General features: G+C 41.2%; 1 protein-coding gene across 1 annotated transcript; it reads right to left on the bottom strand.

The window, feature by feature from the left end:
• Nucleotides 1-3123: 3123 nt before the first annotated feature.
• On the bottom strand, nt 3124-45508 carry LOC138955389 (EGF-like domain-containing protein 1). Its single transcript, XM_070327001.1, has 8 exons — nt 45308-45508; nt 29597-29645; nt 29081-29245; nt 27719-27841; nt 15843-16042; nt 15161-15321; nt 11282-11430; nt 3124-3327 (listed from the first exon to the last, which is right to left on the bottom strand). Exons 2-8 carry the CDS (start codon nt 29640-29642, stop codon nt 3230-3232), a joined length of 942 nt encoding a protein of 313 aa, XP_070183102.1. The 5' UTR covers nt 29643-29645; nt 45308-45508; the 3' UTR covers nt 3124-3229.
• Nucleotides 45509-61809: the final 16301 nt, after the last annotated feature.

The raw sequence follows: 61809 nt of genomic DNA, 5'->3' as shown, positions 1-61809 counted from the left end.
GTGTGTGTGTGTGTGTGTGTGCGTGTGTGTGTGTGTGTGTGTGTGTGTGTGTGTGTAAGCACGCGCGCGTGCTGCGTCCGTTTCAGTGAGTGATTTCTCAAAAAAGTTTTATATTAATGAGCACACACAAAACTTGCCCCCCCCAAAAAAAAGAAGAAAAAAAGAGAAGCATATTTTACAAACTGAACAGGAAAAGCGCGCATGATTCATAAAAAAATGATAGCATTGGCGGGGCTCGAACCAGCGACTTCAGGAACTGCAGCGCAGCGCTATACCACTGACCTATGCGGATATCTGTCGAAAATGGAACATTTAGGAATGCCTATTTTGTGAGATGTAAAACACACGGCAAAGCTCACTGTGCAACCCGACTCAGTGAAAGGCCCGTTGGCAGACTGTGCCGTGTGAATTAGGTCAGTTCGACCGTCGCTTACCCCGCCGCTTTGCACGACTAAAAGTTGGATGATATCTGCACGGTCTTCCCGCTACCGCCGGCTCAGTTTTTTTGTGTGTTTTGTTGTTGTTGCTGCAGTCACGTAGGCCATGTCCAGTTATACACTTTTGAACAAACCGTTATCATATGTTTGTGTCAGTCGGCAACGGCTGAGCTCACACAGGCACATAAAAACGGCTGTTCCGTTTTACTCCCCTGTTTGTACTACATCTTTCGACTTTGGGCATTTTGTGGTATTTAGGGACAGAAAGTAATTGGTTTAGTCCTGTTTCATCGGGAAGTTAGCAGAAAAGCTGAAAAACATTCCCGAGATCAGAAACAGCTGGTTTACGGGAGATGGAGGGGAGCACAGTGACCAGAAACAGCTGGTTTACGGGAGACGGAGGGGGGCTCAGTGATCAAAAACAGCTGGTTTACGGGAGACGGAGGGGAGCTCAGTGATCAGAAACAGATGGTTTACGGGAAATGGAGGGGAGCTCAGTGATCACAAACAGATGGTTTACGGGAGACGGAAGGGAGCTCAGTGATCAGAAACAGATGGTTTACGGGAGACGGAGGGGGGCTCAGTGATCAGAAACAGAGGGTTTACGGGAGATGGAGGGGGGCTTAGTGATCAGAAACAGATGGTTTACGGGAGACGGAGGGGGGCTCAGTGATCAGAAACAGATGGTTTACGGGAGACGGAGGGGGGCTCAGTGATCAGAAACAGATGGTTTACGGGAGAGGGAGGGGGGCTCAGTGATCAGAAACAGATGGTTTACCGGAGATGGAGGGGGGGCTCTGTGATCAGAAACAGATGGTTTACGGGAGACGGCGGGGAGCTCAGTGATCAGAAACAGATGGTTTACGGGAGACGGAGGGGGGCTCAGTGATCAGAAACAGATGGTTTACGGGAGACGGCGGGGAGCTCAGTGATCAGAAACAGATGGTTTACGGGAGACGGAGGGGGGCTCAGTGATCAGAAACAGATGGTTTACGGGAGACGGAGGGGGGCTCAGTAATCAGAAACAGATGGTTTACGGGATATGGAGGGGAGCTCAGTGATCTGAAACAGCTGGTTTACGGAAGACGGAGGGGGGCTCAGTAATCAGAAACAGATGGTTTACGGGAGATGGAGGGGGGCTCAGTGATCAGAAACAGATGGTTTACGGGAGATGGAGGGGAGCACAGTGATCAGAAACAGATGGTTTACGGGAGACGGAGGGGGGCTCAATGATCAGAAACAGATGGTTTAATTACAGGAGACGGCGGGGGGCACAGTGATCAGAAACAGAGGGTTTACGGGAGATGGAGGGGAGCTCAGTGATCAGAAACAGATGGTTTACGGGAGACAGAGGGGGGCTCAGTGCTCAGAAACAGATGGTTTACGGGAGGCGGAGGGGAGCTCAGTGATCAAAAACAGCTGGTTTACGGGAGACGGAGGGGAGCTCAGTGATCAGAAACAGATGGTTTACGGGAGACGGAGGGGGGCTCAGTGATCAGAAATAGATGGTTTACGGGAGACGGAGGGGGACTCAGTGATCAGAAACAGATGGTTTACAGGAGACGGAGGGGGGGCTCAGTGATAAGAAACAGATGGTTTACGGGAGACGGAGGGGAGCTCAGTGATCAGAAACAGATGGTTTACGGGAGAGGGAGGAGGGCTCAGTGATCAGAAATAGATGGTTTACGGGAGACGGAGGGGAGCTTGAAATAGACGTTTTCCGGAAATAACTCTGTCAGGATTTTCGGCGGTCTCGAGGAGTGAGGAGCCCCTGTACCGCAGTCAGATTTTTCACAACATCCGGAGCATGTTTCACGCCTCCGACAGGCTGTAGCCCGTAATCGGGACGAAATTTACTATGATGGGTATGTTATGCGGCGTGCGCTAGACATGGTACCATTTTCTTTCAAAAATATAATCATCGGAGCCACGAACCGCCACGGATGGCTTACTCATCACTGGAAGTGTTCGCTAAGCACGTATGTTTTTATAAACTCAAGTGACCTCAAGCCAAACTCACGTGATCTCGATGATCAAACACGTTGCGATACGTGCCAGCGATCCTTTCCAACACAAATTCTGAACTCCGATGAACTCGTGAACGCTGATTTTGGAAAGAAAAAGTTATTATATTGTGCGTGTGCTGCATGGCACACACATCGGAGTTGGTTGTTCGTCCCGAAACAGCCCGTCGGAGGCGTGGAGCGCGCTCCAGGTAAATTGTGAAAAACCTGACTGCGGTACAGGGGCTCCTACTCCTCCAGACCGCTGATAATCCTGACAGAGTTATTTTCTAAAATTGTCTATTAGGATCGGAATGAAATTGGTCAATTTGGGCCTGTGCACTATGTACAGACTTACTACTGGGCAATAAATTACAAGAAATTTGAAGGTTGCAGCTTTATAGATTTCTTTATCATTTGGCAGGGCATACTGTGCTATTAAGTTGGGTGGTGTTTCTTTCTTCTTTTTTTCTTCTTCTTTTTTTTTTTGGGGGGGGGGGGGGGGAGGGATCTGTCTATCTTAAAAAAAAAAAAAAAGGGGGGTAACCACCAACTCCATGCCAAGTGTCAAGATTTCTGAAGCATCGTCGCCAAAATACTTATTTTGAATAGACAGAGTCTCAGCTATTCAGTGATTCCGATAACCTGTTTACTGAAAATCGAAGCGATCGAAATCGAAATGTATAATTAAAATGAATGTAATTCTTGTGCAAAACAATCCTTGTTGCATAATATGATACAACACACACACAATTTCATACACATTGTAACATAATATTGAGTGTTTTCTTACGGTGTGGTGACGAATTTCAAAGATTCGTAATCTGCGGCTGTGTCGTCATCGCCGTTAGCAGCTGTGCAACTGTCGACCAAAAACTCAGGGAATGCTGCACACAGACACACACAAACACACACACACACACACACACACACACACACACACACACACACACATACACACACACACACACACACACACACACACACACACACACACACACACACACACACACACTTATTCTCGATAATTGCCAAGGTTTTTCTTTAAAATGTAAAAAAAAAAACACTAACGTACTGGGTTTTTAGACACAATTCCATTTGAAAACTTGCTGGAACTTTGGAAATTATTTACGAACATTACCAGTGTTTCCCTTTCTAAAACTTACTCGGATTTGGAACGCTAGTCTTAAACATTACAAAATTGTCCCCTTCCGATATTTACTTGGACACGGTGGCCTAGTGGTAAGGCGTCCGCCCAGTGAGCGGGAGGTCGTGGGTTCGAACCCCGGCCGGGTCATACCTAAGACTTTAAAATTGGCAATCTAGTGGCTGCTCCGCCTGGCGTCTGGCATTATGGGGTTAGTGCTAGGACTGGTTGGTCCGGTGTCAGAATAATGTGACTGGGTGAGACATGAAGCCTGTGCTGCGACTTCTGTCTTGTGTGGGGCGCACGTTAAATGTCAAAGCAGCACCGCTCTGATATCACCCTTCGTGGTGGACTGGGCGTTAAGCAAACAAACAAAAAAATATTTACTTGGATTTGGGACACTATGCTTTAACATTGCCAAGGTTTCCCTTTTAAAAACGTACTGGCATGTTGGGCTTCGTTCCACACAATGCCCCTATTCTCCACATCTAAAAAGCTTTGTACCTTGCAACAGCTTTATTAATGTAACCGAGTGCCGAAACACTACGATCACCTCGGGAAGCGAAGTGCAATCAAACAGGATTGAAAATGTTAGGGCTAATTTCTTAGCCCTATAAAAACTGTTATGCAAACCCGAAGGTTTCCATGAACATACAGACAATCGGAAACCACCAGACCCCATCACAAACAGAACTCTACAAACCACAGGTGTTGACTTTAAAGGCCAACAACCCGGGTGCAGAGTCCGTTGTGAAAGGAGCGGTAGCCTCCCCTGTCACAATCGCCCCCGTTTGAAATGAACTTCGTCCCGAAGTTCCGAACCGGGAGACCACTGTCCATCCCAAGTTCGCAGAATGGGAACAGCACGAAAATGTTCAGTGGTCATATTATGCCATTACCTGAACATATCATGCCGAGTCCCATCCCTGCTCGCAAGCGCCAGATGTGATAGTGTGGAGTGGAAGGGGGAAATAGGCCAGGAAGCATAAATGAGACGCCAAGACAGAGGTTGCGATAACGTGACTTTTAATTAACGTACACCAGAAAGTAGACACCAGAAAGTAGACACCAGAAAGCAGTGTCTGATGACACATGAAAAGAAAAGAAAACATAATATAAGTACATGGCATAACAAGTAAAACGCACCATTCATACCAATGCATCCTAACCATACATACATTCCACAATAAACCTATGAATGTATGACTGTATCATTTGTCAAAATAATCATGACAAATATAGACAAGTAACAATACAGCCAAAATCCTGCAGACACAGCATTCTCTGAAAGAGAATCCACAGTGAGTTAAACAACTCCACAACAGCTAATGTCAAGGGAAGTAACCAACATCTTCCCTTAGGCCTAAGCCTTGCATTGGAAAATGCTCTACATAAATTAACCAACTGCATGAACCGCAACTGCAAAATAATTGTTATTATTAAGTATGTTCATCGCCATGAAGACACATCTTCATCGAGTTGAATAATAACGACAAGAATAAGAAAGATAACTCAGGCATGTGATAAGCACAAGCTCCCATGCTTCAAAATGAAGCGTTAGACAACAGTCTATTACTTTACAGGGAAGCGCGACTAAATCATATCGCTTTAGATTAAAAGTCTGTTTTGCATCTATGCGACTGCACAAAATGTTAGGTTGTTTCAGTCGCAAAGTTCTTCTGTAGGCAAGCGCCTTTAAAGTGCAACATGAGAATTAATAGTCAAAATTGTGCAGCCTGTAGACAATATCTTCCTATTGTCTGAAATCTTAACTCAGAAGATCTCTATCATTCTCATGCCTGAATTCATCAAACTCATGATACGAGTTCATTACCCAAAATATATGTGTCAACCATAATTCCCGTTCATCAATTGTAGGGGTTTCTGCGCCTAAATCGTAAATAGGTAGCTTTACGGGCCAATGGCACTGAGGGCTTAACTTTGGGCTTTTAACCGACTACTACTCAGACTTTACTGATCTCCAGAAATAATATGTGATAAAAATGGGGAAAATGGCAACGATACACATGGGTTACGATACACGCGCGAGTTTTATGTGCTAGACATTATTTAGCCCAGTGGAATGCTAGTACAAAATGTGTATATGTGTTTTCCCCAAACAAAGCCCATTGAACTGGCGGGAAAATGAGAACGAGTCTGCCTTACTTGATTCTTACGAGTCTTTAATTCACAAGACTCTAAAACAACTTTAGAACAACTGGTCATCAAATATTAGAAGTTATTAACGCTCAATTTCAGCGTCAAAATGTACATATATGCAAACATCATAGCATCAAATGAAACATAAGAATAGAGCATAAGGAAAGAATACAGCATAAGGAATGAATAAAGCATTTAGTTACTTACAGATTCTCCTCAGTGAGCACACGTAAAAGGAACACAAAACCTGCTGCTGACGATAGTCGCGAAACACAAGGCCACAGGTTTCGGAATTCTGTTACAACCACACGTCGACCGTTTACAACTTGGCGACTATCGTCAGCAGCAGGTTTTGTGTTCCTTTTACGTGTGCTCACTGAGGAGAATCTGTAAGTAACTAAATGCTTTATTCATTCCTTATGCTGTATTCATTCCTTATGCTATTCTTATGTTTCATTTGATGCTATGATGTTTGCATATATGTACATTTTGACGCCGAAATTGAGCGTTAATAACTTCTAATATTTGATGACCAGTTGTTCTAAAGTTTTTTAGAGTCTTGTGAATTAAAGACTCGTAAGAGAATCAAGTAAGGCAGACTCGTTCTCATTTTCCCGCCAGTTCAATGGGCTTTGTTTGGGGAAAACACATAATTTTTATACACATTTTGTACTAGCATTCCACTGGGCTAAATAATGTCTAGCACATAAAACTCGCGCGTGTATCGTAACCCATGTGTATCGTTGCCATTTTTCCCATTTTTATCACATATTATTTCTGGAGATCAGTAAAGTCTGAGTAGTAGTCGGTTAAAAGCCCAAAGTTAAGCCCTCAGTGCCATTGGCCCGTAAAGCTACCTATTTACGATTTAGGCGCAGAAACCCCTACAATTGATGAACGGGAATTATGGTTGACATATATTTTGGGTAATGAACTCGTATCATGAGTTTGATGAATTCAGGCATGAGAATGATAGAGATCTTCTGAGTTAAGATTTCAGACAATAGGAAGATATTGTCTACAGGCTGCACAATTTTGACTATTAATTCTCATGTTGCACTTTAAAGGCGCTTGCCTACAGAAGAACTTTGCGACTGAAACAACCTAACATTTTGTGCAGTCGCATAGATGCAAAACAGACTTTTAATCTAAAGCGTTATGATTTAGTCGCGCTTCCCTGTAAAGTAATAGACTGTTGTCTAACGCTTCATTTTGAAGCATGGGAGCTTGCGCTTACCCCATGCCTGAGTTATCTTTCTTATTCTTGTCGTTATTATTCAACTCGATGAAGATGTGTCTTCATGGCGATGAACATGCTTAATAATAACAATTATTTTGCAGTTGCGGTTCATGCAGTTGGTTAATTTATGTAGAGCATTTTCCAATGCAAGGCTTAGGCCTAAGGGAAGATGTTGGTTACTTCCCTTGACATTAGCTGTTGTGGAGTTGTTTAACTCACTGTGGATTCTCTTTCAGAGAATGCTGTGTCTGCAGGATTTTGGCTGTATTGTTACTTGTCTATATTTGTCATGATTATTTTGACAAATGATACAGTCATACATTCATAGGTTTATTGTGGAATGTATGTATGGTTAGGATGCATTGGTATGAATGGTGCGTTTTACTTGTTTATGCCATGTACTTATATTATGTTTTCTTTTCTTTTCATGTGTCATCAGACACTGCTTTCTGGTGTCTACTTTCTGGTGTCTACTTTCTGGTGTACGTTAATTAAAAGTCACGTTATCGCAACCTCTGTCTTGGCGTCTCATTTATGCTTCCTGGCCTATATCTCCCCCTTCCACTCCACCCTATCACATTGAATTTAAAAACTAATTCTGAATATTACCAAGGTTTCCCCGTCAAAAACCTTACTGGGATTTGAAACACTTGTCCTGAACGTTAACCAGGTTTTGCTTGCATGCAAAAACTTACTTGAGTTTAGGATACAATTGTTGAACATCACCTTTCAGGAATGTTTCAGGAATGTTTTAAACATCGATGAAACATACTGTTGATAATAACCTGACGTCCACTTACCTTGTTGATTCATTAATCATAATTGAACTAATTACGATGACGTCACACCTGACGAAAATCTTGACAAGGTGCTCATAACTGTTGCTTTAAAAGCGGCCAGCTTACTTGAACGGAGCTATGTTGAACTCGATATATCTGGTATTTGTTTATGCAGTTATGATGACAAGAAATATGTGTTTGCTCTAAACGTGGTACGCAACATCCTGAGTATTGTATCGGTACGCTACTCATATCAACAATATCGAAATAAACAACAACGTCGCAACAATTCATGTGAACGGCTTGATCGATTTTCATGGCAAAATGTCACGCCGTTCCCCTTTTTGTTTTCCAGCAACACAAGGTAAATTGTTTAATAAGAGTTTAGAAAACATTGCCACAATAGTGGTTAGACTGGCACTATTTTCTCATGTTGGCTGATGCGGTAACGCGCATTAAAATGTGTATCTGCGAGTGATAGTTGAGTAAAAGCGAAATTATATTCTCTGAAATTCCACTCAACAGGCAAGCAGTAATGTCTTGTGTGTGTTATAGTATTTCAGTATTTTAGTGTGTGTGTATGTGTGTGTGTGTGTGTGTGTGTGTGTGTGTGTGCGCGTCTGTGTGCGTGAGTGAGTGCGTGCGTGTGTGTGTGTGTGTGTATGTGCGTGTGCGTGTCAGTGAGTGCGTGTGTGTGTGTGTGTGTGTGTGTGTGTGTGTGTGTGTGTGTGTGTGTGTGTGTGTGTGTGTGTGTGTGTGTGTGTGTGTGATGACCATGAAAATGACGAGCATGTAAAGAAATAAAACTATTCAATATACAAATTATTCTTGAAATATATAAATGAACCTCCCCCTCTCACTCCTTGTCCCACGTTATCTATGTTGCTCTGTCTTTCTGTCTCTGTTCCTCTCCCCATAATGTGTGTGTGTGTGTGTGTGTGTGTGTGTGTGTTTGTGTGTGTGTGTGTGTGTGTGTGTTTGTCTGTCTGTCTGTCTGTCTGTCTGTTTCTCTCCCTCTCTCTCTCACTGCCTCTCTGTCTCAATCAATACGCAAGGGGGAAAACTGCCAAAGTAAAATCTAGCCTCTTTTCTATTAATCAATCCTTTTCGTGTAATATATTGTGCTAAAATGGAAAAAATCACCACAGTTCCAAAAACTGAGGGTACTAATTACATGACATGCAAGGGGAAAAAAATGCAAAAGGAAAATCTAGCCTCTGTTCTATCAATTGATGATTTTCATGTAACATTATGTGCTAAAATGGAGAAAATCACCACAGGTCCAAAAACTGAGGATACAACGCTAATAGCCTTATTTGTGCAAAAAGTACTACTCTGTATTTGACAGTTTGAGAATAACTCGTTTGAAATATTTTGTTGCAAATGTATGATTCTTGGAACACCCAATTGCTATCCCTCTTCTAAGTTAAAATTGCAAACAGTGCAGAAAGTATATTTTAGTGTAATTATAATAATAATAATAATAATAATAATAATAATAATAATAATAATAATAATAAGAACATTTATATAGCGCTAAATCAAAAACTTTCGTTAAAAAGGCTTGCTCTAAGCGCTTGACATCTAAACTAAAACGTCATTCACACTCTTTGCAATGATGTACAAGAACTTCATGTCACACTCTTTCATTCAGTATAGCACCATTCACACAGTTGTTATTCTGTACAAGACAATAAGTTAGTCTAACATTTAGAATGTTCATAAGATGAAAACAAGAGAAAACCAGACTGATTAAAACAACTGCTTAGTGCTAACAAAGCATGAATCTTAATGATAACGTAATACATATTTAACTGTTAAGACCATAAAAAACCTATATGCTAAAATAACTTCGAACTTTTAAGAACTTCTTATAAGATACACAGCACATCTAGATAAACACCAGAATGATAAAACAAAAGGCAACTCGTTAAAACTATTAAATGCATCAATGTCTAAAACACGAAAGACTCAAATATAAGATACACAATTCTCTAGAATTGTTTATTAAAACTGAAACCGACCTGCTCAAAGTAAACCATACCCGAATATAACCATAAACGAATATTTTGGGGAAAAAAAAATTCCTGATTTAAGGGTTATATATCTCTGATAAGGCTTGACAGTTGTACTGTTGAAGAGAAAACTGTAAATAGATTGTGGCAATTCAAAGCCAGGTCCCTCCACTATGTATACATTTTGGAGAGATGTACCTAACAGAACGCTCTCAGTAAAACTACAAAATCAACGTAAAGGCTTAAAATGAAAGGACGTTACGCAACACCAGAAATAAGAACCCGAAGGCACAAATGCATGACGTAGTTACGAAATATCGACTGGTGTTTCATTTACAGAATTCATCTGGCTTGCTACTGACTGGAAAGTGTTTGTTTTTCTCTTTATAATCATACTTGCAATGTACTGTTTTTGAGATAAGTACTGCTTCGATGGAGCATTTATTTTGGTGTTTAGTGGGTCAGCTTCGACCCCAAATTGCGCATAGCTGAGGACTGCCAGGTGACATTACCCGCTATTACGAGCTAGTCGTGTGACAGAGAGTTTTCTTGCACACGAGACTGTAGATGTTTCACGACGGCTTTAGCCGGAGTGAAACAGCAGCAGTCGAGTGTGCAAGAACACTCTCTGTCACACGACTAGCTCGTAATGGCGATTATGTCTCACAGCTTCAACAGAGGAGAGAACAAACACGTTTTGCGTACTCACGCTTGATAAACCTAAACACAGGAGCAGCCATTGTGGTGAGATCTACTTTTTGACGAAAGTGAACGAACAACTATGAATGACGTCTCGGTATATGTGAATGACGTCACAGTCATCGTCACAGTCTGTATCTTTTGAAGCATTCCATTCTTCATGACGTCTTTCTGTGTCTGCATCCGCGAAATGTTTGTTCTTTCCGGAGTCTTTGTCATCTATGTTCAGAACTCTGTCCTTCTAGTTTCAGACTAACAGGCCTCCTGAGCGAGCCACTTTCCAAGGGAAGCTAAACTCGCGTATGGAAACAGTACTGTAGTCTGGGATGCCGTTTTCAGTATTCTCAGCGTTGAAGAATTTGTAAAGAGAAGACACGACAACAGCAGGAGAAATAAAAGTCGTGTGTGCATTTTGGGGCTTTTGGAGGGACGATTTCGAGTTTGAATCCGTTCTTGCACATGCTCCAAAGCGTGTAACATACAATCTTGCACACGTTTGCTTTAGTAGTGGCAAAGAAGGAAAGCGTGTGACATACTGATATATCATGTCATGAAATTCATTCGAATCTATAGATTCAGAAAATATATGATTATTGACTATACACAACCGGTGCATTAAACTATCTTTTATATGCTCCTTTTCTGGGTTTGGCCGCTCCAATGCTAGTCTTTAACATTACCCTAAGCTTTACTTTCAAAAATTCATCAAGTACTAACTTGAATTTTGGATACAATTGTTGAACATCATCTTTCAATACCTCGATGGGATTTGGGACACTAGCTTTCCTTTCAAATACTCACCGGCGTTGGTTGGTAGGAGGATGGTTACGGTAAGCGCATCTCCCACGTTGACAGTTTGTCCGGCAGTCAAAGTGGAGCCTGTTTTTCCCAGAATGTCAAAAACCAGCGGTGTTGACCCTTCGCCGCCCACCGCTCCAGGGTCCAGGTAACTGCCAGAACAGGATCCAGGAATGATTACTTTCGAGTCTCAGGAATGGTTTGTTTTAGGTGTGACGGGATTGCCGTCAGCACGATAACGTTTGTGACAGCCATGACAATTCAGAGTAGAATCTGGATTGTTATCGCTAATGCCAGCTTTCATGACATGTTTCTATGTAATAGAGTGAATGCGATAGTGTTTAGGATTCCAGGAAGGAATTCGTAGTTTCGTCATCGGCGATGTTAGTTCAAAATAGTTCAAAGAGGAAAAGTTAATAACCCTGTTAGTGTTATAATATCGTAAGTTGACAAGTTAGATATTGGAAGTAGGTAGAAAAGTTATTATAAATGTATTCTCGGGTCGTTAGTAACCCGTTGCAATGATCGGTAGAATATACGAATTGCCTAGCGATCTCTGCATGTGTTTCCCCAACGTTCAACGGTCTGATCATCAGAATGGATCAAAATAGTGATTCAGTGGGGGAATAAAGTTTTCAAAAGGAGAATGATGTAATGTTGTAAATGAAGTAAACATGTTGAAATGTTCATGAAACAATGTCTGCGGACATTGTAATTCGTGAGAAGTAAGACATACAGAGGGCCTATATCCTAGTTGCGGATGCGTTCGCAAGAGAGTCGGCCATTGTAGCCGTCTTAACCAATGCGAGGCACCCTTACAATATTCTTGTGTTGCTATGCAGAGGGGGGGGGGGGGGGTATAAAATACCTGGGAGACAGAATGTCGTTAGGTTTTGCAGATAAATTGAACTGGAGTATGGCTAACTTTTAGCAGCAAAGGATTTCGATATTCTCTTTCAGTGATTAAGCAGTGCAGAAGCAGAGTTAGTTTTAACGGACGATCCACTTCATTTCGTACTTGTTCTGTCAAGTTTCCGAAAGGATCCAAAAGAAGGATAGGAGAAAAATCATCGTAGATAGATAGAAAGTAAACTTCATCGGACCGGTTAGGTCCGCAAAAATACAGCTAGTCAGCCGGGATTTAAACATTAGAGGACGTACGTGCGCTTGTTGGACCCATTGCAGTCGGGTTTGGACATCGTATCGTACGTTCTTTCATTAATAGGTGGACTATCATTTTCGGAGTTAGGGTCAAACTTTCGTTGGCGAGATAGGGTTTTGCTCTTGGTTTCACAGGGAACAAAAGAACAGAATTTAGAAGTCTTAGACAGCAATTGTAGCAAATTCTTAGCCTGGAAAGAACCGTTCTTCCGTTGGTAGCCTCAAAATAAATAGCTTCCTTCCGGAATTTCCCCCTCCCATCAATAGTCAGTTAGCGAATAAATATACCCTGTATGGGATGAACCGTAGCCAGTTAGGCACCGGACTGCAAAACCTCCACGTAGATAGGACATGCGGGGTGGGAGATTAAGTAACTTTTATTAACCTTTATTTGGGTGAACGCGTGTGCCGGCACCTGTGCTTTGTACGCCATGTACTTTCGCATTGATGCGTAATTTATGCTGGTCACTTGACCTTTTGTATATTACACTGTTGTAAGAAACACACAACTGACGTGTGGGCTCCCTTTGTGTCTGGTTGACGTTCAGATTGAGTTCTTGTTCTGTTATCGTTGAATTTATGTATTGACCAGTCAAGCCGGAATCTTGGGGAAAGAAAAGAGTTAGCAGTAGACTAAGGATAGATTTGCATTGCGCAAGGGGGTAGGATAACACAACGCGAGGCCAGAACATCACACAAGTTAACAACGATCGCATGCGCTAGTTTACAACGCTGGGCAGGGAGAAACATTTTGGGAAAATTATCTCTCTGCTCCTCTTCACAACTTTTACAAGTTCTCGCCGGCAAGTAGCTTAATTAGACTGACAACAACGGAAGTAGGCTTAGCCTCAGGAGAACTGCCACACAGGATTTATGAATGAATTGTTTCAGCATCAAGGGATGACTCATATCAGGATTGAGGAATGATTGGTTTCAAGATTCAAGCATGGTTTATTTCAGTTATCATGAATGTACTGTTGCAGGATCAAAAAATGATTTACATCAGACCTCAGGAATGATTTATATTACAGTGTTAAACATTATTTATTTCAGAATTCAGGAATGCATTAGTTACAGGATGAAAGAATGATTTATTTCAGGATTCAGGAAAGATTTATTCCAAGATAAAGAAATGATTTGTTTCAGGATTGAGGACTTATTTATCAAAGGATAATGGGATGATTTATTTCAGGATTGAAGAATCATTTATTTCAAGGTTCATGAACGTATTGGTTTAGGATCAAGTAATGATTTACAACAGAATTCAGGAATTATTTATTACAGGATTATACGAGTAGAATGATTGATTTCAGGATTCAGGAATGATTCATTTCAGGATTCATCAATGCATTGTTTCAGGATCAAATAAGGATTTACATTAGGACTCAAGAATTATATTCTACAGTGTAAAAGAATGATTCATTTCAGGATTCAAGCCTGATACGAGTATATTTCAAGACTATGGAATTTTTATTTTCAAGATTCATGAATGTATTGTTTCAGGATCAAGTAATGATTTACGTCAGGACTCAGGTATTGTTTATATTACAGGATTGAAGAATGATTTATTGCAGGATTAAGGAATGCATTGTTTGAGGATTAAGGAATGATTGATTTCAGAAATGATTCATTTCAGGAATCAGGGACGATTTAATTCAGGATTTCAGAATGGTTCCTGTTCAGGATTCAGAAATGATTTATTTCGGGATTTAGGAATGCTACTAGAGTCAGGGTATTTAATATTTGGACTATTTTATTTAGAGACTCGGCTATGTTCTTTTTCTAGGAATCAGGAGCGCTCCTTTAGGCCCCAGATATGTTCTATTTCACTGTTCAGGAATGTTGTATTCAATATCTATGGATTCAGAAATGTTTTATTTCAAGACCCATGAATATTTTATGTCAGGACAGGGTAAAGTTCTATTTCAGGTCCAAGGAGTTTTCTATTTCAGAAAACAAGAATGTTCTTTTTTTTCAGAATATTTCATTTAAACAAGAATGTTATATAATAAGCTTACAATGTTTTATTGAAGACTTCATGATTTTTTTAATTCTATTTTATTCCCGTTATTGGAAAAACTTACTAAAGGACTCTGGAATATTCTATTTCAGGGCTCTGGGGTATTCTGGAATGTTCTGGAATGGTCTGAAGTGATCTTGAATGTTATGGTATGTTCTGGAATGTTCTGAAGTGATCTTGAATGTTATGGTATGTTCTGGAATGTTCTGAAGTGATCTTGAATGTTATGGTATGTTCTGGAATGTTCTGAAGTGATCTTGAATGTTCTGGATTGTTCTGAAGTGATCTTGAATGTTATGGTATGTTCTGGAATGTTCTGAAGTGATCTTGAATGTTATGGTATGTTCTGAAGTGATCTTGAATGTTATGGTATCTTCTGGAATGTTCATAAGTGATCTTGAATGTTATGGTATGTTCTGGAGTGTTCTGAAGTGATCTAAAATGTTATGGTATGTTCTGGAATGTTCATAAGTGATCTTGAATGTTCAGGATTGTTCTGAAGTGATCTGGAATATTCTGGAATGTTCTGAAGTGATCTGGTATGTTCTGAAGTGATCTGAATGTTCTGGAATGTTCTGAAGTGATCTGGAATGTTCTGAAGTGATCTGGAATGTTCTGAAGTGATCTTGAATGTTCTGGAATGTTCTGAAGTGATCTGGAATGTTCCGGGATGTTCTGGAATTTTCACACGGTGATCTTACGTGGCGTCCGCTTCAAAGATCACACCTTTGGCGGTGGCCAAGTCGGGATAGGAACAGTTGGCCACCAACATCTGGTCTTGCCCCGTTATGATATCCAGGCTGTACTGGACAATCACGCTCAGCTCGTACTTGGTCCCGACTTTAGTGCCGAAGCCAGCGAGCTAGAAAGCAACAGCAACAACAAAGTTAAATGACGGTAACGCAGTGCTCTTCCCAGACTTACCGGGACTGTAAATATGGACTTCGTTGTATAGTATCTGAGCGTTCTTTCTCGAGAAATTGTGTGTGTGTGTGTGTGTGTGTGTGTGTGTGTGTGTGTGTGTGTGTGGGTGTGTGTTTGTGTGCGTTCGTGCGTGTATGTAGTGTGTGTGCGTGTGTGTGTGTGTGTGTGTGTGTGTGTGTTATTATCTTCGTCGTCGTCGTCACCACCATCATCATCATCATCATCATCATCATCATCATCATCATCATCATCATCATCATCATCATCATCGTCGACATAATTATCATCATCGACATAATCATCATCATCATCATCATCATCATCATCGTCGTCGCCGCCATCATCAGTTAGTATCAGAAGCACCGCCACCACTACCACCATCACAAGCAACACCGGCCACAACAACCACACAGCATCACCCACCACCACCACCACCACCACCTGTATTCCAACACTTACAAGATCACTCTGCGCCACACCACAGTGTGATGCCGCTGCCGGGTCATACGCAAATGTGTTTTCAAAGACAGCGGCCTGGTCAGCGTTGGACAGCAAACAATTGCTGTCAGAGGCTTGTTCGTTTGCGTACATTCTTCCTTGGAATAACCCGTGCGGCCTCACTGTCACTGTCATCGCAGTGGAATCGCAAGTCAGCTCAACTGCACGTGCAAAGAACAAGTTGAGAAGATGTCACTATAACATCAGATCCATGAAATGGATTCAGTTACATGAAAGTCACCCCGCATATCCGGTTGAAGCCAATACCAACCCCGTCGCTCGGCAGCCGTTTGTTGGACCGCGTCGCCGGAATGCGCACGGCGAATGTCTCTTCTAAATCTTCTTTTGTGTCAATCCTAGACCCGATAACCCCTTTATTATTTGGTGTGTGTATAGCGGTTGTACTTCACCACCACTATTGAAAATAAAAGTGTTGAGTATTTATGTGCGTGTCTGCTCAATCTGTGTGTATATGAATTAGTGTGTATGTATGCTTGTTGAGTGTGTATCTGAGACAAAGTCAAAAAGTGAAAATGAATGAACAGAAAGAGATGAAAGTATTTTAAGATTACACTAAACTACAAAAACTCACAACCAAAACGTTAACCTTTACAACATTTATTAACTCTAAACAAATAACAACCGTTTCTGTTATCGATCTCAAGGGAGACAACTATTCTCTCATCAAAGTTCAAACTCAGGACTGCTGCTAGCACTCCTAAGAAAACTAACACTAAAACAATATAAGGACTCTAAAGATTCACAGACTAAAAAGAACACTAGATTACATAGACAACTCACAAACTGACAATACTAATGACTTCACAAAAGACTTTTCACGACTGACAAACCGACCCACCACATGCCCCTGGAGTTGGACTTCTAAGCCCAAAACAACTTTTAATTACATCAGCCGCTGGTCTGCTCCCAAAACAATAACGGTTCTTTCGCTAAGGATGCTGGGAACTATAGAAGGGAAATTAAGAAGGGAAACAACTCGGAACCTTCTGGCCTAAACGCCTTTGAAGAGGTTATCTCACGTCCTCCACATGTGCATATATATGCGATTGTTTTCCCTAAGTCGTGAACGAAGTGTTTGCTTCGTATAACACGATCTCTGGTGACGAACAGTGTTTTCATTTCACTTCAAGTATGCAGCCAGCAGAATTGTGACTTCTCAACGTGATTAAGCAAATATGTGAGCTTGAACAATGATTCTAACTTGAAAAAAGGGATTTGAGGAGTAGTCTTGTATCTTTGCAGTACGTCTTTTGGCTGACAGTGGCCTTGGCTGTTCACATTTTTGATATTCGTACACGTACCAATGGATTGACCGGTTAGTACCGCGCCCAGTTACTTTTTCAGCCGGTCATCGACCGTGTCAACCTCATGTCATTGACCGCGACGATTTGCTTTCTCTGAAAAATTGAATTTACAGCTTGTGTATGCATCTTTTAGAACTTTTGTCCAAGGAACTTTGAAATTGAGATGTGTAAATGATGATTTTGTCTTCCTGGTGGAAATGTTTTCGATTTTCAATGTATATTTTTTTATTACTATAAGTATAAGAATAAACAATTACAGATTGTTAGGCTTCCTTTTAAAACTGTGAGGTTGCAGTCCTGGATTGATGCCTTACCGAAGCTTCGCTTCAGCCAACAATGTCCTTTTAGTTCATACTGTCGACAATTTGACGGATCGAAATTGGTTTCCTCTGCGCACATACTACTTTTTAAGTTCACTTACCTGCAAGTGTCAAGTCCCAAGAAATGAGCTTCTTCTTTCACATAGATTGTATCTTCTATTTCCAAGCGTGTTCACTGAAAAACAAGCCCACAACGTGTCCTCTCCTCACAAAAGCAGTGTTTGCAACTGACAGGTAGCCTCGAAGAAATCGAACATCAAATTACGTCATGTGCTTTACGTCCCTCTAGCATGACACATTTGTCTCGGTGTTTTGTAGACTCGATAAAGGCTCTTGTGGCAAACAGAGACACGCTTTTGCTCCGAAGAAACTCATACTTTTAAAGATACCACTAAAATCTGGACTAAAATTAGACAGTTTAAACGGCGTCGCACTACGCCCGATAAGCCGCTCAAAGTAGGTCAGCGCCTGACTGCCAACAACTTAGAGAAGGCAGAGGTGCTGGCCGAAAGTTCAAACGTTCGCCCGGGCTAGTCAGAGCCGGTGTAACACGAGAAAATTACTCCCACGAGATTTTTACTCCGGAGTAAACATTTCGTACGAAAAAGTTACTCCCTTTACGAAAAAAGCACTCCCCCATTTCACGAGAAAATTACTCCCCAAGACAGGTGAGTTCCGAGTAAACATTTCGTACAAAAATGTTACTCCCCTGACGAATAAATAACGAATAAATTACTTCACCCAAACACGAGCAACTTAACTTCCCATGCCAGGTGTACGAAATATTTACTCCCTTGTCCCCTGTTAGTCTTGGTGGTGGAAGGGGTGGAAGGAGGGTAGCGCGACATTCGTGTGCGAGAGATCACTTATTGGCATTATCCCTTCGCCCGCATCCCATTTTCGCGTACGAGATTTTTACTGGAAGTGAAAAAAATGGGGAGTAAAAATTTCGTGGAGGGAGTAATTTTTTCGTGCCTTGGGGAGTTCTTTTCTCGTACGAAATGTGTACTCGGAGTAAGAATTTCGTACGAAATATTTACTCCGGAGTACATTTTTCGTGGAGTAAAAATTTCGTGTTACACCGGTTTCTTAATGCTGAGACCCGTCAGCACCGTACTGAACAGGAGGCGGGGTTTCGACACCCCGCCTGTGATAACCAACTACCTGTTAATAGCGAGTTCCGGCTTACGGAACTGGCTACTGTCATCAGACAGATCAGGTCGGTTAAAAAGGCGGCTGGTGCCGACCCCATCTCCTACCAGATGATCAAACACCTCCCTGACTGTTTCTTGAAAATTCTCCTTAACTTTTATAACTTTTGCTGGGCCACCGACCAACTCCCCTCCATGTGGAGGGAAGCCCAGGTGGCCGGCATCTTCAAAAACGGTAAACCGGGCGACTTGCCCACCAGCTATAGACCCATCTCCCTTACACCCCACCTGGGCAAGATGTATGAAAGACTTGTCCATAAAAGACTTGAGTTTTATCTTAACAAAAATAACATCATTCCTAAATGCCAGGCCGGCTTCAGAAAGAGTCGGTCCTGCACGGACCATATTGTAAATTTTGTTGAAAGGGTGAGGAAGACGCTAGCCCACAGAAAGCACTCCCTTCTGGGAACCTTTTTTGACGTTAAAGGTGCATACGACAGCGTATGGCACAATAGACTTTTACAAAAACTAACCAACATTGGCCTCTCTGGTCATATTTACCATTTTATTAATTCCTTCATCTCTAAACGTAAAATGCATGTCAAAGTCGGCTCTGCCCTCTCTGCGTCCCACGAGCTGGACATGGGAGTACCACAGGGGAGTATTATAGCCCCGTCCCTGTTCAGCATCATGTTGTACGACATAGACAGTGTGGACGTGGGGGGGGGGGGGGGGCACCCGTCTTACTCTATGCTGACGACCTCGCCCTCCTGGATACCAAAAAGCCCATACTTGGTGGTCCCCATAACAAAGGAGAGGTTTCAATGACAAGCTTTCAAACAAAAATCAATAATCTATGTAAATATATGGAATTAAACGGCTTTGTATTGGCGCCCGAGAAGACTGTCTTCTTTGTAGCTAGCCGGCAACAATATCTCCATAAGAAATGTTCTATAGTTATTGACGGGCAGACCATTAAGCCCAGTACTACTGTAAAGTTCCTGGGCGTGACAGTAGAAAGGAACCTCTCCTGGGCTGCCCACACAAACAACTTAATGACCAAGGCTCGGCGTGCGATGTCTGTCATAAAAATGCTTAATAACGAGAAGTGGGCCAGAGGCCAAAAGTTTCTCCTGTCCATCGTTGGGGCGCTGATCCGATCACGCCTGACGTATGGGCAGGAGGCTTTTTACTCCCTCACATTTCTTAAACATATAACTTGTACTATATACTTATAGAGAACCAACAACCCCGTCACCTCCATTCTCTTGGTTAGGTGCCCCCCCCCCCCCCCCCCCCCCCAGACCCTTCCCCTCCTCCCCCGCCTACTAGCACATCTACAGAGCTAGTCCCTAATGAACAGCAGTTCGTGGGACAGAAGCACCATCCATCCTAGAGACAAGCTCAATCACACCGGGTTAAAATGCAGCGTGTTTCGGATATCAAAACACATGAATATATATAGCGCTTTGAAGCAAACGAATAAGAAGCAGGTATAGAAATATTACATCACTTGTGTGTGTGTGTGTGTGTGTGTGTGTGTGTGTGTGTGTGTGTGTGTATGTGTGTTCGTGCTTGCGTGCGTGCGTGTGTGTGTGTGTGTGTGTGTGTGTGTGTGTGTGTGCGTGCGTGAGTACGAGCGTTTGTGTGCGTGTGTGTAAGTAGGGGAAGGGCTCCTAATATGAACCACTTTTTGTTTCATGCTGATAACTAGCTTGTTTTCTTGCGAAGAAGTTTTATTTTGTGTTTGGTAGTCCTTCTCTCTTAGGTTAACCGTTAGGCCTAATTAGAGTGAAATAGCTTTGATAGACATTCAGCAAAAATTAAATACAGAAAAAATCACAAATGGTCCATATTAGGAGCCTGGGCGCCTAATATGGACCAGTGAAGAGGCCTTCACGAATAACTGTAAAAAGCCCGCTATACTTCAAAATAACATGATACAACTTAGTGTACAAGTCAGACTAATTAAAATATGCTTTAGATTGATCTGTTTTGGGTTGATCAGAGCATTATTTGAAGCACGCCAGGAAACTAAAGAAGCTTATCAAAAACAGAGTGAAAATAAGTGAAATTATCAACTTCCACGAAAAGAAGACTTTTTGCTATATTTTTTTTAAATCCCGAGGGCTAGTTATAAGTAGTTTCCAGCAAGCTTCTTAATGAATTAATGAAAATAGTCTTTAGCTTTTATTTTCTTCGATTTGTTGAAGGTGGTCCATATTAGGGGACTCGCACATACTTTGAAATGTTGCTATTATTTTTTGTTTGCAGTAGAAACTCGGGGTCAACACTGCTAAAATGTAACAAATACGGACTTTGCTGTCATATATAGCAATTTTTGTGTGATAAAAGCTTTGGCTGTGGACAGAAACGAGTCCGTTTTAGGCGGCAAATTTAGAGTGAACGCTGTCAAAAGTGAAAAAAAGAGAAAAAGCCTAACGGGTTTGAGGTTTGTGTTTCTGCAACTGTTTTGACATGTCCAAGTTATCCAGAGAGGGTGAATACAGCGAATAAAACTTTTTTGAGCGCTCTAGCGCCGTTAGTTTGTCAGAACAGGAGGTGGTCCATATTAGGAGCCGGTCCATATTAGGAGCCTTTCCCCTATTTTGTCGATAGGAAACGTTTGCACTGACTGAGACGAGTATTTCAATTCAGAGTATGTTCTTTGCGACTCGGGTCGTGTCATAGGGTACTTTTTGAAAACCGAAATTGAAAAGAGACGTTAAAAACAGCGGACAACACTAGATGTCAGTTGAGCCATCGAGGATCGTGCCAGTCTAGAGTGGCCAAACTTTGATAAAGACTCCTTACTGTGTCGTCATTTTATTACGTCACTACAATTCACTGCGTCATATGATGCTTGTGGCGTCATTGTCCAGTGCTAAGTTTAAGAAGGAAAAGTCTTGGTCACTAGGCTTGCCAAGAATCTTTCATTCTTTGTGCGTGTTTGTGAATGCGTTTTCGTGTCTGTGTTTAACAGTGTGTGTGTTTGCGTGCTCGCGTGCATGAGTATCAGTGCATGGACGAACAAAGGAGAAAGAGTATTTGCATGGTTGTTTTATCTGTGTGTCTGCTGTTTCTCTTTCCATTTTGGTCTGTCTGTCTCGTCCTTTCTTAGGAGAGCCAAATCGCGATTGTGTGTGTGTGTGTGTGTGTGTGTGTGTGTGTGTGTGTGTCTGTGTCTGTGTGTGTGTGCGTGCGTGCGTGTGTCTGTGTGTGTCTGTGTGTGTCTGTGTTTGTGTGTGTGTGATCAGAATGATCATTTTCAAAATATTCTTTGTCGTTTTTTTCTTCTCTAAATACAGACATGGATTTTCGCTCTCTCTCTCTCTCTCTCTCTCTCTCTCTCTCTCTCTCTCTCTCTCTCTCTCTCTCTCTCTCTCTCTCTCTATCTCTTTCTTTCTATCTCTCTCTCTTTTTTTTTCTCTCTCTATCTCTCTATCTATCTATCTATCTCTCTCTCTCTCTCTCTCTCTCTCTCTCTCTCTCTCTCTCTCTCTCTCTCTCTCTCTCCTGTTACAGAGCATACAAGTATGTGATGTTATGCGTATTTTTTTGTGTATCTCTTTTTTGTTTGAATAGGTGAATTACACATTGATAATAGGATTTTAATTTCCCTCTAACATGTTTTATTTTCAAACTATATGCGGTTTGGTTTGGACGATAATCCAATTCAATAAGAAATCATGATACTGTTAGCAATGAGAATACTGGTGTGTGTTTGTTGTTTATTAAAGAAAACGTGTTGTTAACACAATACTTTTGTCTTTGTGTGATTTCTACTTGAATGTGTATGTTCTGCGTACTGTCAGATGTTTCACAAGACGCAGTGAAGACTTGAAATGATTGTCATTGAGCATCAAAATAAATGTACGTACAAGTTTGACACTTATGCTTAATGAAATCTCTTAGTCCATTATAAAAACAGGTTTGAAAGATATCTGTAGAAGTCATTATTCCCCCCTCTGCTTCTTTACCTCTGTAAACTTGTAGGGGTAGTTATTTTTCGATAATGACCCAGCAACCAAACAAATAACGACCCAGCAACAGCCTGAATCCTCGATAGTGCAATGGGTTGAGAGGTTGTTCTGTTTCGGTACTACTTTTTGCGACTGAAAAGTTCCGAACGCTCTAATGTACGAAGTATACATCTCTGGAGCAAACAATACAAACATACCGCATTTAAATTAACAACTACAGGCCTGAACACATGAATCTCCATATAAAATCCATGAGTTCGGTTGTTTTCTGAATCTAGATCAGACGTTCATCACAAGCAATTTCCCAAGGCAAGTAACTCATACTTTGTCTAGCGACAAGAGTAGTTCCCCTTCTTTTCACTCAGTTTCTTCGACAACAGACTGCAATCCGACGGTCAGTTTTCAACAATATTTCATTTAATAAACAGATCACACGCAACCAAATGCACACATCTCATCAATTTAAACAACATAAAGCGGTTTCATACACTATTTTCCCCAGAAAACTTAACTTAACGTTTAACGTTGGAACACGGGTGCAAAAGTTCGTCTGCTAGTCCCATTTGACGAAAGAACATTTTCCTAACCGATACCAAAACATATACAGAACACACAATATCTGCCTTTGCCGCCACAGCAGAATAACAGCATATCTGTGTACTTGATTTTAGTCCAAAATAGGAAAACTGACAAGAAGTGTTAATAGAATGGAATGATTTGCACGGAACTATACAACCGCGCATTAATCGATCGCCTGCGCAGGTTGACTGGTTGAGTGAATAGGATTCGATCAAACTTTCGCAAAAAACCTCCTCTTTTCTTTGAATAACTGAAGAAAGGAGGAATAAAGAGGTTACACACCTCGTCTCAGTGATTATCAAAAATAATGGTCTCAGTTCGCGGTCATGAAAAAGCTCGCTAAAGCTCGCATTTTTCATGATCCGCTAACTTCGACCATTATTTTTGATAATCACTGAGACTCGGCATGTAACCTCTACTTATTCTGTGGTTACCTTCACTGTGACTGGTGTAACATCCAACACCAGACCGGCACGGTTGGCCTAGTGGTAAGGCGTCCGCCCCGTGATCGGGAGGTCGTGGGTTCGAACCCCGGCCGGGTCATACCTAAGACTTTAAAATTGGCAATCTAGTGGCTGCTCCGCCTGGCGTCTGGCATTATGGGGTTAATGCTAGGACTGGTTGGTACATGGTCCGGTGTCAGAATAATGTGACTGTGTGAGACATGAAGCCTGTGCTGCGACTTCTGTCTTGTGTGTGGCGCACGTTATATGTCAAAGCAGCACCGCCCTGATATGGCCCTTCGTGGTCGGCTGGGCGTTAAGCAAACAAACAAACAAACAAACATCCAACACCAACCAGTTGACCGTCTTTGTTTGTCCATTTTTATTTCATCTGAAACACTATACCATACTCTTTCAAACTGCAACAATAAGGAAGGAATTATATCCTCAAGTTTGTGTTTGTTGTTCTGTCTCAAGTGTCCCATGTTATATAGTTAAATTCTTGCATAGCATCATGTGATCTCTAGTCAATGTATTAACGCACTCTTTCGTATCAGACAAACTTTCACAAGAAATGTTACTTTATTCAACCCATGAACTTCAATATGGCGTCAATTACACTTTCGTCATACCAGATTACTTGATCACAAGGTCTCGTAACAAAGCAATATACGAACTTGAGCAAACATTCCCCCACACACGTTAGACGCTATTCTCTTAATCTCGCCGGCGTTGATGTCATCCGAGTGCCACATGAAGGTACAGCCGTGGATTCATTTAGATGACATACATTCTCTTCGCTTATATCCAAGTAGTTGTAAACAAACTCTTCCAAAAATTACTTATTATGCAAACAGCATTAAATTACCTACAATCCCTTCTGCAAAGCGTCCAGGTCCTAGACATTTAAATAAAAGTATTGCGACGCGGTACTAACCATGCCCCAAGACAAATCGACGCGGTCAAGAACCGAGGGGTTCCGCGGTACTAACCAGCCAGGGAATGGGTGGTAGCAAAAAACAACATACTTTGTCAAAACTAAAGAACTAACACACATAACGTTTGTTGCAGACGTTCAAGGAATAAACAGTGCCCCCATTTGTCTGATCTTCAGTTAATGATTTGTTTTTCTCGATGAAAAAAAGCCTCTCAAAGTCACATTCTATGCAGAACTCAGTGGTTCTGAACGAAATCGAATCATCTTGCCGCATCATGACTGTGACCGTATATTGTTGTTATGCATAAGCTGAATTAAAGTATAATGCTACCTTACAAGTACAAATGATCAGAAGTCAATGATTAGGGACTGAGTCAGAGTCAGAGTGGAGACACTCCACGTGCTCGTCTCGCTGACGCTGTCCAAAAGACGCTTGCCGAGCGACGCGGTCCATATGGCCTTTCACCGGATATGCGGGGTGAAAGTGGTTAATACAGTAACTGATTAACACCCCGCATCTACTATTCATAAAATGGATCACTCGGCGATTGTTCCGCATTACGTCAATTTGCCTGGTTTCATATGACGATACACAGCATGCTTTTATCCCCGAGTACGCTAGTACTTGGGCTCAACAGACTTTAATTGTGTGTCTGTGTGTGTATGTGTGTGTGTGTCTGTCTCGACTTAACAGCTTATTGCTGGGAAACTACTGGGCGCAGTTCGTTCAAAACATGATACACTAACTTGATGATAGGTCCGATTGATCGTATTAAAACTTCATAATGTTACCTGGGACCTAAATGCGAAATAAACCACAAAAACGACTTGGCGGTGGGAGGAATTCACACGGAGCAACACCCCCCGCGGGTTAGGGGGAGTCCCATATTGGTTGGGACGAGAAAGAATTTACCCGATGCTACCCAGCATGTCGTAAGAGGCGACTAACGGTTCTGTTTCTCCTTTTACCCTTGTTAAGTGTTTCTTGTATAGAATATAGTCAATGTTTGTAAAGATTTTAGTCAAGCAGTGTGTAAGAAATGTTAAGTCCTTTGTACTGGAAACTTGCATTCTCCCAGTAAGGTCATATATATTGTACTACGTTGCAAGCCCCTGGAGCAATTTTTTGATTAGTGCTTTTGTGAACAAGAAACAATTAACAAGTGGCTCTATCCCATCTCCCCCCTTTCCCCTATCCCATCTCCCCCCTTTCCCCGTCGCGATATAACCTTGAATGGTTGAAAACGACGTTAAACACCAAATAAAGAAAACGGAGCAACAGCCAGCCAGGCAGCCCGATAGAACAGCCAGCCAGCGGGTGGGGATTTGGTCTATTATTACACTACACAGCTTACTCCGAAAGTCACACTGGGCCGGCCTGAGCACACATATGCTGCGTGTGCCAGTTCGCGTGCTGCGCGACCTAATTTTATGAACGAGCGAAGTTAGCACTGTAGGCATTTGAGTTGATCAAAAGGGCTCGATGTTTCAAGCCATTACGATTTAAAGTCAAACGCCTGTGGCGCACAGGGGTGAAAGGGAAGTCAGCCGGCTTCTTACCTCTTGGAACATAAAGAGAGGCTGTGACCTTGACATGCACGAGCACTTTGGAATCAAGCGCTTTGCATTCAATCTGTGTTAGTGTACGTGTGTGTTTGTGTGTTTAGCTTTCGTTGGTATTTGCTGTTTGGTTCAAAATAAGTTTTTCTTTTTTGATTGAAAGATTCAGAAACGTTGGTTGATACTTTGTTGAATGCATTCGACCAGAAAAGACACGAAACGCATTGAATCTATTTTCTGCGCGCATGCGTGTGTAGGGTATGTGTAAAGGGGCAATTGTGTTTTTCAGTCTTGTTTTGTGCCTGTTATTTCGTCCCCCAAAACTCATTTCTGTCTTTCTCAAGTTTAATTTCAGAAACCAACATTCACACCACAGGCATTCCAAACATTTATATTGCTAAGTTATGAAGAGGTTCGGCAGTATATTTTTCACTGTGATCAAATAAAAGAGAAAGGCCAGTACGCACATCCTCGGCCCGCATGCAATGTATTTATATAGCAAAGGGAATGCCTGTAATTGAAAATTCACACAGAGCAATCACTTGGTCTTAAACGTGCACAAGACAAAAACTTTCATACTGGGGGAGCGAGCCAGTCTGAAGAGTACTCGGGTCCAGCGCGAGCGTTTTTTATAGGTATCATTCCATTCGCTAACATGAGTTACCTCCCCTCCTTGAGAGAAGTCTAGACGCATTTAGCCGCAGATAATAAGGCAAAAAAAAAAAAAAAAAATAGGTGTGGTTACGGTAACATAGCCAAAATAAATAGGGTAGGTAGGTAGGCAATCACTTTTTTTTTTAAACTTTTTTTTCTAATGTGTACAAATTAAACCTACTTGACAGGGAAATAAGTGTGCGACACAGGCGCTTTCGCTTTCATTGCGTTTTTTGCACTCGGTTTTTTTTGTTTTTTTTTGTTTTGTTTTGACAAATGTAATAAAAAGCTATAGGATTGGCCCCTAAAAATAGGGTAGGTCGGGTTACCGTAACCACACCTATTTTTTTTTTAGGCCTAACCGAAAGAGAAAATGATAATGTATGCTTGCAAGATTAACCTCCCTTTGATGGGCGCAGGAGTGTTACATCGCTTCGCTTCTGCAAAATTCCTGTATTTTCTGGTTTAGTTGTTTTCATTGACTTATTCTGTTGATAAGGGAAATTTAGAAACGCTAATGTCACTAGCAAAATGTGCTTGCTACAAATGAACAGCAGGCGCTGCATTGGCCTTGGACAATATGGGATGAATTCAAATAAGGAGATTTACATATTCTGAGAAAGAAAGCAATAAATCAAAATAAATCCGAGATGCACATCTGTGACTCCTTGACAATGTGAATGCCCAATATCTCGCCTCTTGCCATCACCGAGGTATGGTGACCACAAACATACAGCAACAACCACACACACACACACACACACACACACACACACACGCGCGCACTCAAACAGACACACACACACACACACACACACACACTTACGCCCACACACCCATTTGCATATTATAGATTTAAGATGCTTAACTTGAATACAAACTTACGTCTCGGCAGTTCGCAGTTTGTGCCTGTGAAGTGTTGTGGACAGAAACAGGTGTCGGCTCCTCCTACAACGCGACACTCGCCGCCATTATGACAGAAGGCGGGGTCAGTGCAGGTCGTGGTCTCTGAAATAACAGAAACAAATATAACTGACGCATCATCGAACAAACACACTAAGAAATACACAAGCAAGCCAACAAACCAACAAACAAATAAATTAATAAACATACTAACAAACAAACAAACAAAGCAAAAACAGTTATGTTCCCCCCAAAGTCATTAGCAAAACAGTGGTAGGCTTATATCAAAAGCTACCGGAATCCAGTTGTATGTTTACGAGGAATGTTATAGTATTAAACAGCTTAATGGGGAGGGGGTTATTTGTTAGATGGAGGGGGGGGGGTAGTTTTGAATTCTATCTGAATTTCTTTCTGAGCATTCTCCTCCGTCACATAAGCAGCACGCCCAAGACACCATCAATATATACATTCTTCTCCGTCACATAAGCAGCACGCCCTAGACACCATCAATATATACATTCTTCTCCTTCACATAAGCAGCACGCCCAAGTCACCATCAATACATACATTCTTCCTCACGCCATTAAATCAGAGGTAAGTAACCTTAACATTAACAAACTGCATGTATGCACAGAGGAAGTGATCAGCAGCCACAAGTCACGTGACTACTGAGACCTAAAGGGCAATAATTTCAATCATTTCTGATGATTACTAATAAACTACGGATTAGCAAAAGGATCTGTTGAAGACAAACAATATTAAGTCACATATATGATATATGTGAGGAAGGCCTGGCAACAGGTAGAAAAGTTGGGCTGCCACTTGAAATTCTTCGTTTGGCTTTTCTTTTCCTTGATTTTGTTATATAGGCTTATTATATATCCAGTATTTTTGAGTTCATCCCAAGTTTGTAATACATTTTCCAAAGAGCACTAAATTCTAACCATTCAAACTTGAAACTTTGTGAACTTCTCATCCAACATCACAAGCCAATGTACACTAAATGTCACCCTCCACCACGGAATGTGTCGCATGTCACTTGTGCATGATTTTAATATTTTTACATTTTCGTAGAGAGCTTTTCGTGCTCTATCCAGTGGTGTTATCCGTTTTAGAAAAGAGCGAAAACTGTTCGAGTTATAAGCCTGTGACTAAGGTGACCCTCACACTGATACCTGATACCCCCGGACGTGTATTAGGCCTAGCGCAGAACCGCGCGTGGTGACATCCGACTCATTCCGTGATGGAGGGTCACAAATATGAAGTAAATCGCTGGACGCATGTTATTAGCATTTGAGAGGGTGGCATTTCTTTGGGTCACCCTGTTTATAATTAATTCCTTACCAACAGTACTATCAACACAGTGGTAGTTCAGGACCGATGTGAAGGATAGATCACAGGAACATGTTGTGCCAACCGTATCACAGGTACCGTTGGTACAGCTGATACCTTTGCGTCGACAGTCGAAGTGGTTTACGCCCGGAGGCCCGTCGAACTGGGACAAAGCTCCTGTTGAACGATTAAAGGGGTAGGAACGTATTCCCCAAAGACAAGACAAGACAAGACAAGACAAGACAATTGACAAGACAAGACAAGACAAGATGAGATAAGATTAAACAAGATAGGATTAGATAGGAAAAAAATAATGCCAACAAATCATAATACATAAATATTGATTTTTTTTCGGCACAACATCGCATTGCTTTCATCACAGAGACATAAAGACAACGATCGAAAAAAGAGCAAAACCATACATCAATCAAATCAAACATACGACATACACTTAACTACACATTTATTAAAAGATTTTCAGAAAACTACTGAACACCTTCTTTCTTCACAAGTCAGTGCTAATTTTACCTGACAGTGCCACCACCAGCACAAACAGCGAAGTGTATTGCGTCATCGTCTGAAATGAAGAAAAAAGAAGATAAAAAATCGAAACAAAACAAAAACGAATCCCGATACATAAATATAGGTTGACAGGTTTACTTTCAGTTACCCCTTCCTCCTCCTGCTCTTTCTCCACACACACACACACACACACACACACACACACACACACACACACACACACACACACACACACACGAGTTCGCACGCACACACATGCACACACACGCCGGCACGCAAACACACACACACACACATACGAGTTCGCACGCACACACATGCACACACACGCCGGCACGCAAACATACACACACACACACACACACACACACACACACACACATGCACACACACACATACACACACACACACACACGCCGACACACACACACAAACACACACACACACACACACACACTCACAGACGCACACACACACGTGTATGAGAGGGAGGGGCTACCAAAATGAGACAGCGACTGACCAACGGAGTGAGGAGGGTCCTGCCCGTCAGAAGTTGTTGAAATTTAGCATTTGAAATGGGTATTTTTAGGTTTTTCCTCCAAACAAACACGTGTATTTGCTGGGTAAGGGGGAGAGGGGGGGGGGGGGGGCGGCTACAGCAATGTAGGGCAGAGGTGCACGAAGCAAAACTGGTTTCCACCTAGATGGGTGGTACGTAGCCGCGGGGTCGGATTGGTTGAGATTTGTTGCGGTGTCATCCAATCAGACCTCCAGTTCTAACAACGACGGAGAATTCAAAACAAACAAAAAGCGTCATAAGATTGTGGATTTACATTTAATGGAAGAATAAAACAACAAAAATCACGTCCGCCTAGTCGTAACAGAAAAAGAAAGATTGCTTAAAATAATCTCCGGCCCTCACCTGAATACCGTTACAGGCGCCAATTTTCTGGTCAGGTAAACACGCATGAAAATATATTCCTGATCGACGCGGGAACGCGGAATAACGCCGAATTGCAATTGTCGCCTAAGACCGAATTCCATTTGTCGCCTAACTTAGAATTTGTTCTTTAGCCAAATGTCGCCTAATGTCGAATTGCCAATTGTTGCCTAAGACCGAATTCCCATTGTCGCCTAACATAGAATTCCAAATGTCGCCTAATGTCGAATTGCCAAATGGCGCCTAACACCGAATTCCCATTGTCGCCTAACATAGAATTCCAAATGTCGCCTAATGTCGAATTGCCAAATGGCGCCTAACACCGAATTCCCATTGTCGCCTAACATAGAATTCCAAATTTGATGAACTGCGAAACCAGCGACCTTGACTTGTGCCAGACACAGAACGGAAGCTGAGCGATTTCCTCAGGTACTATGAACGTTACTGGCTCCGGAAAATTACCCCGGAAAGTCTCTCTGTATTTGGTCTTCCACAGCGAACCAACAAAAGCGTAGAAAGTTTCCACGCCGTGCTGAAACGCAAGATGGGTCATCCTCATCCGAATTTCTTCGTCTTTTTGGACATTCTCAACAAATTGGTAGAATGCAAACTAAATGACCTTTCCCGTCTGACAAACGGCGAGGAGATCGCAAGGAGGCGTTCGGTGTTGCAGATCAATAATGAGCGACGACTTGCAGTCCTTGGTGAACAACTCACAGGGCAACAAATCGCCCCGCTGGCCTTCGTCAAAAGAGCATGCGCGTTCATTAGGAGATATGCCGAGGATCATGTTGAGACATCAGAATCCCAAACTGACGAAGACGGCAACGCTGATGGACCACGAGAAGGCAACCCAGATAGAGAGCCAGAAACGGACGAGGAAAACGTCAACCACCAGGATGACCAGGACGACACCACAGACCGCAGCAGCTCCCCCACAAGGGCACCCGACAACTCGTGCCCCGTTTGTCTCTTGAACCCCCGGAACGCAGTTTTCGTCCCTTGCGGACATGCCTTGTGTTACGACTGCGGGGTTCACGTTCAGGGCAACGTGGCACCCAACAACAGATGTCACCGCTGCCGCACCGATATAGCGAGTGTGGTCCAGGTGTTTGGAATGGCATGGAGCAGTGTTCGTCCCTTGCGGACATGCCTTGTGTTACGACTGCGGGGTTCACGTTCAGGGCAACGTGGCACCCAACAACAGGCAGGCTGTGTAATTGTACGTCATGTTACTCACTGCCTATAAGTATATTGCTTGTTTGTGTGTAAAATCAGTCCATTTTATCCTGTGAAATTCTGAATAAAATCGTGTTTAAACCAAATGCCAGCCTTTTGTAATGAAGTGAACAATTGGATTAAAAACAGTTAAAAAAAAGTAATTCGACATTAGGCGATATTTGGCATTCTATCAGTATGTTAGGCGACAATGTGAATTCGGTCTTATGCGACAATTGGCAATTCGACATTAGGCGACATTTGGCATTCTATGTTAGGCGACAATGTGAATTCGGTCTTATGCGATAATTGGCAATTCGACATTACGCGACATTTGGCATTCTATGTTAGGCGACAATGTGAATTCGGTCTTATGCGACAATTGGCAATTCGACATCAGGCGACATTTGGCATTCTATGTTAGGCGACAATGGGAATTCGGTCTTAGGCAACAATTGGCAATTCGACATTAGGCGACATTTGGCAATTCGTCTTTAGGCGACAATGGAGCAATTCGACGTTAGGCGACAATTGGAATTCGGTGTTATTCATGTTACCCATCGCCGCGATACAGCGATGACCAGTCAAGCGTGAACAGGGTGAGCTTTGAATATGCTGTACGAACAGTGTAAACTGAAGTACAGTCGAGACCGGATGTAAGAAAGTCGTCGGGACCCACTTTTTGTCTTTCATACATCCGGTCTTTACTAAATCCGGTTAACCGGATGTATGAAAATATTGTGGATTGACTTTCATACATCCGGCCACGCGTCTGTTACTTGTTAAAAGTAGGGTTTTTTTCATATCATTTTTGTATTTATTTGTTTTTTTATGTTTAAATGTTTTGATACATATCCTTGTTAGAAGAAAAGGTTTGTGAACAACAAGTGAAAAAGTACATGTACTTACATACACTGACACAGTCAGGACAACCGATAGAAAGAGCAACTGTTTGTGTAAGGAACTGTTCTGCTTTGCATAAGGCCGTGCACTCTCCGCCCCCCCCCCCCCTTCCCCCCCCCCCCCCCCCCCGTCCCTCTGTGTGTGTGTGTGTGTGTGCGCGCGTACGTGCGTGCGCTCGCGCGCACGTGTGTGTGTGTGTGTGTGTGTGTGTGTGTGTGTGTGTGTGTGTTTGTGTGTGGCTCAACTGTATTGTGTGTGTTCCCTCCACAACCCTTTTGCGCTTTTGACAATGTTTTTGGTCGTGGAAGCTTTGTAATGACCGTTGGCGTAGCAAATAACATTTTCTGAGTTCTCTCTCTCTCTCTCCCTCCCCCCTCTCTCTCTCTCTCTCTCTCTCTCTCTCGCTCTGTCTCTCTGTCTCTCTGTCTCTCTCTCTCTCTCTCTCTCTCTCTCTCTCTCTCTCTCTCTCTCTCTCTCTCCAAAACGCACACATTTATAACACACACACACACGCGCGCGCACTGAATACAAAAACCAGTTTAATGGATTAAAACAACAACAACAACATAACAAGCCGCGTAAGGCGAAAATACAACATTTAGTCAAGTAGCTGTCGAACTCACAGAATGAAACTGAACGCAACGCAACGGAGCAAGGCCGTATACTCGTAGCATCGTCACTCCACCGCCCGTGGCAAAGGCAGTGCCAGTGAAATTGACAAGAAGAGCGGGGTATTCGTTGCGCTGAGAAGGATAGCACGCTTTTCTGTACCTCTCTTCGTTTTAACTTTCTGAGCGTGTTTTTAATCCTAACATATCATATCTATATGTTTTTGGAATCAGGAACCGACAAGGAATAAGATGAAAGTGTTTTTAAATTGATTTCGAAAAAAAAAATTTGATAATAATTTTTATATATTTAATTTTCAGAGCTTGTTGTTAATCCAAATATAACATATTTATATGTTTTTGGAATCAGAAAATGATGGAAAATAAGATGAACGTAAATTGGGATCGTTTTATAAAAAAAATAATTTTTTTACAATTTTCAGATTTTTAATGACCAAAGTCATTAATTAATTTTTAAGCCACCAAGCTGAAATGCAATACCGAAGTCCGGGCTTCGTCGAAGATTACTTGACCAAAATTTCAACCAATTTGGTTGAAAAATGAGGGCGTGACAGTGCCGCCTCAACTTTCACGAAAAGCCGGATATGACGTCATCAAAGACATTTATCAAAAAAATGAAAAAAATGTGTGAGGATATCATACCCAGGAACTCTCATGTCAAATTTCATAAAGATCGGTCCAGTAGTTTAGTCTGAATCGCTCTACACACACACACAGACAGACACACACACACACACACACACACACACGCACATACACCACGACCCTCGTCTCGATTCCCCCCTCTACGTTAAAACATTTAGTCAAAACTTGACTAAATGTAAAAACAAGTCGCGTAAGGCGAAAATACAATATTTAGTCAAGTAGCTGTCGAACTCACAGAATGAAACTGAACGCAATGCCATTTTTCAGCAAGACCGTATACTCGTAGCATCGTCAGTCCACCGCTCATGGCAAAGGCAGTGAAATTGACAAGAAGAGCGGGGTAGTAGTTGCGCTAAGAAGGATAGCACGCTTTTCTGTACCTCTCTTTGTTTTAACTTTCTGAGCGTGTTTTTAATCCAAACATATCATATCTATATGTTTTTGGAATCAGGAACCGACAAGGAATAAGATGAAAGTGTTTTTAAATTGATTTGGACAATTTAATTTTGATAATAATTTTTATATATTTAATTTTCAGAGCTTGTTTTTAATCCGAATATAACATATTTATATGTTTTTGGAATCAGCAAATGATGGAGAATAAGATAAACGTACATTTGGATCGTTTTATAAATTTTTATTTTTTTTTTACAATTTTCAGATTTTTAATGACCAAAGTCATTAATTAATTTTTAAGCCACCAAGCTGAAATGCAATACCGAAGTCCGGGCTTCGTCGAAGATTACTTGACCAAAATTTCAACCAATTTGGTTGAAAAATGAAGGCGTGACAGTGCCGCCTCAACTTTCACGAAAAGCCGGATATGACGTCATCAAAGACATTTATCAAAAAAATGAAAAAAAACGTTCGGGGATATCATACCCAGGAACTCTCATGTCAAATTTCATAAAGATCGGTCCAGTAGTTTGGTCTGAATCGCTCTACACGCACGCACGCACACACGCACGCACACACGCACACACATACACCACGACCCTCGTTTCGATTCCCCCTCGATGTTAAAATATTTAGTCAAAACTTGACTAAATATAAAAACTGAGTCACACCCACGACCAATGCCTCTGGTTCTAATTGTACAAAAAAATGCCTTCCTGGGCTATTATGGCTCTTCAGTCATGACAAATTTATAACAGGCTAAAATGACTGAATAGACAAACAAAACAGATTATTAATGGAGTTAAACATAAAATCAGTTTAATGGATAAAATCAACAACAACAAGGAAGGAAGGGAAATTACTCTTACCACACTTTGGTGACTTGGGTCTACTTTCGTTTTCTTACAACCGGTCTTGCAACAACGCATTTGTGCTGCTCGGGACCAGAGATTTGCTTTCATACAACCGGACTTTTATACATCCGATTTTCATACAACCGGAAAATTCTAAGTAATAACAAAGAGTAGCTTCTGCCGGGACCCTGCCTACCCCTTTCATACATCCAGACTTTCATACATCCGGTGTTTTATACATCCGGTCTATACTGTATTGCACTTTTGAACATACTTTTTTGTAACCAGTAAATAATTGTAATTACAATTTTCAGATTTGTTATGACCAAAGTCATAAATTAATTTTTAAGCCTCCAAGCTGAAATGCAATACCAAAGTCCGGCCTTCGTCGAAAATTGCTTGGCCAAAATTTCAATCAATTTTATTGAAAAATGAGGGTGTGACAGTGCCGCCTCAACTTTTACAAAATGCCGGATATGACGTCATCAAAGACATTTATCGAAAAAATGAAAAAAAGTCTGGGGATATCATACCCAGGAACTCTCATGAAAAATGTCATTAAGATCGGTCCAGTAGTTTACTCTGAATCGCTCTACACACACACACACACACACACACACACACACACACACACACACACACACACACACACACACACACCACGACCCTCGTCTCGATTCCCCTATCTAGGTCAAGGGGAGGTTCTAGTATAAAATATCACCAAAATCGCTTCAGTTGTGATTTTGGGGTTCTTGCAATAATGGGTAGATAAAACATTGTATAGTATTGTGGTGGAAGAAATTTCACCAAATCATTAAACCGTTAAAATGACAGTTTAACCGCCAAAAAACACTCTGCTCCTTGTTTCTTGGTCCCTAATCGTCGGATTTACACCAAAATTGGACCATTGTCCCTAACTGATCTCCAATACAAACTTTTCAAGAAGAAAAAGTTAATTATTGGCAGTTAAAAACCCGTTATAAACCGTTATTTTCTAATTTTTCACCGATCTTTATGAAATGTTGTGGTTAGGTTGGTTGTCCCTAACTGAATTTCAACAAGAATAAAAAGTTGATTTTTGGCAGTTAAAAAACCGTTAAATCCCGTTTTTTCACCAATCTTTATGAAATTTTGTGAGTAGGTCCGTTGTCCATAACTGAGTTTCAATACGTACTTTTCAGAAGAAAACCAAGCTTTTGTCAGTTATAAACCGTTATTTTCTAATTTTTCACCGATCTTTATGAAATGTTGTGAATTTCAACAAGAATAAAAAGTATCTAAACTTTGAAGCCTTTTTTTCTCAGAATGATGTTTTCGGCACCTTGCTTCGCCGTTTCCTTGATAACTCAAAATGGTCTCAACCGACTGGAACAAAACGTAGCATGGCTTTTTAGTATTCATAGGACTACACTTTGTGGAAGGCGTTTGTGGGTCGGGATAAAATCAAAGAAAATATAGCTTGTCAGTTAAAACCGTTATATGTAAATATGATGAAATCAACGTTTTAATTAAAATAACGTAATTTTGATTCCACAAAATGTAGTCCAATTACATGTTATTGTATGTTTTGAATTTCTTTAAAAAATGTGCGCTCCTTGAAGAATTATCAAGGAAACGCCAAAATCACTATTTTCGGTTTCTAGATAATGTATGTTTTTCCGTTGAATTGTTTCTCAACGGCAGTTGTCGTGACATATTAACTAACACAATATATGGGTCAGCAATGCATTTGACTTTATTTGAGCCGAAATCCATTAATATTTCCCATTCTAAATAGGAACACAACTGAAGCGATTTTGGTGATATTTTATACTAGAACCTCCCCTTAAAACATTTAGTCAAAACTTGACTAAATGTAACAAGTCGCGCAAGGCAAAATTACTACATTTAGTAAAGCTGTCGAATTCACGGAATGAAACTGAACGCACTGTACTTTTTCACCAAGACAGGACATCTTCGTCAATCCCCGCGTGAAGGAAATCGCTCACCTCCCACGTGCAAAACGTAGTGATATTGACACGCCAGATTAGCGCGGTAGCGTATTGTGCTAAGCAGGAAAGCGCGCTTTTCTGTATTCTTGTTAACTTTCTGAGGTTGTTTTGTATACAACTTATCATATTTATATGTTTTTGGAATTAGGAAATGATAAAGAATAAGATGAAATCATTTTTGGATCGATTTCTTAAATTTTAATCGTAAGACTAATTAATATGTTTTCGTTAATTGTGATCACATTTTATAAGTAAACATGACATATGTATATATTTTTAAATTCAGAATGTGACGAAGAATACGATGCAATCAATTTTAAATCTGTTTGCGAAAAATCGATTTTAATGACAACTTTAATGAGCAAACTCATCAATGAAATTTTAAGCCACCAAGCTGAAATGCAATACCAAAGTCCGGGCTTCGTCGAAAATTACTTGACCAAAATTTCTACCAATTTGGTTGAAAAATGAGAGCGTGACAGTGCCGCTTCAACTTTCACGAAAAGCCGGATATGACGTCATCAAAGACATTTATCAAAAAATGAAACAAATGTCTGGAGATACCATACTCAGGATCTCTCATGTCAAGTTTCATGAAAATCGGTCTAGTAGTTTTCTCTGAATCGCTCTACACACACACACACACAGACACACACACACACATACACCACGACCCTCGTCTCGATTCCCCCCTCTACGTTAAAACATTTAGTCAAAACTTGACTAAATGTAAAAAGAACCAACGAACGAACGAACGAACGAACGAACGAAAAAAAAAAGAAAGAAAGAAAGAAAGAAAGAGAGGAAGACAAAAAATAGAAAGAAAGAAACCTACATTTGATATGTGAGCACGACAAAAGAAACAAGTCGCGAAAGGCAAAATTACTACATTTAGTCAAGCTGTGGAACTCACAGAATGAAACTGAACGCACTGCATTTTTTCACAATGACCGTAGTCCGCCGCTAGTGCAAAAGGCAGTGAAAGTGACGAGTCTGTTTAGCGCGGTAGCGGTTGCGCCGTGCTCATAGCACGCTTTACTGTACCTCTCTTCGTTTTAACTTTCTGAGCGTGTTTTTAATCCAAACATATCATATCTATATGTTTTTGGAATCAGGAACCGACAAGGAATAAAATGAAATTGTTTTTAAAACGATTTGGTAAATGTAATTTTAATCATAATTTTTATATTTTTAATTTTCAGAGATTGTTTTTAATCCGAATATAACATATTTATATGTTTTTGGAATCAGAACATGATGAAGAATAAAATAAAAGTAATTTTGGATCGTTTTATAAAAAATAATTTTAATTACAATTTTCAGATTTTTAATGACCAAAGTCATTATCTAATTTTTAAGCCTCTATGCTGAAATGCAATACCGAAGTCCGGCCTTCGTCGAAGATTGCTTGGCCAAAATTTCAATCAATTTGATTGGAAAATGAAGGTGTGACAGTGCCGCCTCAACTTTTACAAAAAGCCGGATATGACGTCATAAAAGACATTTATCGAAAAAATGAAAAAAAAACATCTGGGGATTTCATACCCAGGAACTCTCATGTAAAATGTCATAAAGATCGGTCCAGTAGTTTAGTCTGAATCGCTCTACACACACACACGCACACACACACACACACACACACACAACTTGTGTCAATATCCTTAAGGGTTGATGACAATAAATTCTATTCTATTCTATTCTATTCTATTCACACACACACATACACACACACACATACACACAACACACACACACACACACAAACACACACACACACGCACACACACACTCACACATACACCACGACCCTCGTCTCGATTCCCCCTCTATGTTAAAACATTTAGTCAAAACTTGACTAAATGTAAAAAGAAACAAGTCGCGTAAGGCGAAAATACAATATTTAGTCAAGTAGCTGTCGAACTCACAGAATGAAACTGGACGCAACGCAACGCAGCATATCCTTGGCATTCGATGTCATTAATCCAACAAATAAGCCCACAAATTTGTGGGGCACATTTCCAGTTTGTGGACCACAAAAATAAGCCCACAAATTTGTGGGGCACATTTCCAGTTTGTGGACCACAAAATGAAGGCCAAAACAAAATGTGGGGCACAAAATGTGCGCCATAAAAATAAAGGCAAATAAAAGTAGTCCTTAAATAAAATATGAAGCAAGTTTTTGTGGACCATAAAATTCGATTGATCACTTTCCCGAGAAGTCGGTTTTAAGACACAATAAAACGCTCTTCCTCAGTGGAGTACATGAATAGTAGTGTTGACGAAAGAACATGGCGGTCGTCGTTCGTGAATCTAATATTTGGCAGTTCAACACGTCCACCAGAGAAATATATCGACAAAGAAGTTGAAACACTGACTGCCCTTCTGAAGGAATGCAATCGGGATGTGAATGGTACAGCTGATTTTGGACACGGTCTGCCTTGAATGGGGAGGTTGGCGATGAATCGCACTGTACACTACAGCCAGCAGGGGCGGACGAGGGGGGGGTTTCAGGGGTTTCCGGAAAACCCCCCCCAGCCAAAAAAATTTTTTTTAAATGGTGTTTTTTTGGGGTATTAATCAGTGACAAAATCTGCTGCCTGAAACTGGTAATGATCATCCTCAAAATGCACCAGATTGCACCATTTTGCATCCTTTTTTACAAAATTTTCCGGGGGGGCATGCCCCCGGACCCCCCTAGCAAGCTAGGCGCTTTGCGCCGTCGGCTCGGCGCTTCGCGCCTTCACACCCATATCTTCACAATATACTTTTGGAAACCCCCCCCATAAAATGAACTGATCCGCCCCTGGCCACTACAGGACATTTTCCTCTCAGTCTCACTGATTTTCAATCATCGGTTTGGATCAACCAGCAGGTAAGTTATTGTTTTTAAAATCCAAGACATGACCATTGCAAACGTGGCCTTTGTAGAACTGAGCAAGATTTATCTGTTTTGTATTCATGTGTGTGTTAGTGTTACTGAGTAACTGGGTGTGACTGTGAGTCACTGAGTGTGTTTTTGTTGTGTTCTTTTTTTTTTACTCAAGTTTATAAAATGCTTGATCTGCATGCACAGAATCAAATGCTGCTGTATCAGTGTATGAACTATGTTTGTAAAAGAATAAACAAAACAATTACTGAATTAGTGAGTGATTTGGCTCTGATAGTGAAGTTGAAATAGTACTTATTTCATTTTCAAGACATGTTATGTTAATATTGTTCTGGTTTTTTCAGGCCTCCCGAGAAACCAGAGATGATGTGCATCATTCATACAGCTCCTGTCTTCCAGTTCCAACAGTTTACCTTTAAACATGGATACATGTACTGGAGAGGTATCAGGATGACTTGGCGTGGTGCTTTACATTACAGACTACCCCTAAAGAGTAAGTTACACATTTCTTTACCACTTACAGCTTTTGCTTGTCAAACATAGTAACATTAGGTATTGGTGATGGACTGGGTGGCCGAGTGGTAACGCACTTGTGAGAGGTTGCGAGTTCGACCCTGGGTCGTTGCGTTAGCAATTTTCTCCCACCTTTTCTAACCTAGGTGGTGGGTTCAAGTGCTAGTCTTTCGGATGAGACGAAAAACCGAGGTCCCTTCATGTACACTACATTGGGGTGTGCACGTTAAAGATCCCACGATTGACAAAAGGGTCTTTCCTGGCAAAATTGTATAGGCATAGATAAAAATGTCCACCAAAATACCCGTGTGACTTGGAATAATAGGCCGTGAAAAGTAGGATATGCGCCGAAATGACTGCGATCTGCTGGCCGATGTGAATGCGTGATGTATTGTGTTAAAAAAAAAAAATCCATCTTACACGGCATAAATAAATCCCTGCGCCTTGAATATGTGCGCGATATAAATTGCATAATTTTTTTTTTCATAAGAAAAAAAATCCCTGCGCTTAGAACTGTACCCACGGAATACGCGCGATATAAGCCTCATATTGATTGATTGATTGTAGTCTGAAGCTATAAACATGTACTGATGTAGATAATTCAGCAGTCTTTTGTTCTTTGTAAATTGTATTACAAGTACTTTGTAGATCTATGAAATTATTCATATATTTGAAGATGCATAGTAATACTGTGCATGGTAATTGGTATGATGTACTTTGTATATATACATAAGGCCTACACAAAAAAATAGGTGTGGTTACGGTAACCCGACCTACCCTATTTTTAGGGGCCGACCCAATAACTATAAATTTGTACCCCAAAAAATGAAAACAAGAAAGCGAGTGCAGAAAACGCAATGAAAGCGAAAGCGCTCGAGTCGTCATGCAGACGACAGACGATGCAGGGGAAATTACTAAAAAGGCCCAACAGACGCTTGCCATGACAAAAATGGCGGCATCTTCTTCGGTTGCGATTGCTACACGCTTGGTTGCTCTGCTATTAAGAAAAAAAAGTATAAAAAAAAGTGATTGCCTAACTTCCTACCCTATTTATTTTGGCTATGTTACCTTAACCACACCTGTGGTTTTTTTGCCTAATGGTACAAATATCTTTATTTTCTCTCTGCTTCCCATCTTAAAGTTTGTTGCAACCCTATACTCATAAAGTGCATTATACTGTTTGTATGAACATTGAACTATTGCGATGCAAGAAAAAAAACCAGGAAATAGCTAGAATGAAAGATTTACTCATTACTGGAATTATTTTAAAAACAGTCAGTCCTTTCCTTGGCTCACAATCACAGATCTGGCCATTTTTTTAATTATTATTTTTTTACATGGAATAAGAGTTACAATGTAAATTGTATGTAATACCGCCTGTGTATTTGGATACCTACTTCTACATTCAACACCCTGACTGCCCCTGCGCAGAGTTAGAATTTTCTGAATGAATTCACATCACATTTCTCAACAAAACTGTAAGGTGTCAACGCTAAATATGTGTGTGGGATGAGGGCTCATGCATGCTGAATTTAAAAAATAGTAACTTTCCATCATATTCCAGAAAAGCTGCTCACATCAGCAGCATAACAAGATATCATGTTGTTAGAAAGGTAACTTTGTGAGGAAGTCTTTTTAATTTTAATGATGAAAGATTATCTTTTTAATTTTAATGATGAAAGTATATATCCATGAAATAAATGGTTTTCACAGGAAGGAATGATATGGCACCTGTAATATTACAGAACAATGTTTATAGTTTAGTTCATAGTTGTCACTGTCAGTATCACCCACACTATTCTCCATCCCACTGATCTTGTGAAGAACAAGTAATACCTCCTACCTACCTTCCCGCACCCCCACCCCCAACACACACCCTCTTCTCGATACCCAAAACATATCCCCATCAGCGCACAGCAAAGTCTGGATGTGCTCAGTAATACATTTTCTTTATTTTCCAGGAAGTGAGGTGCCGAGATATGACGTGCAGGCAGCTTGCAGAGTGGTGCCTGGCTTTGCTGCAGATGATGATCAGATTCAGTCCATTCTGTGCTGACAGAGCTACCAGAACTGCTTTAATATAGTCCATCTGAAGATGCTTACACTTACAGAGGTTTTCTGTTGCCTTAGTGGTGAAATGAACATGTAACACATTAACAATAACATTCTACACAAATAATGTGTGGTGCGGTGTGGATCAAGGGTACATTTTGACTTATGTAAGTTGTCAATTCAGCTAAATACAGGTAGTGTTGGTATGCAGATATTTTCTTACAGCAAACAACGGTTTGTTTGTTTTTACTACATAAAGTGGTATTATCTTTTATGTTGTTTGAGTGCTAAGCTGCTCACAGGCAGTATTTTACACACAGGCTTAGCTTTGGGAGATGTGTGTGTATGTTTCAGTCAATGCGTGTTCATGTATAGACTTTGTTTGCAATATTAGAATTTAGATCTTTTAACTGCATTATGCACATGAAATGTGTTAACCCATGACTTTTTCTTCCTTTGAATCCTAGTCAGTACTTTATCTTGTTTAAAATTTTCATTGATTCTGTTTTTGGGTCGTTCTGGTGCATCCTGGATGGTTCAATTCATTCTTATGTTGTGCTGAAATGTTGCTTTTGTAATACAGTCTGCCAAGATTGTGTCTTTCACTTGGATGTAGTGAACTTATTTTTTAAATGCCTGCTCTGCCTCATTAAAACACTTCGCCTCACTGTGTCAGACCTTCATCAGGCTTTTTGCATGGGATAAGAAAATCCTTCCACTTGGTCACATAGCAAAAGTCAGCACCCTGACTTCTTAGTGTGGTGATATCTTTTCTTATTAATTTATTTCCCCCAAAAGGCATGTGTTTTAAACAAAATTATGTCTTACAGCTACAGTGGAACCCCCTTTTAAGACCTCCAGAAATCTAAGAAAATCAGATCTTAATAAGGAGGGGGTCTCAAAATGGAGGTAAATTTACAGAGAAAACAAGGTCTTAACATGGAGGGGGTCTTAAAAGGGGGGTTCCACTGTATGACTATTGGGGATTATGTGTTTGTAAAGATAGAGCTGAGAATCCTACACAGAATTCTGTGCATAGAAGGCGGCCTGAATCTTGACCCACACTGCTGGCATGACCTTCATAGCTGCATTCAACGCTTTACTTTTACCCTGGTAACTTTACGGTTGCTCTCTCTGGATTGAGCATTTTTTATTTCAACCAAGGGGAAAAATTAAATGCCTCTGTAGAGATTCGAACCTAGATTTTCAGGCAGATGTCCTGACCACTACGGTAGTTTTTTTTTATTGTAAGATGGATATATATATATATATGTCTAGCGGATGCAGCTACATGTACAAATGTGCCAAATTAGAACTTGCATTCTCAGCCTATAATCTTTGGCCATTCATGCGAGTCGAGTACTAAATATTGTGAATGCATGTGAGACTGCCTTGTTTTACTTTTGTGAAATGTGTGAACTCACTTTGTTTACATCTTTGTGTTAATAAATGCAGTTTATCAGTTACCTCTGTTTGTTTCTTCTGCAAGTATGTCAAATTGTCCACACACACCCTCATGCGTCCCGCAGTGGGGCACTGCGGTTATGAAATTAAAGGCCCCTCCTGTTTTTGGAACCGCAGGAGCTTTCTAGTTTGCTGTTAGGTAGATTTTTGGTTCCTCTTTCCTGTCATGCTCTCTTTTTCTTCATGAATTCTTTTCTTTTTTCTGCCTTCTTGCTCATTCACCTGTATTTTTTCCAAAAATCTCTTCTCTTGCCGCTTGTCTCGCGATTCATGTATAGTTTAATCTGTTAGTGTTCTGATGTAAGTCCAGCAGTAGATAGGTTAAGCCTATTTTAACATACTGGAAACTGGTAATCTTCCAGTAGGTATTAATTTAGTTTTACTAAAGCCTGCTGGGACACAAGTAATGGGTTAGTGCATTTGTAAACAGGAATCGCTTGACAAGTGGCCCCCTTCATCCCACCCTTCCTCGTCCTGATATGGCTCTGCGTAGTCGGCTGGACGTTAAGCAACAAATAAACAAACAAACAAACTCAACCTCAACTGATCTCAAGTGCAATAGTTTACACACATGTACATGTTTGGTTGTGCTGAATTTGCTCAATGTGAATGTTCTTTAATTATTCTCCTTTAATTATTCTCACACACACACACACAGACACACACACACACACGCGCACATACACCACGACCCTCGTTTCGATTCCCCCTCGATGTTAAAATATTTAGTCAAAACTTGACTAAATATAACAAAACTGAAATTGCCGATTGTAAATACGAGTTATTGTACTGGATTTACAGCTACCGATGGGGTTTTTTTCAAGCTGCATGTGGGGTGTCAGCTTTAACAGGAGTGTAATATAGGTTCTTTCCATAGTTGAATGCATTCTACTCGAGTTAATCCAAAACACAAAAAAAGAGTCCTTCAATAAAACCAGCGATCCATACAAAAATGTATTCTTAATTCGCCGAGAAAAGACATTAACGCGAATATCCGGGAATATTTATTCATGAATCTGAAATCTCTTTGGCATTTTGATGTAGAACTTTGCACTTCAGCAGAAGAAGACTTCGCTGCCTTTGTCAATGAATAAGCAAGAAAATAGATCAGTTCGTTTATCAACGAAGACCTTTTTTTTTTAATAACACAAAAATCAAACAATAATTAAGGATACGTGAATAAATACATGGACATGAAATAAAAATAAAATTGTTCTCATCTCACCAGTTTTGGTTCAATCCGGGTGTGTGTGTTTTTCTGCAAAACAGAAGAAAAAAATTTCTGTTCGAATTTTTCCAAAGTCTTTTCACTTCAAATTTCTTCACCTTCTACATTTCAAGAGGAGAAAAACATCTTTGGTGTCTTAAAACCAAATAACACCGAAGTGTTCAAAACGTAATATTTTGGAGGACAGCGGCAGACGCGTCCAGATGATACTTCGAGGCGTTTTGGCAAGTCGATCTTTATTTATACTACCCGGCTGCTCGAGGGTGTGGGTTTGTGTTATGTAAAAGGATGGAGATAGGTTGGGAGGGGGAGGGGGGGGGGTGGTGGTTACGATGAAGTTCTATGACAGTTAGGGAAGGGGGTAGGGTTTATAGGTGGGGTCTAGCTACTACGCACAGTGCGATGATGACAAACCACTTAACTTGACATTCAAACAGATGGAGGGAGGTCAATAGTAGGGAGTGGATGGGTGGGTAGGGTGTACGCACGAGAAGTTGACGGAGGGAGAGGGGAGGGTGGTGGAGGCAGGGGAAGGGGTGCATATCGGTGGGGGTGCGGGGACAAAAAGTTAATATCGTCATCACTACTTGCACGTTTTGGAATACGGGTATGCATGTATGTGTGGTTGGAATTGGGGGCGGGGGAGGGGTTGAGGGGGGGGGGAAGGTTGTTTGGGTTGGGAATGTAGGAACAGGGTCTTTGTGCTCGCGAGCAGGATAACGTACAAACTTGAGACGAAGACTGACATACCAGCCTTGCGGAAAGTTGCGAGTATTTTACTCGCCATGGTGAAACAATGGGTTTGGCAAGTAAAATTGGCTTTCTGGCGAGTAAATGTTGAGAAACACTAGGTGAGTGCACCATTTTTGGGACTTTCAGGGCTGCACACATTCAGACCCGAAGTCCGTAGAAAGAGGTAAGGGAAACAATCAAAGAAAAGTAAAAGTAATAACGACAACAACGACGATACCAAAGAGGAACCAACAGAAGAAAACGAACCAAAGAAAAAAAATAGAACAGACGGACACACACATACGTACAAGCACACACACACACACACACACACACACACACACACACACACACACACACACACACACACACACACATTGTATTTTATTCATTTGCTTCATTCCAATTATTGAGTACTTCCAGCGGGACAATTTTCCCAGCAGGGGCGGGTTACGGAACACCCCCCCCCCCCCCCGGCTGTCAAAAAAATTAAAAAAATTAAAAGAAATAATGAGTGGCTGCTGACACCAGTTGATCATGTTTAAAATCAAGGATAAGCCATAAATTGTTCATAAAATAGCTAAAACTCTTCAGCCCCCCAGACCCCCCAACGGGGCCTTGCCCGTGTACCCCACAAGGGATCTACCCCCTGGACCCCAGGTTGTAACCCCCCCCCCCCCCTCTGGCTTAACTGCTCCGCCCCTGCCCAGAATTTCCCATTATAATTATATATTTTTGTTAGTAACCTCGGCTTTGGTAAAAAGTTAATGCCCTGTAGTTAACACCGCGAGTACATGTAATGATGAGAGCAAGAAAACGTACGAATCACAAATACGAACGGAGAAACCGACTAGTCGACAAATGCTCGATCAAGTTCCCGGGCACGTGGAAGGTATGTTTTGCAGTTCAAGTATTAGTGTTCACGCTTTTGAGCCATCGTGGCGGGGTGGTAGTACGTTTGCCTGCAGATCCGGCGGTCTCGAGTTCCAGTCCCAGAATTGGCAAATCTTTTGCTAAAAATGTTTTCTCAATTGTTCAACTTTCTTTTCTTTTCTGAACTCCATATACTTGTCTTTTTTTCTTTTTGATTTATCCCAAGGGTTTTGAGTCGTGTATTGAACATCGAATATAGTGCTTAAGTGCCCTTGAACAGCTTTCCCAGAATTATGTATTCTATTTTTAGTACAGGATATTGCCAAGAAAAGGTCAAAGGGCATAATTATATGTATCACCGCGTGTCGACTGCTGGTAATGGTAGTAAAGTACTTTTAGTATGATAGACTTCTGACACAATGCAATGAGGACATTTTTTAAACAAGTAAATAATTCTTTGATATAGTATTCAATCATTGCTTGATATTCATAATGCATATTGAAATGTCTTTTTAATTATGTTAATTATGTAAATTGTATTGTAGTTAACTTAACTTCTATTTCTTCTTGTTATCAATCGAGTAAACCCTCCATGGGCGAGGGCCGGATGAAAAAAAGCATGTTTACATTGCTTATTCAGTTACCCTCGAAAAATAAAGTTCAATACAATTCAATTCTCTCTCTCTCTCTCTCTCTCTCTCTCTCTCTCTCTCTCTCTCTCTCTCTCTCTCTCTCTCTCTCTCTCTCTCTCTCTCTCTTGTTCGTATTTGTGATTTGTAAGTTTTTGTAAGTATTGGAAGAAGTGTCTCACCATAAAGTCCTTGGTGTAAAGATTGATAATAATGTATTTATCATGGCATGATCACATTGATTACATCTGTAAGATTGCTTCCCAAAAAATATATCAGTTATCAAAAATAAAACATTTCTTGAATCTCCACTCGCGAAAGATTTTTTTTACAATCACATCTTGTCAAATATTGATTATGGATCAACTGTATGGGATTGTGCAAGTGCTAATGTTTTGAAACCTTTAGCCAGTCTTCACAGAAGAGCAGTTAAGCTTATTATGCTAAAAATTCACACTCCTTCAGAATTTGATTATAACAATTTGCAAGTATTACCATTTTAAAAAGATTAATGTATAATAAAGGTGTTATAATGCATACAGTGATGTCAGGATATGCACCGGAGACATTCCGTGATAATTTTATTTTGAACTATACTTACTTACTTACTGCCTTTCACGCCTGGTGGCGTGTAGGGCAGCGTTTGTCGCTGTTTCTGTAACTCACTCGGTTTTACCAGTTAGAGTTGTTGGCCCTAAGCTGAACCCCCAACCTGGAGGACCAGGGTACACATTTTAGTCTGGCCTCTACCTCACGCGGATCTGTTCGGCATGCCGGTTGGACCTACCAGGGACACGAGCTCCCCGCCGACATAGCTCCGGAGGTTGTCAAGGCACACAAGCCCCCACACCACGATCAAGGTAAGTGCACCAGGTGGTGCACTATAACAGACTAAAAATCATAACACCGACTCCACGCATTAACTTATTCAAATCAAGCCTAATTTGTTCAGGTGCGGTCCTATGGAACTCACTGCCTATTTTTCTTAAGCATAAAACAAACACAGACAGCTTCAAAAAAATTATATGTCGCACATAATGCAACTAAACATGTGCTGAATGGTTCATCAATTCATTTAAAATGTATGTGCATGTTAAACAAAATTATAATAATATGCAGATCTAAATTGAGTTAGGTTAAAAATTGACACTTTTTATCATTGGATATTGTACTTAAAGGCAGAGTAAGCCTCCCGTAAACCATCACAGAGCTCCCCGAGCGTCTACATACAGTACAAGCATACTTCCATTTGAACGCTCACCGAACGGGAACATCCTGGCTGCTTTCTGTCGAGCGTGAGAAATTTTCAAAGAATTTATTTTCGTGGACTTGTAACGCTACAACAATGGCGCCTCGTACGTGTTGGTGCTGGACGGCTGTTGTGAATATTCAATACCGGAAATCACGCCCGGACAGTAAGCCTCCCGTAAACCATCACAGATACTGTCAGGCTTTTACACACAGTACAAACACCCTTCCATTTGAACGCTCACCAAACGGGAACATCCTAGGTGCCCTACGTAAAGAGCGAGCAAATTTTAAAGAATTAATTTTGCAGATTGTCAAAAATGAGTTACTTCCCTTCGGGTCTCATTCAGAAAAGCCCGGAAGCAGGGTCACGCAAGGGTCGTAGCAGACGACGGTTTATCAGTACATATCGCCGTTCCTCTCAACAGTCAAAAGCCATCGCTAGAGTTCTTGTGAACCACAGCCGTTTGTTTCGTGCATAAAAACGTGCTATTGTAGATAAGCTCACATCGAGTCGCACTCAAATGACTAACTGACGACTACATGGTGAAAAAGGGAAACTGGATCACACGGGTTCACGATGGCTCAGGGGTAAGATAAACCACGCAAAAATAAATTCTTTGAAAATTGTTCGCTCTTTACGGAGGGCACCGAGGATGTTCTCAATCGGTGAGTGTTTAAATGAAAGGGTGTTTGCACTGTGTGTAAAAGCCTGACCGTATCTGTGATGGTTTACGGGAGGCTTACTGTGCCTTTAAAATGCAGCATGACAATTTATTATAATGTATTAAGTTTGATGTGATAGTTCTTTGATTATATTGTTTTCTGTTCTTGTTGACCCTATATTAGGGCGAGGGCTGGATGTAAAAAAGCAATATCCTTGCTTATCTATTACCCTCGATAATAAAGATTTTGTCTTGTCTTGTCTTGTCTCTTTCTCTCTCTCTCTCTCTATCCCTCTCTCTCTCTCTTTATCTCTATCTCTCTCTCTCTCTCTCTCTCTCTCTCTCTCTCTCTCTCTCTCTCTCTCTCTCTCTCTCTTGAATGTTTATTTGTCATAATACGGCATTACGTGACAGAAAAAAGTCCCAAGCTAACAATGAACAAAATGCACACACACACAAAGACGAAGAACAAAAGTTTGATTATCATTGTTGTTCTACGTGACTGGATATTTCAGCCTTGAGGTTAGAGTATTTCAAATTTGTGAGCTTTTATGGGAAGTTTAGCGAGTCGGAGAGAGTTTGTGGTAATTTAGATGTTCATTTTTGGCTCACGTAAGTGTAGCCTATGCGATGATAAACTTTGTCTGTCTGTGCGTGCGTATGTATGTATGTATGTGTGTATGTCTGTGGTAGAAACTTTAACATTTCCGAGTCTATGGATTACGTCAGTCTCGGTCAAAAGTGTTCGACGTGTGTGATAGAAACTATTTGAAGACGTCACATTATGACGTAAGAGGGTTAGACGTCACGCAAAGGAATTACTGAAAGTCTCGGTCATTGTTATTGTGAGCGGGCCGAGACTTCTTGGCAGATCCAGGGTCTCGCTTTCTTGCATAGTTTCACCTATGCTTACTCTGTGTGTGTGTGTGTGTGTGTGTGTGTGTGTGTGTGTGTGTGTGTGTGTGTGTGTGTGTGTGTGTGTGTGTGTGTGTGTGTGTGTATGTGTGACGGAGTGATTGAGTTTGTGTTACTGTTTGTCGATTTCTTACGTGAGCCTTGAAGGCTTCGCCTCTTGTTGTTTTTGTTTTTTCAATATAAACAGAGCAAAACAATTATTGCACCAATTTTTGTATCCCCACTAAAACATTCATTCCCGTGTCATTTCATTCAAAGTTTATATGCCATTAAAGGCAGTCTGGCACACTTTTCGGAAAACAGATTTCTGTTAAAGGTATCACGTGACTGCCGCCGAAGTAAGGGTACCCCCAACATCGACCTGACAAAAACGTCAGGTACCAATACAGAAATCGACAAAAAATCAGAATAGGATTACCTTGGCAACCTTTACATACGATGAAAAATCCAAATCAATTATCTATCCAGAACTGATTGTTTTGTTTTGCTATCTTGCGTATCTCTTGTATTATGTCTACTGATGCAGGTGTGGAGCGCATGAGGAGTAGAAAACGAGGTGTTCGCGTCCATTTTGAGGGTACCGTGACAAACAGCGCTGTATTTCAGCAATGCTTAAATGGATTGCTTCGAACCTTACTGGATCTCAAGTAGACATACGAGACGTACGTCCGGTACAATTTCGCATTGTTACATATATATATTTGTTGAGATGATATGCAATCTTCGAGAAAATATGTTAAAACGTGTCATAGGTGTGAAGGCTTACATCCAAAAAATGTATGACTTTGCATGCATACAGACAACAGCGTGTTGCAAATACTGCCCAAGTTTCATTTAAAGGGGCTGTCACACTATAACGTATAGCAGTAACTTATGCCGACTTATGAGAATTTTCATCGAAACGCTGGAGTACGTTTGACATAAGTTAGGGGTAGGTTTGGTATAAGAAGCATACGTTAAAAGCACGCTGGGATAAGCTGGCATAAGCTGGCATACGTTGTTGTACGCTGAGACCGAAAATTTGTTTTGAACATGTTCAAAATTTGTGACTATGCCGACGTACTCTTCATACGTTAGGCATACGCTAGACATACGCTACGCATATGTTAAATACGTTACATTTATGAGTTTACTCATACGTTGAGATACGTTGAAATACGTCGAAATACGCTAGCAGGAATTTGTACCATACAGCTAACTTATCGATAACCTATTAGTAACTTACTTGAAACGCCGAGCCCGCTGCGCATAGGTTTTTCATAAGTTACTCATACGTTGGGCATAAGGCGAGGCCGCTAGACATACGCTGGTCATACGCTATGATACGCTATCATAAGTTTTATATAAGTTAGTGATGTGTTTCTAATAAGTTAGACGTACGCTATGAATACGTTATGCATAAGTCCAATTTAGAATGTTGATGCTTTTTTGGGACGTATGCCAACGTATTGACATTAATTTTTGACTGTTCATACGTTAGACATAAGTTTCTCTAAAACGCTATAGTGTGACAGCCCCATAAGTACAATCACTATTACGTTTGCTAGTCCTGTAAACACGATCAAGTTTTTTGGGAGGATTGCTGTGCGACAGCAATGTCCAGTCATCTGTGACCGCAGCATGTGTTGATAGGCACTCCGCGTTAACCGCCCTCAATAGCAAAGAGCATGAATGTTCCATCTTTTTCTCATGTGTTTACATTGCAAGAAAATGTCCGTCAGTGGTCATACTCAAATGACACTTTGGCAGTTCTTCTACCAACCATTTGTCTGTATGCGTGCAAAGTCATGACATTTTGAAATGTAAATTCACAAAACTGTGAGGGGTTTAAAAACATATTTTGGAAGAGTGCATAACATCTGAGCACAAACCTGAAGTGATCCCAAATTTTACCCAGGGTACTTGTCGTATGTAGACGTGAGATCCTTAAAGTTTCGAAGCAATCCACTTAGGCATGACTGAAATACAGTGCTTTTTGTCATGATTCCCGCTCAGAATGGATGCAAAAACCTCTTGTTTTCTTCTTCTCGTGCGCTCCACACCTGCTTCAGTAGAAATGATATTACACAAGAGATACGCAAGATAGCAAAACATTAACAAAACAACCTGTTCTGGATAGATAATTAATTTAGCTTTTTCATCGTATGTAAAGGTTGTCAAGGTAAGCCTATTCTGAATTTGTGTCGATTTTTTAATCGGTACCTGACGTTTTTGTCAGGTCGATTATCGGGGTACCCTTACTTCGGCGACGGTCACGTGATACTTTTAACAGAAATCTGTTAACCGAAAAATGTGCCAGATTGCTAAGTGAAAGGACTTTAATGGCATAGGAAGTTTGAAGGAAATGACACGGGAATGAATGTTTTAGTTGGGGTACTGGTACGACAATGGGTGGAAACATTGTTTTGCTCAGTTTATATCCAACACACTCATTATCTGAAAAGTGCCAGCTGTTCCGCTACACGAGTAGGCCTACTGCTCAACAAGGGTTCGCTACACAACAAAATGTACTCCCATTGTCAAGATCTGACACTGGCAAAGGTCTTTTTGCTACTGAACCTAAGAAATGCCTATCTTGCAAACGTTTTTCCTCGGATATTGACTTCATAGAAACGCTCTGTCAATTTAAGCATTGGGCTATTATTCTTTACAAATTAATGACGTCATAACTGGTGAGATGAAGAACACGAAACTTGGCATAGGGGAAACCCAGCAAACACACAACGTAAATACGACGTTGCGAAAATGTGAATTTTTCGTGTCATTAGCAACGTTGCGAACTTTACGTGAAATTTACGTTGAGCCAACCAAAAAACGCAACGTAAAACCAACGTTGTGTCATTGTGAGATTTTGGTGTTCTTTCGACGTTGTAATACAACGTAAATTTTACGTGAATTTCACGTTGCATTTTGGTGTCTTACAAATGTTGCGAAGATTACGTGAAATTTACGTGGATCCAACCAAAAAACACAACGTGAAAGCAACGTTGCGTTACAGTTGTGTTTTTTTGTTTTTTACACGTTGGTACATAACGTAAATTTCACGTGGATTCCACCTTAAAAAGCAACGTAAAATCGACGTTGTATTATTGTGATTTTCTGGTGTTCGAACAACGTTGGTATACTCACGTGATTTTCACGTGAAATTCACGTGATTTAAAAACAAAAGTTAGTTTGATACAACAAACGTTCCTACAACGTAGTTTCAACGTAAACACACAACGTTGGGGTTTGATTGATCGCCAACGTGCCCTCAACGTGAAATCCACAAAGTAAATCCTACGTCAGTCATTACCAATTTTTCACCTGCACGGTTTCGTATCGTTTATCAATATATATATAGCCTTTGAAAATTACGTAAGGTGAACAGATTTTCACACACAGGAGATAGATATGTGCGAAACTATCACCGAATAACAAATGACTCAGTCAGACGTTATGAAATTAAGCGCCGATGTACCGCGCAATGTATTTGATTGCTTTGGCGTTCCAAATGCGTCCGGTTACATTTTCTGGCATCATTAATGCATCAACGAGAATTGAAAAGTAATGCTAAAAATATATTTGTGTACGTTTAAAGTTGATCTACTGTGCTCATCAAACCTCTTGTTGTATTTTGTAAATTGGCGAGAGGGGGGCAGAATACATGAACCTAATCTCTGTGATTGTCTATACGTGCGTGTGTGTGTGTGTGTGTGTGTGTGTGTGTGTGTGTGTGTGTGTGTGTGTGTGTGTGTGTGTGATTACACGTGTTAGTGTGTATGTGCGTGTGTGTGTACACATGTTAGTGTGTATGTGTGTGTGTGCGTGCGTGCGTGTTTGTGTGTGTGTGTGTGTGTGTGTGTTTGTGTCCCTCGGCGCGTGACAATATATCTGCCAATAAGTTGAACTAAAACAGGGTTCAAGTGGGAATTACACCTGAAAAAGCAGGAAGGGAGCAGAATACATGTTATGTACTCCGTTATTTATTGTTTGATATGTTATAACCTGGGAGAAGTCACCCTCGCACCCCGTCCTTAGTTTCTCTTGACCTACCTTTGAAGTATTCTTGAGGACATGACTAGACTACCCGATTGCGCCCATTGCACGGCATAAGAGAGCGCCGTTCCACCCGGCCGATTCCGCTATAGACGTCACGCGTCCAAGGGAGGTAATTTTCGAGCCAGTTGCATTGACTCGGCCAAGAACGCAAACTTTCTTCGATTAAAGGCATTGTAGCATGTCTAAAATCATGGGACTTGTGTTATCAAGCTTTTAAAATCACCAAGTAACTTTTAAGAATAGTTTCAGTTACATGCGAACTCATTCTGCTGAACGGATTTTGAGAGCCAGTACCCAACAGCCTTTAAATGCACCTCTTTCCTTTTTTCATGTTCTTTTATGGTTTGCCGATTTTGTTAACATTTTTGCATTCATGATGAAGATTTTATGGTGACTGTACAGAAATGTACGTCCTCTAGTTTCTAACCTTCCAAAAATTGGGGCTGGGGGTCGGGGGAGAGAGAGAGAGAGAGAGAGAGAGAGAGAGAGAGAGAGAGAGAGAGAGAGAGAGAGAGAGAGAGAGAGAGAGAGAGAGAGAGAGAGAGAGAGAGAGAGAGACAGACAGACAGAGAGACAGACAGACAGACAGACAGACAGAGAGGGAGAGAGAGAGATAGAGAGAGACAGCGAGGGAGACAGGGGGGAGAGAGGGAGACAGAGAGAGTCAGAGAGAGACAGAGAGAGACAAAGTCGAAACTTTGTCAATCATTTCGGTTTTTTCACCTGCATTTTTAGTTTCGTAATATTCTATTCAATTAATGTTCGGTCAAACAAAGAGGTTCACTAATTGTGTAAGACGAAAAGAGTATAACATAAATGCATATTGTTTCAAGGAATTTGCTGAGTTAAATGGATTTGTGAGTGCGAAACTTTCCCTCCCCAAAAAAGACGCGTTACTAACCGACAGTGTTCTCCGGTGATGGCAACGGTCGACTTTGTGTATCCCAAATTTGGTTTTCAACTTTGATGAACACTTTCAGGACTAAAATATTCATCGTAATCAACTCGAAGGTAAGTTGTTTTCATTTGTTCCACATGAGACGTTATCTCGTATTGTACTCCATGTACACATGCACAGATTACTTGATTGTCGAGACCATGATTGGAAACGGACCGGCCAAAGATGGCGGGTCTTTCCAATAGTCACAATCACAATGTCAGCCCTAACTCAGTTCAAGGGATACACATTCTTTTAGACTCAACTTTTGAGTCAGTATAGCGAAACAATGGGTCACAAGCGGTGGAACACAAAGGAAAAACACGTTTCACATAGACGGACGCAACCTTTAGAAAGCTGTTTAATCAGACTAGCTCAGTGCATGAGACTGAAAGCGGGGGCGGCCATTGATATCTCAAGTACTTAATTGGGCATTTTACGATCTTGAGGGAGGACGATGTATCCAGACAAGCTGCTTCAAGTTCAAGTGAATCTGCCCAGGGGACAGTGGTATGAGAAGAATTCAGAACTTGACACATTGGCTCATTACATACTTGACTGTCTTTTGTCGACCTGTTCTGTTACTCACTCAAGTAGGCAGCCGAGATACCCTGCCGGTCACGATTTCATCTTTCGCCTGTGTACATATTTCCCCCTCGACATATACTCAAGACTGAAATGTTGTTTCCTGGTAAAATTAAGAAGTGAAATTATTTAAGGACGAAAAGCATGTCAGTTTCTTGCATGTGAAGAAAATTGGTGGTAAAATTTAATAGATTTCAACCCCAAAATCGAATTCTTCGAAAACGTGTACTGAGTGGTTACGTCCCTTGATTAAGAAGGAAACATTTTAGGATGAATCAAATTTCTAAGTTAAATAAAACAAATTGGTTGGACAAATTTGGCCCCATGAATGTAAGGTACACAAGGTCGCTCATGAGTACTATCGAAGGGTGTTTTTTTGTTCAGTGTAGAGTTTATACTAGATCAACGAGGCCGAGAAGCGAAATATCAACACGGCGAAAGATGAAAACGTCACACCGGGGGAGAGAGCGAGACAAAGAGGAGCTATCGGGTGGAGAATGGGGAGTTGATTCGGGGAGGGGGGTGGATTAAAGATGAACGTATCAAATTGTTATTTGTAAGGAGGAGAGAGTGAGACAAAGAGGAGCTATCGGGTGGAGAATGGGGGAGGGGATTCGGGAGGGGGGATTATAATGTGTGTGTGTGTGTGTGTGTGTGTGTGTGTGTGTGAGTGTGTGTTTGTGAATTTACCGCAATATGCGGACCAACTAGGACCAAATGGGGTCGTCCGTCGCTATATCGCAGCAATTTGCGGACATCGGCCAAAAAATGCGACTATTTGCGGACGTCCCCAAATAGGCGGTCTTTGGTCCGCAAATTGCTGCAATATAGTGACGGACGTCCGCAAATTGCTGCACCCCACTAAAAATTAATTTGCAAGTTGTCCTCATATTGCTGCGATATAGGTGTGGACAACGAGACCTGTTTCACACAAATTCCAGATCCATTGTAATATCCATTTTCAGATCATACACAGATTTTACACATTTGCAGAGCATCTCTGTATTTAGTGCCAACTGCTCCCAGCGATTTTATGTCGTTTTTAAACTGCTGTAAAATATTAACCAGATACATGTATAGCACGTCAAAAACAAAAGCAGATTTGCGGAGGAAACTTAATGGCCGTTCGATTAGTGCATAGTTTGTAGTTGCTGTCTTATTTTTACCTCCTCATAAAGTGTGTGATACGGGGTAAGGATGAAGTGACTCTTGATTGCATGCAAACACGCTACAAAAATCGTAAAAATGCATTGTTTTGTTCGAGGTTAAAATAGTCGATCGTTGACGAATTGCATCCCTCTTTATGATCTACCAACGTGTTAGATAATCACATAAGTAAACAAGGTGTCGTGAACTGCAACGTGTGTGTACTACATGTACATACATGAACTAGATTGTTTTCTCTTTTTTGTGTATAATTATTACCACCGTTATTCTCAAAAGAGCCAGTAAAGAACTTTGTTTGTTAGTTTGTTTCTCTGTTTGTTTCTCTGTCTACGGATTAGACTTGTTTCTCTGGTACTCTGGGGTCAATGTGTGTGTGTCCTTGTAAAATAAAGTTCAGTGCAGTTCAGTTCAGCTCGCGGCGAGAATTGCCTAAGAAACACTAATTCCTCGCCACACTCGCCAAATCTAGCGTCTAAGAAACGGAGGACTGGCTGTACAAGAGCAGTACAAAACATTGAAAGGAGGAAGGCCCAACGACTGTGCTCTCTCTGCCTGCTTCTGTGGATTAGGTCAGCACGTTTTTCGCGTGGAATTGCGTTAAGTTACCGCACACACGTAGGCAGTCTCCAGTTGGCAGTTATACGGCAAATAGCAGATCGTTATCATACACACACACATACACACACCACACACACCACACACACACCACACACACCACACACACAACTACGCAAGAGGTGTCTTCTTATTCCTAGCCGAAGGAAAGCAAGTTAGAGTGCACACTGTTCAGTTCACTCCTTGCACGCATATGAAAGCAGCTGTGCGGGTTTGTTGCTCAGGTTTAAGGAGTTTAACATGCAGGTTTCATGTTGTGAGCAAGTGCCCTACATTCTATTCGACGGATGACTGATTGTGTGTAGTTTATTAAAGTATAATACTTGTGAAAGTCCCCCCCCCCCCCCACCTCCTTACCATACCTCTTTCAACCGATACCCCCATCCCTTCTCCCCATCGCAACCCCCTCCCCCATCCTAAACTTGTTTGACGAGTTCGGGGTATACTGCATAGGACATTGCTCTAAGAAATAACATCCTGTTTATTTTACTAATTTGAATGGCGATAATGATTTAAGACCCCCCCCCTCCCATGGATGACCTACTTTCCCGTCCTTGCCAGTCGCTCAAGAAGCAGGTAAGGTGTTTCTATAACATAACAGACGACTCTGTGACATTGGTGTCTCGAAACAGGGTCGATGGAGGTTTCAGAAATGTTTACTTACTGCAAGTGGAGTGTGCACGTTAAAGATCCCACGATTGACAAAATTGAATAGGCATAAATAAAAATGTCCACCAAAATACCCGTGTGACTTGGATTAATAGGCCGTGAAAAGTAGGATATGCGCCGAAATGGCTGCGATCTGCTGGCCGATGTGAATGCGTGATGTATTGTGTAAAAAACAAATTCCATCTCACACGGCATAAATAAATCCCTGCGCCTTGAATATGTGCGCGATATAAATTGCATACAAAAAAAATAACAAATAAAACAAATAAAAAATCCCTGCGCTTAGAACTGTACCCACGGAATACGCGCGATATAAGCCTCATATTGATTGATTGATTGAAGTGGAGGATAGGCCCCTAATATGGATGTCTTTAGCTTCACGCTGATAAGTAGCTTGTACTCTTGCGAAGAAGTTTAATATAGTGTTTGGTAGTTTTACTCTCTTTAGCTAGCCTTTAGGCCTAATTGGAGCAAACTAGGTTTGATAGAAATTCATCCAAAAATGAATACAGAACATTCACAACTGGTCCTTATCAAGGGCCCATGTGGACCAGTAAAGAGGCTAATCACAGTAAAAAAAAAAATTTTAAAAAAAAGTCGCGTAAGGCGAAAATACAACATTTAGTCAAGTAGCTGTCGAACTCACAGAATGAAACTAAACGCAATGCAACGCAGCAAGACCGTATACTCGTAGCATCGTCAGTCCAGCGCTCACGGCAAAGACAGTGAAATTGACAAGAAGAGCGGGGTAGTAGTTGCGCGAAGAAGGATTGCAGGCTTTTCTGTACCTCTCTTTGTTTTAACTTTCTGAGCGTGTTTTTAATCCAAACATATCATATCTATATGTTTTTGGAATCAGGAACCGACAAGGAATAAGATGAAAGTGTTTTTAAATTGATTTCGAAAATTTAATTTTGATAATAATTTTTATATATTTAATTTTCAGAGCTTGATTTTAATCCAAATATAACATATTTTTATGTTTTTGGAATCAGCAAACGATGGAGAATAAGATGAACGTAAATTTGGATCGTTTTATAATTTTTTTTCTTACAATTTTCTGATTTTTAATGACCAAAGTCATATTAATTTTTGAGCCACCAAGCTGAAATGCAAGACCGAAGTCCGGGCTTCGTCGAAGACTACTTGACCAAAATTTCAACCAATTTGGTTGAAAAATGAGAGCGTGACAGTGCCGCCTCAACTTTTACGAAAAGCCGGATATGACGTCATCAAAGACATTTATCAAAAAAATGAAAAAAGTGTTCGGGGATATCATACCCAGGAACTCTCATGAAAAATTTCATAAAGATCGGTCCAGTAGTTTGGTCTGAATCGCTCTACACACACACACGCACAGACAGACACACACACACATACACCACGACCCTCGTTTCGATTCCCCCTCTATGTTAAAACATTTAGTCAAAACTTGACTAAATGTAAAAAGGCTCCTATACTTCAAAATAGCATGATACTTCTTCTTCAGCATTCCAGAAATTCTGGTGACGTGTGAGCTCGTTTGCCCATTTGGGTTCCCCATAGTCAGCTTCACTCCGCTTTCGTTGGGTACAGGCACGCTGGGTATTTTCGTGTTTCCATAACCCACCGAACTCCGACATGGATTACAGGATCTGTTCCGTGCGACACTTGGTCCAGTGCTTGCGTGTACACACGAAGGGGGTTAAGTCACTTGCAGGTCTGCACATAAGTTGACATGGGAGATCGGAAAAATCTTCACTCTTAACCCACCAGGCGGCAGCGACCGGGATTCGAACTGACGACCCCCCGATTAGGAGGCCGACGTCTTACCACGGGCACTGCGCCACTTCGCCCGAATGATACAAATTAGTGAGCAAGTCAGACTGATTAAAAAAAGGCTTCACATTTATCTGTTTCGGTTCGACGAGAACATTATTTGAACCACAAGAGGACACTAAAGAAACATATCAAAATACAAAGAGAAAATAAAAGAAATGTCCGTCGGTCCGTCCGTCCGTCCTTCTGTGTGTGTGTGTGTGTGTGTGTGTGTGTGTGTGTGCGTGTGTGCCTCTCTCTCTCTCTCTTTCTCTCTCTCTTTCTCTCTGTCTGTAGGGGCGGGGATATAGCTCAGTTGGTAGCGCGCTGGATTTGTATTCAGTTGGCCGCTGTCAGCGTGAGTTGGATCCCAGGTTCGGCGGAAATTTATTTCAGAGTCAACTTTGTGTGCAGACTCTCTTCGGTGTCCGAACTCCCCCCCCCCCCCCCCCCCCCCCCGTGTACACTACATTGGGTGTGCACGTTAAAGATCCCACGATTGACAAAAGGGTCTTTCCTGGCAAAATTGCTGAGGCACAGTTAATAATTGTCTACCTATACCCGTGTGACTTGGAATAATAGGCCGTGAAAGGTAAATATGCGCCGAAATGGCTGCAATTACTGGCCGTATAAAATTTCATCTCACACGGCATCACTGCAGAGCGCCTAGAACTGTACCCACGGAATATGCGCGATATAAGCGTCATTGATTGATTGATTGATTGTCTGTCCGTATCTCTCTCTCTCTCCCTCTCACTCTCTCCCTCTCTCCCTCTCACTCTCTCTCTCTCGCTCTCTCTCTCTCTCTCTCTCTCTCTCTCTCTCTCTTCCTCTCTGTACATACTTAGCAAGAGATTGCCGGCGAAGGATAGGCCTACCCGAAGTTGTCACTCAGCGCTTTTTCAAGAGGCAATTGTTAAAGCAAGCTTTGTCATGAAAGACTGATGGAAAGGGCTTTCAAGTCCATGAGGAGAGAGCAGCAGACACAAAAATTGCATTCGGACTTGTAAAGGATCCTACTTCATAGGTCACACATCATTACGTCCGGCTGAGTTGGCCACCGTCGTCAGCTGGATAGTTTATTTTATTCTACATACGTGAGAGAGACACTCGTAAGATAATAATTGTTAAAATCACACGTGTGTATATCATGCAAATGAGGTCATATCAAACAAGTCTGGCAGGGATCTGTTTTCCACTGCTTATGATGCCAGAGTCATCGAGACGAACGTCATTATAGAAAAAAAAATTGCGCTCGCTAATTGCCCTCGATGAATTTTTAGAACTAACACGTCACGCCACACTTTCAGAGTGACGTTTCTTTACTTTGACGTAATATATTGCACGAGGCTTTAGAAGAGATCGAGGTTCCAAAACAAGCGTCTTCAATATAGCTGCCTCGACTGCAGGAAATTTTCAGTAAAATACACGTAAGTACAGTGTGTAGGATAAACAGAATACTACATGGCTTGCTGTGTCGTACCAGATTTACACTCGTTGCTTTTTCAAATAATGAACAGCTCGCTTTCGCTCGCAGTTCAATATTTTAAAAAACAACTCGTGTGAATTTGGTACAACACAGCAAGAGTATTCTCTATGTCTCTGTGTTCCCGTCAAACCAACTGA

Source organism: Littorina saxatilis, unplaced genomic scaffold (assembly GCF_037325665.1).
Source record: "Littorina saxatilis isolate snail1 unplaced genomic scaffold, US_GU_Lsax_2.0 scaffold_717, whole genome shotgun sequence".
In the NCBI taxonomy this organism is placed as follows: Eukaryota; Metazoa; Mollusca; class Gastropoda; order Littorinimorpha; family Littorinidae; genus Littorina; species Littorina saxatilis.
The sequence above is the reverse complement of the archived record's forward strand: the minus strand, read 5'-3'. Positions and strand labels throughout refer to the sequence as shown.

Coding starts and splice junctions, on each gene's coding strand:
- LOC138955389 (XM_070327001.1), bottom strand. CDS start 29,642: ATGACGCAATACACTTCGCTGTTTGTGCTGGTGGTGGCACTGTCAG. Junction 27,842..29,080: donor CTGTGTTGATAGTACTGTTG/GTAAGGAATTAA, acceptor CTGTTATTTCAG/AGACCACGACCTGCACTGAC. Junction 16,043..27,718: donor AAACTGCGAACTGCCGAGAC/GTAAGTTTGTAT, acceptor TTGCACGTGCAG/TTGAGCTGACTTGCGATTCC.